We start from the raw sequence: 72,089 nt of genomic DNA on the forward strand, positions 1-72,089 counted from the left end.
TGCCACCAATGTAACCGGTTATTTTCTTGCCCGGTGCGGGATTCGAGACGAGGTGTACTGCACCACAAGGCGACATCACTAACCGCTCGGCTAAAGGGTCAGACCCGTTAGGTAGGGACTAATGTGTGTTATTAGTAGTTTACACTACATTTATTTATTTCTTTTACAGAAAAATACTATATTAATTTTACATTATCTTTTCTGTTTCCTTAAATTACATTCAAATTCACGTAAAATGACAGTAATTATCTGTAATTAAATATGTAGCCTGGTATATCAAAGTTTATGTCCATACTAACAATCTTAACACTTTTCTCTGTAATTTTAAGGTAAATCTTAGTTCTATATTTGCATGTAATTATACATTCAACCTGTAATTAAATGTGTAGCTTGTTATATAAAGGTTTAAGTCCATACAAACAATCTAACGTTTTTCTCTGTAATTTTAAGGTGAATCTTCTTAGTTTTGGATTTATGTGTACTTTTACATTAAAACTCTGTAATTAAATCGGTATACTTGTTGATGGGAAAAGCTTGAATGAACATGATTGGTTGATGTGGCTGTCATCAAGAAAACTGGCCAATGACAACTGTGCGCGCCTTTTTTGAAAATAACCGGTGAAATACAAAATTTAATTCAGGTACGTTGATATTTGGGAACACAAATCGGTCATTTATAACCTCGGGTACGAAAAAGCTGCCACATCCCATAGAATCCACCTTTGGGTGACGTTCGCTTCGTATATCTGTCTGTCTGTCTGTATGTCTGTCTGTCGTCGGAAGCGACCGAAGTTGGACGCAGTTTTTCGCCGTCCAAAGTACGGACACGTCCTCAGTTTGAAGGGACTTAAAGAAAAACACCGGCAGGTGGAAGCTAAAGCTAGGCTACAGTTGGAAGCTAGCGAATATAGCATGCCAAAAACACGACAGCTGTTAACGGAAACGGCAACATAGCTAACTTAACTAGCAAGACAAAAAGTCGCCAAATTGTGCGTTTTTTCGGGCTTCGCCGTCCGAAGTTGGATACCGATCCGCTACGTCAGTTGGGTCCGGCGCTAGCGTCAGTCGGTCCACTAGTGGACTATCTGATCACTAGTGGATTACCTGGGTTATTACCTGGATTTATACCTGGATTATTTTACATCTGCTTGCCATGTTTTTATTTTGACCGAATCCGAGTTGTGGGATTTCGACGGAGAACAAACAAATGAAGTATGACCACAGTTGAAGGGTGAGACGGATGTTTGGTCAGCTAGCTAATGTAACCGGTTATTTTCTTGCCCGGTGCGGGATTCGCTACGGGGTGTACTGCACCACAAGGCGACATCACTAACCGCTCGGTTAAAGGCTCAGACCCGTTAGCTAGGGACTAACGTGTCTTATGCTGTGCGTACGCTAGTGGCCCACACTGACGCGAGGATGCGGTGTGTGAAGGCCCGTGCTGGAAGGCTACACTCCTGCAGACTGAGTGTAAAACCATGATGGATGCTGCATCATCACAGGTGCAGCGAATGATAACGACACACGTGTAGTTGGCCGTCGTGCTGCGGGTGGATGAGGGCAGCAGCCATACATCTCTGAGCAGCAGCTGTGGGTGGGGTTACTGACCAGGGCTGCAGCACGTGACATGAACGCCATAGGCACTTGCCTCGAAGCCACCCCACATACCTGTCTGTCCTCACCCCGCTGTCCTCCTAGACACATCCACCCCTCGCAGCACCCAGGATCTGAGATGATGAGCACCGGGACAATTACCCCCTCTGTGTTCCCCAGATATGATCAGAGAGTCTGGCTCCGGGCCAGAATGCCAGCCATCCGTACCCCTCTGCTTTGTCTCTGTCTGCAGAGCGGACTGGAGAAGGAGTCATGTTTCTGGAGGGTCTGTGTTTACAAGAGGAGGCGCTACCGCAGAGAGGGTATCTGTTCAGTTCATCTGCCAAACAGCAGTGACTCTAGTACTCAGTGCCATGGTATGCCACCCCTGTCAGCATAAAGACATATCTGAACATGAACAAACAGCCAGTATTTACAAGGGGAATTCACCAATCCACTTTCACAGCTTCGTTAACTCAGCACTTGCCCCCCTGGGGACAATTAAACCTACCTGACTTGACCTATTGGACTTGACCAACTTGTTCACCAGCCTGAGGTTAATGTAACAGTTCCATGTTGGGAAAACCGAGAGAGTCCTGACCAGGTGCTGAGCCTGACTTGTGCCCAGTGCATGCTGGGATAGCCTCGAGCACCCTCGGTGACCCTGACTTGACTAGGATAAATGAGTATAGATGATGGATGGATGGATGGATAGATGGAAAACCTAGAGAGGAAGCACTATTAAGTGACTTTGGAAGGGCCTTTTTTTACCCCCCCCCCCCCTTTTATTTCTTCTCAATTTTACCCAGACAATTACCCCACTCTTCCGAGCCGTCCTGGTTGCTACTTCACCCCCTCTGCTAAATCATGGAGGGCTGCAGACTACCACATGCCTCCTCCCATAGCTGTGGAGTCACCAGCTGCTTCTTTTCACCTGACAGTGAGGAGTTTCACCAGGGGGACGTGGCACGTGGAAGGATCACGCTATTCCCCCAGGTCCCCCCCCCAAACAGGCACCCCAACCAACCAGAGGAGGCGCTAGTGCAGTGACCAGGACACATACCCACATCCGGCTTCCCACCCGCAGACACGGCCAATTGTGTCTGTGGAGACGCCCGACCAAGCCAGAGGTAACACGGGGATTCGAACTGCCGATGCCCATGTTGGTCGACAACGGAATATATGGGCACGCCACCCAGACATCCTGCTTTTTCTTATGTTCAGGGGAAAATGCTCATTACAATCAATGCCCCCCTAAGTTGACCAAATAACATGGGGGCAAGGATGCTGGGAACCATGTGACGGATGGGACACCTGTGGGATGCAGCATGTCGGACCAGTCAGATATGATTCAAGTAGAGAGGTGACGTGCTGCAGTTAGCCAGCTACACTCTGCATAGATGAATGAGAAGCTGGTGCAAGATGTTCTGTTACAACACTGCCACCATCTAACCCACACCGCCACCACTGTCCTGCACACCTACACCCCTTTATATCCTTTATACATAGACACCTGCATCACTGTCCCCTACATCTACACCCCTTTATGTCCTTTATACATGGACACCTCCATCACTGTCCTCCACACCTACACCCCTTTATATCCTTTATACATGGACACCTCCAACACTGTCCTCCACATCTACACCCCTTTATATCCTTTATATATAGACACCTGCATCACCGTCCCCTACATCTACACCCCTTTATATCTTTAATACATGGACACCTCCATCACTGTCCTCCACATCTTCACCCCATTTTATTGTTTTCTTAATGTAAGTAGGCACAGACAGACTAGAAATGAATTCTTACTCTTTATGGTGGTCTGTGGTTTTACAAGGACCCTGTATGCATTTCCTCCTGTCTTCCATCTCTAGTCTCCATAGACTTGAACTCATGGGGACGATAGAATCATCTTCAGCCTGTCTTGTGAATGAATGGTTTGTCCGTGAATGGGATGTTGTTAGCATAGGCGGTCTCAGAATGTGGTAGCTTGTTCCTTCTTGGAAGGAAATAATCTGCTGGGCCAGTATCATTGGTCAGGTGTCATATGTTATATATAGGTAAATGGGCCGAGACTGGGAGATTTGGTGTTGGACTGGTTCAGTGGTTGCAGCAGCGCAGGCATGGTATTGGCCGATGACGGTAAAAAGCAAAAGATCTCGATTTACTGATCAGTCTCTTCCGATCGTCCCCTATTTTCCATATCTTCTGGTGCTGACCAGAAGAACTATGAAATGGGTCATCAGAACCAGGCGGCAAAAACTAGGCAAGCTCCACCTGGTGTTTGAGCTTACATCTACTACTACTACTACTACTTTCGGCTGTTCCCGTTAGGGGTCGCCACAGCGGATCATCCGTTTCCATTTCTTCCTGTCTTCTGCGTCTTCCTCTGTCACACCAGCCACCTCACCACATCCATAAACCTCCTCTTTGGCCTTCCTCTTCCCTGGCAGCTCCATATTCAGCATCCTTCTCCCAATATACTCAGCATCTCTCCTCCACACATGTCCAAGCCATCTCAATCTTGCCTCTCTTGCTTTGTCTCCAAACCGTCCAACCTGAGCGGTCCCTCTAATATAATCGTTCCTAATCCTGTCCTTCTTCGTTACTCCCAGTGAAAATCTTAGCATCTTCAACTCTGCCACCTCCAGCTCCGCCTCCTGTCTTTTCGTCAGTGCCACTGTCTCCAAACCATATAACATAGCTGGTCTCACAACCATCTTGTAAACTTTCCCTTTAACTCTTGCTGATACCCTTCTGTCGCAAATCACTCCTGACACACTTCTCCACCCACTCCAACCTGCCTGCACTCTCTTTTTCACCTCTCTACTGCACTCCCTGTTACTTTGGACAGTTGACCCCAAGTATTTAAACTCAAATGCCTTTGTCACCTCCACTCCTTGCATCCTGACCATTCCACTGTCCTCTCTCTCATTCACGCATAGGTATTCCGTCTTGCTCCTACTGACTTTCATTCCTCTTCTCTCCAGTGCATACCTCCACCTCTCCAGGCTCTCCTCAACCTGCACCCTACTCTCGCTACAGATCACAATGTCATCCGCGAACATCATCGTCCATGGAGACTCCTGCCTGATCTTGTCCGTCAACCTGTCCATCACCATTGCAAACAAGAAAGGGCTAAGAGCCGATCCTTGATGTAATCCCACCTCCACCTTGAACCCATCTGTCATTCCAACCGCACACCTCACCATTGTCACACTTCCCTCATACGTATCCTGCACCACTCCTACATACTTCTCTGCAACTCCTGACTTCCTCATACAATACCACACCTCCTCTCTCGGCACTCTGTCATAAGCTTTCTCTAAATCTACAAAGACACAATGCAATTCTTTCTGGCCTTCTCTATACTTCTCAATCAACATTCTCAAAGCAAACATCGCATCTGTGGTGCTCTTTCGTGGCATGAAACCATACTGCTGCTCGCTGATCGTCACCTCTCCTCTTAACCTAGCTTCTATTACTCTTTCCCAAATCTTCATGCTGTGGCTGATCAACTTTATACCTCTGTAGTTGTTACAGTTCTGCACATCGCCCTTGTTCTTGAAAATCGGTACCAGTATGCTTCTTCTCCACTCCTCAGGCATCCTCTCACTTTCCAGGATTGTGTTAAACAATCTAGTTAAAAACTCCACTGCCATCTCTCCTAAACATCTCCATGCCTCCACAGGTATGTCATCAGGACCAACTGCCTTTCCACTCTTCATCCTCTTCATAGCTGCCCTCACTTCCTCCTTGCTAATCCACTGAACTTCCTGATTCACTATCCCTACATCATCCAACCTTCTCTCTCTCTCATTTTCTTCCTTCATCAGCCCCTCAAAGTATTCCTTCCACCTTCTTAGCACACTCTCCTCGCTTGTCAGCACATTTCCATCTCTATCCTTGATCGCCCTAACTTGCTGCACATCCTTTGCAGCTTGGTCCCTCTGTCTAGCCAATCGGTACAAGTCCTTTTCTCCTTCCTTAGTGTCTAATCTGTCATACAACTCACCATACGCCTTTTCCTTTGCCACCTCTCTCTTTGCTTTACGCTGCATCTCCTTGTACTCCTGTCTACTTTCTTCATCTCTCTGACTATCCCACTTCTTCTTTGCCAACCTTTTCCTCTGTATAATTTGCTGTACTTCCTCATTCCACCACCAAGTCTCCTTGTCTTCCTTCCTCTGTCCTGATGACACACCAAGTACCTTCCTAGCTGTCTCCCTCACTATTTCTGCAGTGGTTTTCCAGCCATCTGGCAACTCTTCACTACCACCCAGTGCCTGTCTTAACTCCTGCCTGAACTCCACACAACAGTCTTCCTTCTTCAACTTCCACCATTTGATCTTCGGCTGTGTCTTCACTCGCTTCCTCTTCTTGGTCTCCAAAGTCATCCTACAGACCACCATCCGATGCTGCCTAGCTACGTTCTCCCCTGTCACCACCTTGCAGTCTCCAATCCCTTTTAGATGGCACCGTCTACATAAGATATAGTCCACCTGTGTGCACTTTCCTCCACTCTTGTACGTCACCCTGTGTTCCTCCCTCTTCTTGAAATATGTATTCACCACAGCCATTTCCATCCTTTTCACAAAATCGACCACCATCTGTCCTTCCACATTTCTCTTCTTGACTCCATACCTTCCCATCACCTCCTCATCACCTCTGTTCCCTTCACCAACATGTCCATTGAAGTCCGCTCCAATCACCACTCTCTCCTCCTTGGGTACCCTCTCCACCATGTCGTCCAACTCACTCCAGAATTCTTCTTTTTCATCCATCTCACACCCAACTTGCGGGGCATATGCGCTGATAACATTCAGCAATAAACCTTCAATTTCCAGCTTCATACTCATCACTCTGTCTGACACTCTCTTCACCTCCAGCACGCTCTTGACATACTCTTCCTTCAGAATTACCCCTACCCCATTACTCCTCCCATTCACACCATGGTAGAAGAGTTTGAACCCACCTCCGATACTCCTGGCCTTACTCCCCTTCCACCTGGTCTCTTGCACACACAGTATGCCTACCTTTCTTCTTTCCATCATGTCAGCCAGCTCTCTCCCTTTACCAGTCATAGTGCCAACATTCAAAGTTCCAACTCTCACCTCCACATGCCTACCCTTCCTCCTCTCTAGCTGCCTCTGGACATGCTTTCCCCCTCTCCTTCTCCTTCGCCCAACAGTAGCATAGTTTCCACTGACACCCTGCTGGTTAACAGTACCGGTGGCGGTCGTTGGTAACCCGGGCCTCGACTGATCCGGTATGTAAGTCTTATTTATGATCCGCATATTTTATTTGGCAAAGATTTTACGCCGGATGCCCTTCCTGACGCAACCCTCCCCATTTGTCCGGGCTTGGGACCGGCACTAAGGATGCACTGGCTTGTGCATCCTCAGTGGTTGGGTTGTGTTTGAGCTTACATGTGATGACAAAATGAGAAACAGTGATGATGGAGGACTTTGAATTCAAATCACTGCTCAAGGATTTTTGAGGTACTCTTGTTCACTAAGGAACAGGAATTTAGAGGTACACTTGTTCACTAACGAACAGATTTTAGAGGTACTCTTGTTCACTAACGAACAGGATTTTATAGGTACTCTTGTTCACTAAGGAACAGGATTTTAGAGGTACTCTTGTTCACTAAGGAACAGGATTTTAGAGGTACTCTTGTTCACTAAGGAACAGGATTTTAGAGGTACTCTTGTTCACTAAGGAACAGGATTTTAGAGGTACTCTTGTTCACTAAGGAACAGGATTTTAGAGGTACTCTTGTTCACTAAGGAACAGGATTTTATAGGTACTCTTGTTCACTAAGGAACAGGATTTTAGAGGTACTCTTGTTCACTAAGGAACAGGATTTTAGAGGTGCTCTTGTTCACTAAGGAACAGGATTTTAGAGGTACTCTTGTTCACTAAGGAACAGGATTTTAGAGGTACTCTTGTTCACTAAGGAACAGGATTTTAGAGGTACTCTAATTCACTAAGGAACAGGATTTTAGAGGTACTCTTGTTCACTAAGGAACAGGATTTTAGAGGTACTCTTGTTCACTAACAAACAGGATTTAGCGGTACTCTTGTTCACCAGGAACAGGATTTTAGAGGTACTCTTGTTCACTAAGGAACAGGATTTTAGAAGTACTCTTGTTGTTTGTGCTGCAGCTTTACACAAGGCGGTTGTTTGATCCCTACTGCTGTGGTTGAGAAGATAATTTGGCGCAGGAGGACCGGTCTGGAAGCAGTACCTTTGCAATCTTCCTTCTTCTCTTTTTTTTTGGAGGAGGGGGGGCATGGCTCAGGAGGTAGAGCAGGTTGTCTAGTAATAGGAAGGTCGCTGGTTTGATCCCTGATTCCTCCAGAGAGCATGTCGAAGTGTCCTTGAGGAAGACACTGAACCCCTAACTGCTCCTAATGAGCAGATTGGTGCCTTGCATGGCAGCCTCCCCCATCAGTGTGTGTGTGTGTGTGTGGGGGGGGGGGGTTCCCTTGGCAAGGATCCTGACCAGCTGGTCCCAGTTGTGAGATATGAAGTTTGGAGGCCAGACCAGGGCATGTCAGGTTCTCATAGCAGCCGTGAGGAGGTATTACAGTGATGAAGAAGGACTGTGGAGAAATGAGCTGATATCAGAATTACTGCGCAACGAATCCATGACTGACATAAAGCCAACAGCATGCACAAAACTGTCACCACCTTCACCACAGTGCAAACTGATTTCAAGCTGGAGATGTTAACATGAGGTTATTCTCATGAAGTCATCAGTAACCATGGTTCACAAGCTCTTCTTCTTCTCCTTCTTCTTCTTCTCCTTCGTCTTCCTCTCCTTCTTCGCCTTGTCATTCTCCTTCTTCTTCCTCTCCCTGTTCTTCTTTTCTTCTTCTTTGCCTTCTTCTTCCTCTTCTCCTCCTTCTTCCTCTTCATCATCAATTTCTTCCTCTTGTTGTTGTTGTTGTTCTTCTTCTTCTTCCTTTTCTTCTTCTACTTCTCAATGTGTTATTATGGCTTACATTAGAGTTGCGGTGGTAACTGTAACACACCATGATACTAAAGCCACCTGAGAAATGTGTGAAGAAAAGGGTAAAAGATCAAGTACACACTGTAAATGGGGGGGGGGGTTCTTTACCTTATTTTGGTGTAAAACCTCACTTCTCAGTCAGCTTAATCAGAAACAGTATCTCACACGAAGTCTGCACCTAGTTGCCTCCACACTTTCTAAAAAATACAGGAATTAGGTTTTTTATGCAGCTGATCCTTGGGGTTTATTGATAAGCAGTAGTTCTCTGGGAACAGCCACTTTCCTTCTGCTTTTTCATCATGCACTGCTTCAGCCTCTCCATCCACAAACAAGCCTTCATCCTTTAATTCCCAGCTTTTAAGACAACCGTTTTATCTCTGTTTTTATCTTTATATTTTATCTCCTCGGCTTTTATTTTTATTTATTTGAGTCAAAACAACATTTTCAACAAGTCCAGTCAGGTTGTAAAGATTCTGGATGGGCATCAAGGACGCAGCACCTTATGGGTTTCATGTGTCCTGTATCTCTTCATGTGGTATTTTCATGCCTTGTAATAAAGAGGCTCTGAGTTCAATCCCCGACCTGTGTGCTCTCTTCCTGGAGTTTGCACGCTTTGTCTGTGTTCCTGTGAGAATTCTCCTACATCCAAAGACATGCACTGTTAGGTGCTACTCCTTCCATTGCCCTCGAGCAAGGCACTGGTCTTGGTCACTGAATTTGGGATTAATCCGCAGATGCTGCTCTGTGGGCAGCATTATAGTGATTTATAAAGTGTAACTTAACTTATCCTTGCATTTAGAATAATGTAAACTTTCTTTATTACTTCCATCCATCCATCCATCCATCCACCCATCATCCAAACTGATTCACCTGACCTACATGTCTTTGGACTGTGGGAGGAAACCGGAGCACCCGGAGAAACCCACGCAGACACAGGGAGAACATGCAAACTCCACACAGAGGATGACCCGGGACGACCCCCACGGTTGGACTACCCTGGGGCTCGAACCCAGGACCTTCTTGCACTAACCATTGTGCCACCGTGCCGCCCCCACTGTATTACCTATTTACACGTTATTCAAGTTTCTTTCCCCTTTCCAACTCCCCCCCCCCTTTTTTTTTTTTCTCTCCCCAATTGTACTTGGCCAATTACCCCACTCTTCTGAGCCGTCCCAGTCTCTGCTCCACCCCCTCTGCCGATCCGGGGAGGGCTGCAGACTACCACATGCCTCCTCCCATACATGTGGAGTCACCAGCCGCTCCTTTTCACCTGACAGTGAGGGGTTTCACCAGGGGGACGTGGCGCATGGGAGGATCACACTGTTCCCACCAGTTCTCCTCCCCCCAAAACAGGCGCCCCGACCGACCAGAGGAGGCGCTAGTGCAGTGACCAGGACACATACCCACATCCGGCTTCCCACCCGCAGACAAGGCAAATTGTGTCTGTAGGGATGCCCAACCAAGCCAGAGGTAACGCGGGCATTTGGACCGGCGATCCCCCATGTTGGTAGGCAACGGAACAGACCGCTTTGCTACCTGGATGCCCCCCCCCCTTTCCAACTTCCTAAACATTTTACTGATCACTTTCAAAGCACAGGTTGGACTTGTCCCAAGCTATCACTTCTAAAGTGTGCTGTTGTTTTGTCCCAAGCTATATTGGTGACCTTTTAAGTGCCTGTAAGCCCGTGGGCAGCCTGAGGTCCTGAGGTAGAGCCCTCCTTCTGTTCCAACATCTAGACTGAACAAGTAAGGCTTTTGCCGTCAAGGCCACAAGCCTGGACAACATTCAGCCTGAGGAGATTCAGCAGCAAATTCAGCACCATCTTCTAAGTATAATCTGTTAACCAGCACCATCTTCTAAGTATAATCTGTTAACCAGCACCATCTATTAAGTATAATATTTTAACCAGTACAATCTGTTAAGTATAATATCTTAACCAGCACCATCTTCTAAGTATAATCTGTTAACCAGCTCAATCTATTAAGTATAATGTTTTAACCAGTACAATCTACTAAGTATAATCTGTTAACCAGTAGAATCATTAAGTATAATCTGTTAACCAGTACAGTCTATTAAGTATAATCATTTAACCAGTGCAATCTATTAAGTATAATCATTTAACCAGTGCAATCTATTAAGTATAATCTGTTAACTAGTGCAATCTATTAAGTATAATATTTTAACCAGTACAATCTATTAAGTATAATCTTTTAACCAGTACAATTTATTAAGTATAATCTGTTAACCAGTAGAATCTATTAAGTATAATCTGTTAACCAGTAGAATCTATTAAGTATAATCATTTAACCAGTACAATCTGTTAAGTATAAGCCTTTAACCAGTACGATCTTCTAAGGGCTAAAGGCCAGGACAACGTGTGTCCTCCTTTAGCTTCTGACTGTGTTACTCAATTTCCCCTCGGGGATAAATAAAGTATTCTGATTCTGATTCTGATTCTATAAGCAGTGGGGTCCTGAGTAAACATTCTGCTGACTACAAAAAGAAAGTATTTCCAAGTGAGAGTTTTCTGCATGATGCATTCCCTGTTCTCATTTCTCTGGTTTGATGTAGACGGGTTTGAATTAGACGAGTTTTACTCAGAAATTGTGGACATGGGGAAATTTGTGTGATTCCATGGCTCAGTCAAAGTGAGAGGGACTCAGTCTACCTAGAGAGTTGCACTCTTTCATCTATGATGTGCAAAAACATGAAAACATTATTGAACTCAAGCGACTTTACAAACACATATGTAGTTGATAAGCCATAGCTTATCACACATAGCTCTATATGTATATATATATTAAAAAGAAATTACGTAGCTTTGTGTGTGTGTAAATATATAAACACATTGAATATGCAACATTACAAATTATATTATATTACCTGTTTTAAATGTACTTCTGTTTCAGTGTAAATCTATTGCAAATACTTTGTCTGCTTATGATTTCTCTTACTTGATTATGCACCATTGAAGAAACGTTTCATGTAAATATTTATTGTTTTATTTATTTATTTCATTCGTCTTTTTTTTAATTTTTTTTTTTACATTCTATAATGAGACCAAACAAACACTGTTATAATTGGCTGGTGTTGTAATTATTACTTTACTCATTACTGCCTGGCAAACCACATAGCTGCACAAGGGATTAGTTTTTGTCTTTTTTTATTTCTTCTTTTGTTCCCTGCATGTATGCATGAATGTATGCATGAATGTATGCATGGATGTATGGATGAATGGAATGGAAAAATATATACAAAAATGACAACTTAATGCAGTGCTGGCTTGGAATTACAGGTTTATTATTTTGAATTGGTTTTCATTATCAACTAGAGGTTACCCCAGATCACATGGATGCAAACATTCTGCCTGACCCCCCCCCCTCCCGCCACACCCCTGGAGAGGTAGCTTCTTTCATGCTCCTGAGCTACTGTGCCATGGAGATGGAATCTCTTATTCTTCTTCAGTGCCTTTTCAGCTGGCTGCATTGGCGTACACCTCCACAGGGTAGCGTACACCTCCACGTGGCAGAGTGGCGGATTCCAGCCTTAAACTTTCAGCCATGGCCACAAAGAGACCATTATGTGTCCATCCTCCTCAGAAGGTCCATGCCCTGACCCTTGTGTTCGATGTGCATTGACTGGACGTGGCACCACATATTGAATAACATTCTAGTGCAGCAGTAGTCCGGCCACCTCCACAGCTCCAGCAACACCTCCCTGTTGGTTGCCTCCACCTACATATATACTATATATTGCAGGGTGATATGGACAGTACCAACATGTTAATTATGTTGAATTCAACTCAGTACCAATACATATCACCCTGCATGACCTAAAGTATGTGGACACTCCTTCTGGTTAGTGGGTTCAGCAATTTCTGACACACCCATTGCTAACAGGTGCATAAAATCATGCAGTCTCCGTAGACGAGCATTGGCAGTAGAATGGGTCGTACCGAAGAGCTCGGTGACCTTCAACTTGGCTTTGTCATATGACGTCATCTCTCCAACAAGTCAGTTCATCAAATTTCTGCCCTGTTGGAGCTGCCCCGGCCAACTGTAAGTGCTGTTACTGTGAAGTGGAAACGTCCAGGAGCAACAACAGCTCAGCCACGGAGCAGCTGGCCACACAGGCTCACAGAACGGCGCCGTCAAGTGCTGAAGCACGTAGCGCATAAAAATCATTTTTCCTTGGCTGGTAAATTCTCTACCAAGTTGGAACTTGGTAGTGCCTCTGGAACTTGGGACTGCCTCTGGAAGCAACATGAGCCCAAGAACTGTTTGCTGGGAGCTTTGTGAAATGGGTTTCCGTGGCAGAGCAGCAGCACATGAGCTTAAAACCACCATGCACAATGCCACGTGTCAGCTGGAGTAGTGAAAAGCACACCACCACTGGACTTGGACACACTGGCAATGTGTTTGCTGGAGTGATGAATCCTGCTTCAATTTCTGCCATTCAGACAGACAAATATGGGTTTAGTGGATGCCATGTGTATGCTATCTGCCTGGAATGCATAGTGCCAACTCTGAAGTTTGGTGGGCGAGGAATAATGGTCTGGGGTTGTTTCACATGGTTTGGGCTAGGCCGCTGACTTCCAGTAAAGATAAATCTTTTTTTTTGTTTGGATTTTTTTTCTCCCTTATTCTCCCCCATTGTACCTGGCCAATTACTCCATTCTTCCGAGCCATCCCGGGCTTCTCCACCCCCTCTGCCGATCCGGGGAGGGCTGCAGACTACCACATGCCTCCTCTGATACGTGTGGAGTCACCAGCCGCTTCTTTTCACCTGACAGTGAGGAGTTTCACCAGGGGGACGTAGTGCGTGGGAGGATCACGCTATTCCCCCCAGTTCCCCCTCCCCCCCTGAAAAGGCGCCCCGACCAGTCAAAGAAGGCGCTATTGCAGCAACCAGGACACATACCCCCATCCGACTTCCCACCCGCGGACACGGCCAATTGTGTCTTTAGGGACGCCCGACTAAGGCAGAGGTAACACGGGGGATTCGAACCGGCGATCCCCATGTTGATAGGTAACGGAATAGACGCCACCCTACCCGGACACACCCAGTAAAGGGAAATCTTGGTTTTAATAAATGGGCAGTTGTGCGCTCATTGACTATCTGTGTCCATGTCGGGGGTCTGCGGCACAGAGACATGGACACAGATGATCCATGAGGGCACAGCTGCCCATTTATTCAAAGCAAGACATTAAAAACGCCAGAGTTAAAACTACGTTTAACAATTAAAAACAAACGTTCGTTAAAAGTCGTTTTGGTTGGGAGAGAGCTCTGCGGGGCCATCCCCATGGCCTTCAGCTCTCCCCCTGGCTCTGGTGTCTTCAGCTCTCCCCCTGGCTCTGGTGTCTTCAGCTCTCTCCCTGGCTCTGGTGTCTCCAGCTCTCTCCTTGGCTCTGGTGTCTTCAGCTCTCTCCCTGCCTCTGGTGTCTCCAGCTCTCTCTCCCTGGCTCTGGTGTCTCCAGCTTTCTCTTCCTGCCTCTGGTGTCTTCAGCTCTCTCCCTGGCTCTAGTGTCTCCAGCTCTCTCCCTGGCTCTAGTGTCTCCAGCTCTCCCTGGCTCTGGTGTCTTCAGCTCTCTCCCTGGCTCTGGTGTCTTCAGCTCTCTCCCTGGCTCTGGTGTCTTCAGCTCTCCCTGGCTCTGATGTCTCCAGCTCTCTCCCTGGCTCTGGTGTCTTCAGCTCTCTCCCTGGCTCTAGTGTCTTCAGCTCTCTCCCTGGCTCTGGTGTCTTCAGTTATCTCCCTGGCTCTGGTGTCCTCAGCTCTCTCCCTGGCTCTGGTGTCTCCATTTGGGTGTGTAACTGATAAATTGGTTTGATTGCACTTTACTTTACAGTACAGTAATAAGACGTAACAAGCTCTACTATGTATCAAATTAGACATAAAGTAGAAATAACATGTTCTTTATTACACTGTGAAGAAATACACTTATGCCGTCATTAGACACCATACCTAAACTATGCTGTCTGCGTGACAGGCACTGAATTCCTGAATCTAAAAATAAGGCCTTAACTGGTATTAGAATGTCTTAAATCAATCTTTCAAAAGTCTTAAAAACGCCAAGACATGGGGAGTATTTCAAAGTTCTTGATGGGACAATTTAAAATCTCAAAATAATCTGTGCCATCTAATTTTAAAATAATTTAACATATACCTAGAGCTGAGCAATATGGACAAAATCAAATATCACAATATTGTTGGACTAAATACCTCGATGTCGATATTGTGACAGTATTGTGGGGATGACTATTGGTGCTTTCACAAAACATTTACATAATCAGATTTTTTGATAAATAATCATCAGTAATGCCTATATAACAACTAAGTGGGTAAAGACAGAACAGCTAGAACAATGTGGTAAATTCAAAAAATTATGTCACTTTACGGTAATGTAGCCTTTAAAATGTGGAAATCATTTATGCCCTATCACGATATTATGATATCCAACATCAAAGACGATATATAGTCTCATGTCACGATATCGATATAATATCAACATATTGTTGGGCAATATATCGATATCATATCGAAAGGCTGAGATCGCGGATGCAAGCAGCTGAAATGAGTTTCCTCCGTAGGGTGTCTGGGCTCAGCCTTAGAGATAGGGTGAGGAGCTCGGACATCCGGAGGGAGCTCGGAGTAGAGCCGCTGCTCCTTCGCATTGAAAGGAGCCAGTTGAGGTGGTTCGGGCATCTGATTAGGATGCCTCCTGTGCGCCTTCCTGTGGAGGTTTTCCGGGCACGTCCAACTGGGCATAGACTCCGGGGTAGACCCAGAACTCGCTGGAGGGACTACATGTCCAATCTGGCCTGGGAACGCCTTGGGATCCTCCAGCAGGAGCTGGAGGCCAATGGTGGGGAGCGGGACGAGTGCCCTACTTATCTTGCTGCCACCGCAACCCGACACCAGAGAAGCGGCTGAAGATGAGATGAGATGAGATGAGATATTGCCCAGCCCTACGAATGCCTCTCGCATCAACGTCACACAGATTGGGATAGCAGAACCAACAATACGCATATTTTGCAGCCAGGATGCTCAGAGCAGCAGAGCCACTGTCGCTAGCTAGCTGTCACTGTACCTTTGATCACATGGGGAAGTGCAAATTCAATGCAAATTGGCTATTCAACCAAGATTTCGCGGCATGGCTGAAACTGGTGCCAGGCAACGAGGCATGATGTATTTTTTGCAAAACGTGTTTCAAACTAAGCACAATGGGAATAAGAAGAAGAAACTCTGTTTGCAATGGCAAACATTCTGCAGGATGAGGCCGATCGGCTCACTACACAAGCTGAGGGAAAGGCTGGCACCCTGACGGCACAGCTCATCACCAAATTTAACACGCTGAGAAGGCAGTATAAAAAATGGCAGAAGTACAATAGGTGGAGGCAGAATTGATGAAAGCCTGCGGATCCATGCCATAGCTGTGAAAAAGAGGAACCAAATTAAATGGCAAGGGACATACTCAGTTTTTTGCAAGCATGTTGTCCTATGATGCAATGCGTCACTATAAGACAACATACTTGATGAATGCAGTAGAATAGCTATTCTGAAGTATATTTCTCAGCCAATGGTGCATTTTTACTGATGATTCATGAGTTATATGCTGTTTATGTTATTGTTTCCATGTGTCCCACTCTATAACATTTTTTTGTTTTCAACATTTTAAGTAGATCATCTAACTTTTTCACTGGACCAAAAAGATTCACGTTTTATGTTACAACAAATATTTGGGCAAAATTGTTCCTAACCTTAAGTAATTGAAAAGGTTTTTTCAATCAATTTTGGTTATTGTAAAATTGGTCATTCTGAGTGCCATAAAAAGTATTCAAAAGTCTTAAATCTAACCGGCTTTAAGCTGTAGGAACACTGCTTTAGTAGTTTACTATAGCTCTTTTGTAATGTAAATCCCGGTCTCAGCCTTACCCTAACACTAAACTTAACTTCAGCCTCAACCTAACACTAACCTAACCTAAGCCTCAGCCTCAACCTAACACTAACCTAACCTAAGCCTCAGCCTCAACCTAACCCTAACACTAAGTTAACCTCAACCTAACCCTAACACTAACCTAACCTCAACCTAACCCTAACACGAACCTAACCTAAGCCTCAGCCTCAACCTAACCCTTACACCAACCTAACCTCAGCCTCAACCTTACCCTAACACTAACCTTAATCTAACCTCAACCAAACCCTAAAACTAACCTAACCTCAGCTTCAACGTAACCCTAACACTAACCTAACACTTACCTTAACCTAATCGTAACTGACAGCTAACCTGTTTCCATGTGAACGCTTTCGTCTGGCTAGAGGGAAACAGATCTCGGTGAGGAAACAGGGTTCGATACAACAGCAGTGCATTTCTGTTGTAATATGTCGCAAATTGGGTGGCACAGTGGCGCAGTGGTTAGCGCAGTCGCCTCACAGCAAGAAGGTCCTGGGTTGGAGCCCCAGGGTAGTCCAGCCTTGGGGGTCGTCCCGGGTTGTCCTCTGTTTGGAGTTTGCATGTTCTCCCTGTGTCTGCGTGGGTTTCCTCCAGGTGCTCTGGTTTCCTCCCACAGTCCAAAGACATGTAGATCAGGTGAATCGGCCGTACTAAATTGCCCCTAGGTGTGAATATGTGTGTGTGTGTGGGTGTGGGCCCTGTGATGGCCTGGTGGCCTGTCCAAGGTGTCTCCCCACCTGCCCCCCAGTAACTGCTGGAATAGGCTCCAGCATCCTCACGACCCTGAGAGCAGGATAAGCAGTTCCTATAATGGATTGATGGATGTCACAAATTGCCCTCTAAGAAAGTCGAATAAGGGTCTGAAGGTGGGAAATAAATGTTCTGGCAGCTTCCATAGCCTAATGCTACTGGGCTCGGATAGTGACATGGCATTAAATGGTCTGATGTCTTAACTGGTATGACGGTAGAGCGTGGAGGAAGCATGTATTAGGCTATGTATTACTACCTACATCTCCATGGGACTCCAGAGAACATCCAGGACCTGAGGGACGTGTGAAGCAGTGACCAGATGTGATTGGGTTCTAATTAGAATATAATTTGGTGTAATAGTGTCCCAGGGTCTAATATGGCATTATGTGTGGATTCTAATTCCTGCACAGTTTAGGTGTATGGTGTCTAATTAGGGTATAACTGTGTTTGTTTACTGTCTAATAAAGAAGTTTTTGTCTAATTTGATACAAAGTACAGCTTGTTATGTCTTATTAGTGTACCGTAAAATAAAATGCAACCAAACCATATTATCTGTGTTGAGTTGCTTCAACTCAGGACAGCTGGTCCACAGCCCACTCTGCTACACATGCCTCATGTTGTGAGGCGCTTAAAATAGTAGATTCTTGTTGATTCCGACACATTTTTGTGTCATGTTTGACCTCTTCAGAGTGAAGAGGTCACTTAGATGATGATGGAACGTATCTGTCAATAAGCGTTGTGTCTAGGTGAACTGATTAAACCTTCTGTGACTTTCTTATCTGGGTTACTGAGCATGCATCAAGACAGTACCCAAATGTCTTTTGGCTTGTTTTTGTTTTTTTCCTATCGGTTCATCCCCTCACACTATAAGCACCCTCACATGTTTTCTTTCTAATAATCTCTACATCACATCACCTTTTTTTTCTAATAATCTCTAGATCACCTTGTCTAATAATCTCTAGATCACCTTGTTGTCTAATAATCTCTACATCACATCACCTTGTTGTCTAATAATCTCTACATCACATTACCTTGTTGTCTAATAATCTCTACATCACATCAACTTGTTGTCTAATAATCTCCACATCACATCACCTTGTTGTCTAATAATCTCTACATCACATCAATTTGTTGTCTAATAATCTCTACATCACATTACCTTGTTGTCTAATAATCTCTACATCACATTACCTTGTTGTCTAATAATCTCTACATCACATCAACTTGTTGTCTAATAATCTCTACATCACATCACCTTGTTGTCTAATAATCTCTACATCACATTACCTTGTTGTCTAATAATCTCTACATCACATCAACTTGTCTAATAATCTCTACATCACATCACCTTGTTGTCTAATAATCTCTACATCACATCAATTTGTTGTCTAATAATCTCTACATCACATCACCTTGTTGTCTAATAATCTCTACATCACATTACCTTGTTGTCTAATAATCTCTACATCACATCAACTGGTTGTCTAATAATCTCTACATCACATCACCTTGTTTTCTAATAATCTCTACATCACCTTGTTTTCTAATAATCTCTACATCACCTTGTTTTCTAATTATGTCTACATCACATCACCTTGTTTTCTAATAATCTCCACATCACCTTGTTGTCTAACAATCTCTACATCACATTACCTTGTTTTCTAATAATTTCCACATCACCTTGTTTTCTAATCATCTCTACATCACCTTGTTTTCTAATAATCTCTAGATCACCTTGTTGTCTAATAATCTCTACATCACCTTGTTGTTTAATAACCTCTACATCACCTTGTTGTCTAACAATCTCTACATCACATCACCTTGTTGTCTAACAATCTCCACATCACCTTGTTTTCAAATAATCTCTAGATCACCTTGTTGTCTAGTAATCTCTACGTCACCTTGTTGTCTAATAATCTCTAAATCACATCAACTTCTCTAATAATCTCTACATCACATCACCTTGTTTTCTAATAATCTCTACATCACCTTGTTTTCTAATAATCTCTAGATCACCTTTTTGTCGAATAATCTCTACATCACCTGGTTTTCTAATAATCTCTACATCACCTTGCTGTATAACAATCTCTACATCACATCACCTTGTTGTCTAATAATCTCTACATCACATCAACTTGGGTTCTAATAATCTCTACATCACATTGTTTTCTAATAATCTCTACATCACATCACCTTGTGTTCTAATAATCTCTACATCACCTTGTTGTCTAATAAACTCTACATCACCTTGTTTTCTAATAATCTCTAGATCACCTTGTTGTCTAATAATCTCTACATCACCTTGTTGTCCAATAATCTCTACATCACCTTGTTTTCTAATAATCTCTAGATCACTGTGTTGTCTAATAATCTCTACATCACATTGCTGTCTAATAATCTCTACATCACCTTGTTTTCTAATAATCTCTAGATCACCTTTTTGTCGAATAATCTCTACATCGTCTTGTTTTCTAATAATCTCTAGATCACCTTGTTGTCTAATAATCTCTACATCACCTTGTTGTCTAATAATCTCTAGATCACCTTGTTGTTTTATAATCTCTACATCACCTTGTTGTCTAATAATCTCTAGATCACCCTGTTGTCTAATAATCTCTACATCACCTTGTCATACTTGTTTCCTTGCTTACAGCGCGAGGGGAAAGCGTGGGGAGGGGAAAGTACATGACCACTGCTACATCGTACAGAGGTCTGCTAACATGTGTTTCTGCTTCTGCAGAATTTATCACTGGTATGATGGGGGGGAGGGGGGGTTGCCGCTCCAAGGGTCTTATTGCAGACCTGGGAGTTGAGTTTATGTGGGTTGCATTTTAATTGTGACCATCTCTACCTGCAATGCTAGCCTTTAGAGCAATATGCCACAACAACACAAAAGTAACCCTGACTGCTGTGTGTAGAGGTGAACTAGGCTCTGGACTCTCTTCAAGTAAAACAGCCCTAATTTCTGTATTATGCTGTATTTTGAGAAAACACAATGTTTGTGAAAATCAAAATAGTTATACCAGAACTACTAATAATGTAGAAGGCTAGATGGCTTATTTCTATTGAATATACTTTATTTTCATAAGTAGTCATAAACTACATTAATCGACATGTAGTCATAAGATACACTAACCTATATGTAGTCATAAAATACATTAACCTACATGCAGTCATAAAATACATTAATCTACACGCAGTCATAACCTACATTAATCTACACGTAGTCATAACCTACATTTATCTACATGTAGTCTTAACCTACATTTATCTACATGTAGTCATAAACTACATTAATCTACACGTAGTCATAACCTACATTTATCTACATGTAGTCATAACCTACATTAATCTACACGTAGTCATAACCTACATTAATCTATATGTAGTCATAACCTACATTTATCTACATGTAGACATAAACTACATTTATCTACATGTAGTCATAACCTACACTAATCTACACATAGTCATAACCTACATTTATCTATATGTAGCCATAACCTACATTGATCTACACGTAGTCATAACCAACATTAATCTACTTGTAGTCATAATCTATATTAATCTACACATGGTGATAAACTACATTTATCTACATGTAGTCATAACCAACATTAATCTACATATAGACATAACCTACATTAATCTACACGTAGTCATAATCTACATTAATCTACATGTAGTCATAACCTACATTAATCTACATGTAGTCATAACCTACATTAATCTACATGTAGTCATAATCTACATTAATCTACACGTAGTCATAAACTACATTCATCGACATGTAGTCATAAAATACACTAACCTACATGTAGTCATAAAATACATTAATCTACATGTAGTCATAAACTACATTAATCTACACGTAGCCATAACCTACATTTATCTACATGTAGTCATAACCTACATTAATCTACACATAGTCATAACCTACATTAATCTACACGTAGTGATAAACTACATTTATCTACATGTAGTCATAACCAACATTAATCTACATATAGACATAACCTACATTAATCTACATGTAGTCATAACCTACATTAGTCTACATGTAGTCATAAACTACGTTAATCTACACATAGTCATAACCTACATTAATCTACATGTAGTCATAATCTACATTAATCTACACGTAGTCATAAACTAAATGTATCTACATGTAGTCATAACCAACATTAATCTACATGTAGTCATAAAATACATTAATCTACATGTAGTCATAACCTACATTAATCTACATGTAGTCATAACCTACATTAATCTACATGTAGTCATAAACTACATTTATCTACATGTAGTCATAACCTACCCTAATCTACACATAGTCATAACCTACATTTATCTATATGTAGCCATAACCTACATTGATCTACACGTAGTCATAACCAACATTAATCTACATGTAGTCATAATCTATATTAATCTACACATAGTGATAAACTACATTTATCTACATGTAGTCATAACCAACATTAATCTACATATAGACATAACCTACATTAATCTACACGTAGTCATAATCTACATTAATCTACATGTAGTCATAACCTACATTAATCTACATGTAGTCATAACCTACATTAATCTACATGTAGTCATAATCTACATTAATCTACACGTAGTCACAAGCTACATTAATCGACATGTAGTCATAAAATACACTAACCTACATGTAGTCATAAAATACATTAATCTACATGTAGTCATAAACTACATTAATCTACACGTAGTCATAACCTACATTTATCTACATGTAGTCATAACCTACATTAATCTACACATAGTCATAACCTACATTAATCTATATGTAGTCATAACCTACATTAATCTACACGTAGTGATAAACTAAATTTATCTACATGTAGTCATAACCAACATTAATCTACATATAGACATAACCTACATTAATTTACATGTAGTCATAACCTACATTAGTCTACCTGTAGTCATAACCTACGTTAATCTACACATAGTCCAAACCTACATTAATCTACACGTAGTCATAATCTACATTAATCTACACGTAGTCATAAACTAAATGTATCTACATGTAGTCATAACCTGCATTAATCTACACGTAGTCATAACCAACATTAATCTACACGTAGTCATAACCTACATTAATCTACATGTAGTCATAAAATACATTAATCTACATGTAGTCATAACCTACATTAGTCTACATGTAGTCATAAACTACGTTAATCTACACATAGTCATAACCTACATTAATCTACATGTAGTCATAATCTACATTAATCTACACGTAGTCATAAACTAAATGTATCTACATGTAGTCATAACCTGCATTAATCTACACGTAGTCATAACCAACATTAATCTACACGTAGTCATAACCTACATTAATCTACATGTAGTCATAAAATACATTAATCTACATGTAGTCATAACCTACATTAATCTACATATAGACATAACCTACATTAATCTACACGTAGTCATAATCTACATTAATCTACATGTAGCCATAACCTACATTTATCTACATGTAGTCATAACCTACATTAATCTACATGTAGTCATAATCTACATTAATCTACACGTAGTCATAAACTACATTAATCGACATGTAGTCATAAAATACACTAACCTACATGTAGTCATAAAATACATTAATCTACATGTAGTCATAACCTACATTAATCTACATGTAGTCATAACCTACATTAATCTACATATAGACATAACCTACATTAGTCTACACGTAGCCATAAACTACATGAGTCTCCATGTATTTATAACCAACAGTAATCTACACGTAGTCATAACCAACATTAATCTACATATAGACATAACCTACATTAATCTACACGTAGTCATAACCTACATTAGTCTACATGTAGTCATAACCTACATTAATCTACATGTAGTCATAATCTACATTAATCTACATGTAGTTATAACCTACATTAATCTACATGTAGACATAAACTACATCAATCTACATGTGGTCATAATCTACATTAGTCTACATGTAGTTATAACCAACAATAATCTACACGTAGTCATAACCTACATTAGTCTACACGTAGTCATAACCTACATTAGGCTACATGTAGCCATAACATACATTAGTCTACACGTAGTCATAACCTACATTAGTCTACATGTAGTCATAACCTATATTAATGTGAGTGGTACATCTTCAGATCAGCATTGAGAAGTCAACAACGGGTGCACCTTTTCCTTGTCATTTTGAACCGATCTATTCTGTCATTAGTTAATTTATCTGTCAAAGTGACAACTGCTGGGTGTCCGGGTGGCGTAGCGGTCTATTCCGTTGCCTACCGACACGGGGATCGTCGGTTCGAATCCCCATGTTGCCTCCGACTTCGTTCAGGAGGAGGGGGTATTTGGGGGGAATAGGGTGAGCCTCCCAGGTGCTAGTGATAGCTAGAGACATGTGGTAGTCTGCAGCCCTCCCCGGATCGGCAGAGGGGGCGGAGCAGCAACCGGGACGGCTCGGGGGAGTGGGGTAATTGACCTTTCGCAAAGTATTGCCCCAAAACGGTGCTTGTCCAATCCTACCTTAGCAGCGGTTTCTATGTGATGGAGGTCCTTCAAGCTTTCAAACAGACAGCAAAATGCTGAAACGGTGTGCCTATGGAATCTGCAGATCGGATACTAGATATGTGAAAAGTTTGGAGGGGTGTAATTTTCTTTCCCTTCCCCAAAACCAGAAGGCAAGAAGCGCAATGTCGGCAATGGATTTGGCAGTATAGCAGACCCCATGGCCAGCTTAATCCACCCAAAATCAACAAAACTACCTGTCTGCTCCAAGCTAAGCTTGCTACTAGCTATTATTGATAGCTAATATAGCTACTGTTACTTTTACCCACACAATGATTATTACCATTATCAGCATAGCAACAACGTGTTACTGACTAACAAAATAGCATTATTAATGTACCTGATGACGTAACCAGCTTAGTCTGTGGCCAGAGATACCTCATTTAATGATAGCTAATGCTAGCTCGCTAACATAACTCTGTTATGCTAGTCACAGGTTAGCCAGGCTCCACCTTTCACTTCAGAGTAGAAAGACCCGCGGGGAGGGTCGGCTGGGATGGTCTCTGGCCAGTCTGGCCTCCTCATATCCTGCCTGTTTTAAACGTGTCTCCCCCTCTGGGAGCTCCAGGTGGGGACCACCCGTTCAGAAAAGTCATCCCGCCCACGGAGACATCTCGTTTGCCTTATTTTGTTGAAAATACCGGTTCTGGTCCCGAAGGTTAAAAAAAAGTAATGGGGCGGTTCCCCCGGCCCCGGGGCATGTCCCTGGCTGCCCTGCGACCCCAGGAGCCCAAACAGAACCCCCGAAGAAGCCTGGATAAAAGAACGCTATGGAGAACCTTGGCCAAAATCAACACTATAATATGGTGATGTTGACAATGGATTATTAAAATATTCCAATAACAGCTGAAATATTAACTTACCCTGCAGAGCAAGAGCACAACTGGTCCACAATGTGTTTCAGGATTAGTTGATGGGGTTTCTCATTCTTTGATTGCGACCGGTAAGCTTTACCCTCCATTACAGTCGCCCCCGGCAGCCCGGAGTCCACACAGGTCAGTTGTACTGTTAATATTGTGAATGTGTCCCGCCACCGCATACTGTGACCCCTCCTGCCTTTCACGGGACAATATTCAGGATGAGTTACTCCTAAATACATCACTTGTTTTCTCTGGGAATGCGCTGTTTCTTCCTTCATGTTTTGGGGTTTTCCGGCTACTTCCTGGATGGTTCTGAAAAGCTTGATGGGCATAGCAACAGTAACTAAGGGGGGCGGGGCTTTGCGAAAGGTCAGTTGGTTGGATATAACTGGGGAGGAAAAAGGGGGGGAAATTAAAAAAAACAAAAACAAAAAGTGACGACTGTTGTTTAGTATTTCCTGTAGCAGCAGCAGCAGCAGCAGCAGCACTGTGTCACTACTGCTGGCTGTAGTCATGTCAGTCAGCAGGGCAGATTTAAGGGTACCAGCTCATATTTTTGTGGATGTTCTTCAACAGGCATTATTAATTCACTGTGACGTCACGTTTTATTTTCTATTTCTATGACACTATAAGACCATGAATTCTGACGCCATGCCACTGAGGGCATCTCCAGTGTGTAGTAGTAGTGTGTAGTGTAGTCCAGTGTGATGTCCAGTGTGTAGTAGTAGTGTGTAGTGTAGCCCAGTGTGATGTCCAGTGTGTATTAGTAGTGTGTAGTGTAGTCCAGTGTGATGTCCAGTGTGTAGTAGTCGTGTGTAGTGTTGTCCAGTGTGATGTCCAGTGTACAGTAGTAGTGTGTAGTGTAGTCCATTGTGATGTCCAGTGTGTGATAGTAGTGTGTAGTGTAGTCCAGTGTGATGTCCAGTGTGTAGTAGTAGTGTGTAGTGTAGTCCAGTGTGATGTCCAGTGTGTAGTAGTCGTGTGTAGTGTAGTCCAGTGTGTAGTAGTAGTGTGTAGTGTAGTCCAGTGTGATGGAGTGTCAGTTTTGCTAAGCCCAGATGTGTTGACCTGTTGGAAGATGTGAGGTTTAATAATATTCAGACTTCACAGAACATGGCAGCGGTTTTAAAACATGGGCCTAAATTGCCAAATGTGTTCTTATGTATTTAGTACATTTCCTGCTCCCAGCTTGATATAGGCCTACTACTTTTTATATTATAGTATGTCACAACATTAACACCATTTTATTAGCCAGGAAAACTGCCACACGAAAGTATTTGGACTTAGTAGAATGTACTTTGAGTTTAATATGCTGCTTTTTATATGCGTAGCTTTCTGTTCGTGCATCAGTTAAACTCTGACAGTGATCATGAAGGACAGCCCCTCTATTTCTTTTCTACTTTTATTATTTTTCTCTCCTTCTTATGTTTTAATCCACGTTGATCATGGTTTAATGTGATCTATGTGGCCAACTAACAAAGACAAAGTGCCTTTATGTTTATACCACCATTGCCCTGAAAAATGACTTCTGACTCTAAAATCGTACCATGCTTACCAGATTTGTTTAACACGGCGCAGGAGCGCAGCTATTTTATTTTATTTTTTAACTTTTGGTTCGTAATGTAGAATTAACATGAATAATTGTTACTCATAAAACTCAATACTATTCACAGGAATAAAACTACTGTTACAGCTGGGACAAGTACGTAGTATTTTCTTGAATGCGTAATAATACCACCAGGTTATTAATAACACCAGGTTCCTCAAAGTAATCCTCCTAAGTCTTCTACTTAGTTCCAGCCCTCCCTTTACATTAAGAGTGGTTATCAAATTTTCAGCCAGCACTAATGGACCAAGCTTTGAAAAAGCAGGTTACCTAGCTTGACAAGGTTAATGGCAAATTGTTTTGACCCTTCACTCACCCTGGTGTCATGCAGTTTCTTGAGGGCAGTTGTTGGTTCATGACCCACTCAGGTGTGCTGACACTGCATCGAAACTTTTTCTTTTTGAAAAGGAAGATTTAGAGCTACACCCAGGATGCGAGGATGCATAAAAATGCTGACTTGTAACATCGGAGAGTGGTTAAGTCGGAGTCGTTTAGCAAAGCCAGTTACGTTAGGAATATTGTTGTGAGCCCAGACTCAAGTTTTGTTGCAGATTTTAGGTATGAAGAGCAGAAAAGCAGAAAGATATGTAGAAAAAGAATGGGAACCCTGTGAGCTGTTGTCCATCTCGAAACCAATCAAGTTGTCCTAGGGCGGAAGACGGTGCTCATGGTCACTTATTTTCTGTCTTTCTGGGAACTTGCCTCATTCATACCAGCACCATCCGTGCTAAACTTACGCCTAACTGTGAGGTTTCCATTTGCGTTTCATACTGGTTGTACTGAAAAGAAGTCATTAATCTTCAGATTGAAACCTTGCGCTAAGAGCTAAGCTAAATAATTTGGTGTTTCTACTTGGGCAGTAAAACAAACCAAGATTCTGTTTCTGGGGGCAGATGCAGGGAACATTTTTTCAAACCTGGAGCAAATCAAGTTTGCACCTCAGGTGCTGAGGGCACTGAATGATACTGAAGGGTTCTGAATTACCTGGACGACGAGGCGTACACATGGAGCAGCATTATAGTCGGCATGTGTCCTTGCTCCTTCATGGATAAGAACACCCAGGTGCATGTGAAGAAGAGCAGGCCAGAGCCCTTCTAGACATCCTTGGTATGATTTTATACCCCAGGGCTGTGAAAGTGACTTTGAGTCCATAGAGGCAGGAGACCTTCAGAGTATGCCTTTCCCAGTGCCAACTAGGAGTGAAGATCAGCTGGGACTGTGCCCTCATCTCATAGCTATGATAGCAGAACTGAGCCAAGTAGTTTCATTAGCTCTTCTACACATGCCATGGAGAGGTACATCCTCATCTTGGGCCTGTCCCCACAGAGGACCATGCTGACCAAAGTATCACTCGAACAGAGACTTTCTCTGGCCCTCCACTGGTGGGAGCACCTGCACAGTGTTGCAGGGGGAAGCACACTGATCTTCTGTCAGATGGTTGCAACAGAAGCAGTTCCACAGGAGAAGGGTGTAATGTAATGTAGCGTATAAGCGGTTTCTGGACAAAATCCTGGGCATTATGTCCATCCATCCATCATCCAAACCGCCCATCCTGCTCTCTTGGACGTGGGGATGCTGGAGCCTATCCCAGCAGTCATTTGGCGGCAAGCGGGGAGATACCCTGGACAGGCTGCCAGTCCATCACAGGGCTGACATATTCACACTTAGGGACAATTTAGTATGACCGATTCACCTGACATACATGTCTTTGGACTGTGGGAGGAATTCAGAGCACTCAGAGGAAACCCACGCAGACATGGAGAGAACATGCAAATTCCACACAGAGGACGACCTGGGATGACTCCCAAGGTTGGATTATGCCAGGGCTTGAACCCAGGACCTTCTTGCTGTGAGGCGACCACCCTAACCACTGTGCCACCATGCTGCCCATCCTGGGCATTATGTACTGGTCAGAATACACAGCACTATGGTCGCTGTATTTATCAGCTGCCCCTCGTGGTACTTAGACATGGTCCTAGGTGCACTGCAGCAGGCACCATTTAAACCACCTGAGTTGGATGATACTGGCTACCACTGTCTTACTGCTAGCAATCACAGCAGTCTCGAGAATAGATGAGCCGCAGGCTTTGTTAGTGTATATTGAGTCAAACTGTCCGCAGAATATTGAACTGTGGGTGTTCTACTCCCTTCAATAAGGCAAAGGGAGAGGACAAAGGGGGTCACTGCAATGCCTAGTAAGGGTGCTATAAGACTATATCAAGCCAGGGCTGGAAATGTATCCTGCCCAGTTGCCCGAGGCAAGTGGTTTGGAGGATGGGTAAGTACTAAAAGGAGATCACATTTGGCGAATGGGAATTAAATAGTGCCATAAAAGTGCAATGGTTGTCAGGGAAGTGAATCTGCTCATGGTGCATCTTAAAGATATTTGCCATACATATTTAATATGTAACAGAGTAGAGAGGAAGCTTGATACTTAACGTTGTGTTTATTTGTGTTTATGTTCAAAGTCCTGTAAGAAGAGACTGTCTCTCATCCCAACCCATGCTGAGTCTTGCTCAAGACAATCACTGATACCATGGCAACAGAGGTGTGTATTATGGTGTGTCTTGAAGAAAATCATACTTATGTGAAACGGGGGGGGGGGTTCATCCCCGTATAGATATTGACATACAATAGAGTGGAGGGATGGTTCCACTGTTACCAGAATGTTCTGGTTTCTTTGGTTCTCATCTGCCCCTGTTTGCTGCTCCTGAAAGAGTACAACAGGACCACCGAGGCTGCTTACCGACCTTGCTGCAGCTCAGGAGGATTCGTCAAACTATTTTTGGATTTTAGCCTAACACAATGTGAGATGGCTCTTCAGCACTTCCTGTCTCTAATAGCAGATGCTAAGAGGCTCTTTGATACCGAATGAGGGGGAAGAAATTAAACCCAGTTTTTGCTGCCAGATGGTCGTCCCCTTCCAGGGGAACTACAGAATGTTTGATGTATCTTCTTCTTTTTTTTATTCTTTTTTCCCCCCTTTTTTCTCCCCAGTTGTACATTGCCAATTACCCCACTCTTCCGAGCCATCCTGGTCTCTGCTCCACCCCCTCTGCTGATCCGGGGAGGGCTGCAGACTACCACATGTCTCCTCCCATACATGTGGAGTCACCAGCTGCTTGTTTTCACCTGACAGTGGGAGTTTCACCAGGGGGACGTAGCGCGTGGGAGGATCATGCCATTCCCCCCAGTTCCCCCTCCCCCACTGTACAGGCACTATGACCCACCAGAAGAGGCACTAGTGCAGGACCCGGACACATACTCGCATCCGGCTTCCCACCTGCAGACACGGCCAGTTGTGTCTGTAGGGACGTCCGACCAAGCCAGAGGCAACACAGGGATTCAAACCAGTGAGCCCTGTGTTGGTAGGCAATGGAATAGACCACTATGCCACACGAATGCCCGTTGATGTATCTTCTTATCCAGAAAAAAAAAGATTTTGTTGAAATTGTGAATCTTTGTAAGTGGTATGATATGGCTGGCTTTTGAAAATGTCAAACCCGTGATGTCAGGTTTAAGTGCATCCTCTCTGCCAGTTCTGCTCAGTCCAGTTCTGCCAGTTCTGCTCAGTCCAGTTCTGCCAGTTCTGCTCAGTCCAGATGCTGTTGACTGGTTTATTTTCACTGTACGGGGTTCCTTTGTGTTTAAAAAAATGTATGTCTCATTTGTAAATGGACAGGTCCAGCTATTCAGAAGCTTATGAACAGCTGACTTTTAGCAAGCTCGTTGCGTTGCGTGTATATGTTGAGATTCTTGCATTTGATTCTTTATTTTCATCACAGCAGGTCGGGGAATTAGCTGTCAGATGAACGAAAGCAAGGGAAGAACTAGATAGCAGAGGGACACATGAGAAGTAATGGAGTTGCAGTATTAAAATTAGGGTCAATTAAGCGACCATCAGTAACTTGCCTCAGACGCTAACGGATGCAGGAACTGACATTTAAAACCTCCATGTGCTCGGGACTGAAAACTAGAACCCAGATAAAACATGCACATACACATAAACTAGAGAATGTGCCTTTAACCCCTTGACAAAGTTTAAGATTTACGTGGCTTGTTAAGTGATGTGCTGCAATATGACTGCACAATTTATGCAGAAATTGTATTTGGGATTGTGACCAAAACAAATAATTATATATATATGTGTGTGTGTGTGTGTATTTGTATATATATGTATGTATGTATGTATGTATGTATGTGTGTGTGTGTGTGTGTGTGTGTGTGTGTGTGTGTGTGTATATATGTATATAGCGTTTTTTTCCTGAAACCATCAGTGGTGTTAATAGAAGTGCTCCACTAATGAGGAGAAGAATGTCAATACAGATGCAGGAAAAAAAGATTTTAATGCATATCAGTACAGGCCTGTTTCATGTGTCGCACACTCGTCAGCTGCTAATGAGTGTGCGACACACGAAGCAGGCCTGTACTGCTACACATTAAAATATTTTTTCCTGTATCCATATCGATATATATGTATATATGTAAATGTGGATGTGCATAGCTTAATAAAGCTTTTGAGCCTATCTTGATCTTGGTGGTTATAGTTAAAGGAAGTAGTTATGCTCCTTCTACAAATCAGGTTAATTACATTTTCCGGACACAAAAAAATTGAACCCTTCAAATTGGGATGGGCCCTGTGGCAAAGCTTGGCTTAGTCCATGAGTTCTGTGAGGGATTCTGCTACACTGAGTAATGATAAAACACTCCTGCAATTAGAAAGTAGTGTGGTTTTTACTCTATATCTGCTACTTGCAGTTCAAAAAAGAATAAACAGAGGTGGAGGTGTGGAGGACAGTGGTGGAGGTGTCCATGTATAGAGGATATAAAGGGGTGTGGATGTGGAGGACAGTGATGGAGGTGTCTGTGTATAAAGGATATAAAGGGGTGTAGATGTGGAGGACAGTGAAGGAGGTGTCCATGTATAGAGGATATAAAGGGGTGTGGATGTGGAGGATAGTGGTGGAGGTGTCTGTGTATAGAGGATATAAAGGGGTGTGAATGTGGAAGACAGTGATGGAGGTGTCCATGTATAAAGGATATAAAGGGGTGTGGATGTGGAGGACAGTGATGGAGGTGTCGGTGTATGTAGGATATAAAGGGTTGTAGATGTGGAGGACAGTGATGGAGGTGTTTGTGTATAGAGGTTATAAAAGGGTGTAGATGTGGAGGACAGTGATGGAGGTGTCCATGTATAAAGGATATAAAAGGGTGTGGATGTGGAGGACAGTGATGGAGGTGTCCATGTATAGAGGATATAAAGGGGTGTGGATGTGGAGGACAGTGATGGAGGTATCCATGTATAGAGGATATAAAGGGGTGTGGATGTGGAGGACCATGATGGAGGTGTCTGTGTATAGAGGATATAAAGGGTTGTAGATGTGGAGGACCGTGTATAGAGGATATAAAGTGGTGTAGATGTGGAGGACAGTGATGGAGGTGTCCATGTATAGAGGATATAAAGGGCTGTGGATGTGGAGGACAGTGATGGAGGTATCCATGTATAGAGGATATAAAGGGGTGTGGATGTGGAGGACCATGATGGAGGTGTCTGTGTATAGAGGCTATAAAGGGTTGTAGATGTGGAGGACAGTGATGGAGGTGTCTGTGTATAGAGGATATAAAGGATTCTAGATGTGGAGGACAGTGATGGAGGTGTCTGTGTATAAAGGATATAAAAGGGTGTGGATGTGGAGGACAGTGATGGAGGTGTCCATGTATAAAGGATGTAAAAGGGTGTGGATGTGGAGGACAGTGATGGAGTTGTCTGTGTATAAAGGATGTCAAAGGTTGTAGATGTGGAGGACCGTGTATAGAGGATTTAAAGTGGTGTAGATTTGGAGGACAGTGATGGAGGTGTCCATGTATAGAGGATATAAAGGGCTGTGGATGTGGAGGACAGCGATGGAGGTATCCATGTATAGAGGATATAAAGGGGTGTGGATGTGGAGGACCATGATGGAGGTGTCTGTGTATAGAGGCTATAAAGAGTTGTAGATGTGGAGGACAGTGATGGAGGTGTCTGTGTATAGAGGATATAAAGGATTCTAGATGTGGAGGACAGTGATGGAGGTGTCTGTGTATAAAGGATATAAAAGGGTGTGGATGTGGAGGACAGTGATGGAGGTGTCCATGTATAAAGGATGTAAAAGGGTGTGGATGTGGAGGACAGTGATGGAGTTGTCTGTGTATAAAGGATGTCAAAGGTTGTAGATGTGGAGGACCGTGTATAGAGGATTTAAAGTGGTGTAGATTTGGAGGACAGTGATGGAGGTGTCCATGTATAGAGGATATAAAGAGGTGTAGATGTGGAGGACAGGTGGAGGTGTCCATGTATAAAGGATATAAAGGGGTGTAGATGTGGAGGACAGCGATGGAGATGTCCATGTATAGAGGATATAAAGGGCTGTGGATGTGGAGGACAGTGATGGAGGTGTCTGTGTATAGAGGATATAAAGGGGTGTAGATGTGGAGGACAGTGGTGGAGGTGTCCATGTATAGAAGATATAATGGGGTGTACATGTGGAGGACAGTGATGGATTTGTCCATGTATAGAGGATATAAAGGCGTGTTGATGTGGAGGACAGTGGTGGAGGTGTCTGTGTATAGAGGATATAAAGGGTTGTAGATGTGGAGGACCGTGTATAGAGGATATAAAGTGGTGTAGATGTGGAGGACAGTGATGGAGATGTCCATGTATAGAGGATATAAAGGGGGTAGATGTGGAGGACAGTGATGGAGGTGTCCATGTATAGAGGATATAAAGGGCTTTGGATGTGGAGGACAGTGATGGAGGTATCCATGTATAGAGGATATAAAGGGGTGTGGATGTGGAGGACCATGATGGAGGTGTCTGTGTGTAGAGGCTATAAAGGGTTGTAGATGTGGAGGACAGTGATGGAGGTGTCTTGTGTATAGAGGATATAAAGGATTCTAGATGTGGAGGACAGTGATGGAGGTGTCTGTGTATAAAGGATATAAAAGGGTGTGGATGTGGAGGACTGATGGAGGTGTCCATGTATAAAGGATGTAAAAGGGTGTGGATGTGGAGGACAGTGATGGAGTTGTCTGTGTATAAAGGATGTCAAAGGTTGTAGATGTGGAGGACCGTGTATAGAGGATTTAAAGTGGTGTAGATTTGGAGGACAGTGATGGAGGTGTCCATGTATAGAGGATATAAAGGGGTGTAGATGTGGAGGACAGGTGGAGGTGTCCATGTATAAAGGATATAAAGGGGTGTAGATGTGGAGGACAGCGATGGAGGTGTCCATGTATAGAGGATATAAAGGGCTGTGGATGTGGAGGACAGTGATGGAGGTGTCTGTGTATAGAGGATATAAAGGGGTGTAGATGTGGAGGACAGTGGTGGAGGTGTCCATGTATAGAGGATATAATGGGGTGTACATGTGGAGGACAGTGATGGATTTGTCCATGTATAGAGGATATAAAGGCGTGTTGATGTGGAGGACAGTGGTGGAGGTGTCTGTGTATAGAGGATATAAAGCGGAGTGGATGTGGAAGACAGTGATAGAGGTGTATGTGTATAGAGGATATAAAAGGGTGTGGATGTGGAAGACAGTGATGGAGGTGTATGTGTATGTAGGATACAAAAGGGTGTGGATGTGGAGGACAGTGATGGAGGTGTCCATGTATAGAGGATATAAAGGGCTGTGGATGTGGAGGACAGTGATGGAGGTGTCTGTGTATAGAGGATATAAAGGGGTGTAGATGTGGAGGACAGGTGGAGGTGTCCATGTATATAGGATATAAAGGGGTGTACATGTGGAGGAGAGTGGTGGAGGTGTCCATGTATAAAGGATATAAAGGGGTGTAGATGTGGAGGACAGGTGGAGGTGTCCATGTATATAGGATATAAAGGGGTGTAGATGTGGAGGACAGTGGTGGAGGTGTCCATGTATATAGGATATAAAGGGGTGTAGATGTGGAGGACAGTGGTGGAGGTGTCCATGTGTAGAGGATATAAAGGGGTGTGGATGTGGAGGACAGGTGGAGGTGTCCATATATATAGGATATAAAGGGGTGTGGATGTGGAGGACAGTGGTGGAGGTGTCCATGTGTATAGGATATAAAGGGGTGTAGATGTGGAGGACAGTGGTGGAGTTGTCCATGTATAGAGGATATAAAGGGGTGTGGATGTGGAGGACAGGTGGAGGTGTCCATGTATAGAGGATATAAAGGGGTGTGGTTGTGGAGGACAGTGGTGGTGTTGTGCGGAGATTTGGAAGTGATGGTGGTGTAGGACAACATCTCGCTCCAGTCTCACAAGTTTACATAAAGGATGTAGTTCATGTCTACTGGCCTCATGGTTTCTTGGTCTGACGTGCTGGAGCCCATGTGTTTGATCCCTTCATGTCAAGCTGGACATTTGGAGGTGGTTGATTGTAAATTATGTCCTCCCCCCTGACGTGACACAAAGTGTGGGTTTGCTCCCTTAAAACTATGATGGCAGTCAGTTCCCCCATCCCAGACCCACACCAACGTGTCTGTAGCTCACAAATATATCCCAGACCCACCCCAACATGTCTGTAGCTCCGAAATATATCCCAGACCCACACCAACGTGTCTAGCTCAGAAATATATCCCAGGCCCACACCAACGTGTCTGTAGCTCAGAAATATATCCCAGACCCACCCCAACATGTCTGTAGCTCAGAAGTACAAAATAAATGTGTGCGGCTGCTGTCAGAGCCATCACACCTCTCAGTCCTGCATGTCGTAGCTCAGCTGCGTGGCTGGAGGCCATGTTGAGAAAATGGTTTGTTCGGTTTTCTTCTCACACAAAGAAAAGTGAATTCTCTCTTCTCTGTTTGTTTGCCGCTCCGCTGACACCAGGTGAAGTGGGAGGAATGAGCTTCTTTTACCTGTTTTCAGTTCAGCCCCCCAAAACCGCTCCCATTGGCTGGCCCTCACAATCCCGCCTCTGAACCCCTGGCTGAAACTCAACACCTGTGACATCATGCATGTAGACCCTGGCTGCTGTCTGGCTGATCCTGTTCACACCGCTGCTCCCTCCCAGCAGCTCGGCCTCTGAGAGCCGGCTGCTCTCTTCTTCTTCTTCTTCTGCTTCTCTGAGGATCTGCAGCAGCGGCCCTGCAGCCAGACGGGACGGAGCTGCTGTTATCAGACCTGCCAGAGATCACAGCTCTGCTGCTGCTCCACCTGCGGCTGAGCTGCAGACCTCCCCTCAGGCTCTCTGCACAACCATCTTTAAGGGCTTTCCTTTTTCTTTTTTTTCCTTTATTTTTCTGCTTGTGAGGAAAGAGCTGAAAACAATACTACCACCCAGTAACTCCTGTGGGAAAGGTGTCTTCTTCATGGATCTTGAGGTTGGTAAGTACTTGTTTGCTCAACAGCAGCTTCCAAAGTCTCTTGTGAAAAGTGGATGCCTGTTCACACACTTCTGAGAGTTTTTCTTTTTCAATTTACAGCGATTTTGGAAGTACATTGTTAGAATGCAGGTATAGTCTTACTGAATATATATATATGTAGCGTTTTTTTTCCAGAAACCGTCCGTGGTGTTATGAGTGCTCAACTAATGAAGAGCAGAATATCAGCGGAAAAAAAAAATATATATATACACTACCGTTCAAAAGTTTGGGATCACCCAAACAATTTCGTGTTTTCCATGAAAAGTCACACTTATTCACCACCATATGTTGTGAAATGAATAGAAAATAGAGTCAAGACATTGACAAGGTTAGAAATAATGATTTGTATTTGAAATAAGATTTTTTTTACATCAAACTTTGCTTTCGTCCAAGAATCCTCCATTTGCAGCAATTACAGCATTGCAGACCTTTGGCATTATAGCTGTTAATTTGTTGAGGTAATCTGGAGAAATTGCACCCCACGCTTCCAGAAGCAGCTCCCACAAGTTGGATTGGTTGGATGGGCACTTCTTTGAGCAGATTGAGTTTCTGGAGCATCACATTTGTGGGGTCAATTAAACGCTCAAAATGGCCAGAAAAAGAGAACTTTCATCTGAAACTCGACAGTCTATTCTTGTTCTTAGAAATGAAGGCTATTCCATGCGAGAAATTGCTAAGAAATTGAAGATTTCCTACACCGGTGTGTACTACTCCCTTCAGAGGACAGCACAAACAGGCTCTAACAGGTACTATTTAATGAAGATGCCAGTTGGGGACCTGTGAGGCGTCTGTTTCTCAAACTAGAGACTCTAATGTACTTATCTTCTTGCTCAGTTGTGCAACGCGGCCTCCCACTTCTTTTTCTACTCTGGTTAGAGCCTGTTTGTGCTGTCCTCTGAAGGGAGTAGTACACACCGGTGTAGGAAATCTTCAATTTCTTAGCAATTTCTCGCATGGAATAGCCTTCATTTCTAAGAACAAGAATAGACTGTCGAGTTTCAGATGAAAGTTCTCTTTTTCTGGCCATTTTGAGCGTTTAATTGACCCCACAAATGTGATGCTCCAGAAACTCAATCTGCTCAAAGAAGTGCCCATCCAACCAATCCAACTTGTGGGAGCTGCTTCTGGAAGCGTGGGGTGCAATTTCTCCAGATTACCTCAACAAATTAACAGCTAGAATGCCAAAGGTCTGCAATGCTGTAATTGCTGCAAATGGAGGATTCTTTGACGAAAGCAAAGTTTGATGTAAAAAAAATCTTATTTCAAATACAAATCATTATTTCTAACCTTGTCAATGTCTTGACTCTATTTTCTATTCATTTCGCAACATATGGTGGTGAATAAGTGTGACTTTTCATGGAAAACACAAAATTGTTTGGGTGATCCCAAACTTTTGAACGGTAGTGTATATATATATATATATATATATATATTCCGCTGCTGAACACAGCACGAGACCAAGTAGTCCAGGTTCCTCATCACTGAAACACAGTATTGGTCTACACAAGCCGAGCTGTTCCTTCAGGCCGCATTCAGCCTGCTGCTGTGACGAAGGTATAACTTATACGCTGCTACTCACTGAAATACATTCTGATTCATTCATCGACTGTATTGTCAAAAACATGAGGGTGCTTCAAGAAGAAAGAGGATGAATTATTTGTGCAGGGGCAACACAGGAACTGCCTCCCAGCCGTCTGAAGCACAGTTGTGACTATTCTTCCGTAACACCACGTAACCTGTGAGCAGAATATCAGCGGAATATATATATATATATATATATATATATATATATATATATTCCGCTGATATTCTGCTCTTCATTAGTTGAGCACTCATAACACCACGGACGGTTTCTGGAAAAAAAACGCTACATATATATATATATATATATATATATATATATATATATATATATACACACACACACACACTGGTCCTGTTTAAAGTGGAGTAGCTAATGTTACACTGATTTAATGGGAGTTGCACTCAACAACAGAGTCTAACCTGCGAGACACCAAACCTCCTAACATGTAACACCTAACGTCTAACCTGCGACACACAACTGACCTCCTAACATCTAACACCTAACCTCCTAACATCTAACCTGCGACACACAACTGACCTCCTAACATCTGACACCTAACCTCCTAACATCTAACCTGCGACACACACCTAACCTCCTAGCATCTAACCTGCGACACACACCTAACCTCCTAGCATCTAACATCTAACCTGCGACACACAACTGACCTCCTAACATCTAACACCTAACCTCCTAACATCTGACCTGCGACACACACCTAACCTCCTAGCATCTAACATCTAACCTGCGAGACACACCTAACCTCCTAGCATCTAACCTGCAACACACCTAACCTCCTAGCATCTAACATCTAACCTGTGAGACACACCTAACCTCCTAGCATCTAACATCTAACCTGTGAGACACACCTAACCTCCTAGCATCTAACATCTAACCTGTGAGACACACCTAACCTCCTAGCATCTAACCTGTGAGACACACCTAACCTCCTAGCATCTAACATCTAACCTGCGACACGCACCTAACCTCCTAGCATCTAACATCTAACCTGTGAGACACACCTAACCTCCTAGCATCTAACATCTAACCTGTGAGACACACCTAAGCTCCTAGCATCTAACCTGTGAGACACACCTAACCTCCTCGCATCTAACATCTAACCTGTGAGACACACCTAACCTCCTAGCATCTAACCTGTGAGACACACCTAACCTCCTAGCATCTAACATCTAACCTGCGACACACACCTAACCTCCTAGCATCTAACATCCAACCTGTGAGACACACCTAACCTCCTAGCATCTAACATCTAACCTGCTAGACACACCTAACCTCCTAGCATCTAACCTGTGAGACACACCTAACCTCCTAGCATCTAACATCTAACCTGTGAGACACGCCTAACCTCCTAGCATCTAACATCTAACCTGTGAGACACACCTAACCTCCTAGCATCTAACCTGTGACACACACCTAACCTCCTAGCATCTAACCTGCAACACACACAGACATACCCGATAGCGGTAGAAGGACAGAGAGGGGGAATGAGAGAGGAGCAAACAGAGAACACAGTGAGAGAGACATGGATGTCCTAACATGTAGGTCCTGCTGTAGGAGTTCAGCTCCACACTATTCTGATCACTATTCTGATCTTCCGCCGGCACCAGCCGTCCTCTCCAGAACCTTCCCTGGAGTGAACTGCTCCATCTGAGTTCAGCAGAAGTGCTCAGCGATACATTCTGAAAGGGTTTGTGTGCCGTTGCAGATAATACAGTGTTAAACTGAGCAAAACAACCACAGTTAGGTTGTGAAGTGGTGTTACGGAAGAATAGTCACAACTGTGCTTCAGATGGCTGGGAGGCAGTTCCTGTGTTGCCCCTGCACAAATAATTCATCCTCTTTCTTCTTGAAGCACCCTCATGTTTTTGACAATACAGTCGATGAATGAATCAGAATGTATTTCAGTGAGTAGCAGCGTATAAGTTATACCTTCATCACAGCAGCAGGCTGAATGCGGCCTGAAGGAACAGCTCGGCTTGTGTAGACCAATACTGTGTTTCAGTGATGAGGAACCTGGACTACTTGGTCTCGTGCTGTGTTCAGCAGCGACCTGAAGCTGCTCCTCTGGGAAAGCGTACATGTCAGGCAGCTAAGCTGGTGTGTTCCCGCAGCACGGTTGTGGTCACCTGACCTGTGTGATGAGTCCTCTGCAGCTGCAGTCATTCATGAAGTCCCTGTGTGAGTGTAGATGGCCTCATGTTACTCCTGCACCGTGCTCTGTGGGGAGGCCTCGCAGACTGCCCGCTACTCCTCACAGCCCTAATTTGTGAAAGGAAGGACGGAATAAAAAGAGGAGGGCGTCCGGGTGGCATGGTGGTCTATTCTGTTGTCTATCAACATGGGGATCGCTGGTTCAAATCCCCGTGTTACCTCCGGCTTGGTCGGGCGTCTCTACAGACACAATTGGCTGTGTCTGTGTCATGGTCACTGCACTAGTGCCTCCTCTGGTCGGTCGGGGCACCTGTCCAGGGAGGAGGGGGAACTGGTAGTTGGCCAAGTACAATTGGGGAGAAAAGGGAGGGGGGAATCCAAAACGATTAAAAAAAAGAGGGTCAATCAAAGCAAGGTTCCTTGCAGCAGAGGGGGAGCGATGTCCTGCGAGATCAGGCCGATGAAAAGCCTAGTAATTCATCCTCCCAGAAGAGCCCCTGCTCTGCCAGGCCAGGGATGGCTCTTAGTAAGGGTCATCCTGTTATCACGGGTTCCTGCTGCACCCAGCCACGAGCTGCTTCTGACCCTTGCATTCCCAGCTTTAAAAGTATAGGGCTGTTCAGGGCACCTCTTACTTACCCCCTCCTTTGTCACGTCACCCCATCCTCCATCTGTCTCCGCCGGCGCCACATGCTGGATTCTGAGAAAGGGCTTTGCTCAATACAGGTTAATTGCCCCTGAGATTCCTGCACCAATGGAGCTAATCCTGCCTTTGTATAATTGGTGGCCCGGATTTGAGCTCTTTACCTTGTGGCTGTGGACGGTAGCTGCTGTACGTTGATGGCCACTGAGGCCATGCCCTGATCTCCTGTCGGTTCGCAGAGGATTCCTGCACAGGTTTCTCAGAGGGCTTCACTTTTTTTGTCTGACAGACACAGAGGCACCAAGAAACACATGCAAGGAATAATGCTTCTTATGCCATTTCGCTCTTCAGACACACTTGTGACTCACAAACACTCCAGACTCACACACACAAAGTCAAATCACTGCTCTCTAATGTCTACATAAAACCTTTTACCACAGTTGGATGTGGATCAAATCAGTTTTGCCATAACACTAGTCATTTGATTGCTTCATGAAGAGAGGACTCGTGTTTATTTCTTCTGTCTTTGAAGCAGCAACTCAAAGTCCTCTTCGCTCTCCCACAAGCTTCACAAGAAGAGCAGAAGGAATTTATCACCATTGATTTTCCAGCCTCAGACAGCCATTGTGTCATCCGCTGCGTGGCTCCTGCAGAACTTAAGGAACTTAATCCCTCTCCAGCTCCTTGTGGGTCTAGGTTGCAACACGAACTTGTTTTCATATGTTCTTCCACTGCTGATATTTTCCGCTGTTGGTTTAAGTTATTTTGATGGCAGTGTAAGATGTTACAGCTGCCGTGATACACAGATAAGTGTAGCATAAACAAATGAAATATAAAGATCCTCTTCCTGCTTTGGGGGTCTTGTTATAATAACAGCCCAAAGCCATGCTTTTGTTGTTGCCATGACATTATTGATATGCAACCTTCAGAGATGAGTTATAGCTGTGCTGCTGCACCCGATAGACATGTAGCATTCATCCAGCAAGAGGCCTCCTGGAGCAGGAGCAAGGAGGGAGATCCTTTAGGGGAATGTTCAGGTTTTCCTGAAGCCCGTCTACTTTCACATATATACAAACATTTGCTAGAGATGGTGGGTCAGGTCAACGGGGATCAAACCCGTTTTGGGGAATAGTCACATTTGGGTCACTTTCTATAGTCCATGTAACTGTGTGGAACAGTTGGTAGTGGTTGGTTGTAATCTCTTGTGTGTTTTGTTGTGTTTTTGTCCATTTGATTTCACTAGCATTTCCACCAAACCCTGATGAGGTTTTATTTTACAAACCTTGTTAACGTGTCCTTGACGCTATGAATGGGAATGTGACAGTGAGTGGGTACACAGAGCCGAGCCTGGTTTCACTGGGTCTCGCTGTGGCCTGGCCTACATGTATGTTCAGTACATGTGTGTTGAGTAGTGTGTGTGTCTAGTATGTATGTTGAGTACATGTGTAGTGTGTTAGGTAAATGTGTGTTCAGTAATGTGTGTTGAGCACATGTGTGTTGAGTAGTGTGTTGAGTATGTATGTGTTCAGTAGTGTGTGTTTAGTACGTGTGTTCAGCAGTGTGTGTTTAGTACATGTGTGTTCAGTAGTGTGTGTTGAGCACATGTGTTGAGTACATGTGTTGAATACATGTGTGTTAAGTATGTATGTGTTCAGCAGTGTGTGTTTAGTACATGTGTGTTCAGTAGTGTGTGTTGAGTACATGTGTGGTTAGTACATGTCTGCTGAGTAGTGTGTGTTCAGTACATGTGTTCAGTACGCGTGTGTTGAGTAGTGTGTGTTCGGTGTATGTGTGTTCAGTAGTGTGTGTTGAGTATATGTGTTCAGTATGTGTGTTCAGTAGTGTGGCGATGCGCCCCTACCCGCCTGCTGAACTTGCTAGTGTGAGTCCACCTGACAGTCACGTCGTGGAAGACGTCACCTCTTCATTATAGTAAGTTTGGACACATTGGACAACAGAGTGGGGGGGGCTGGGATTCTATATAAATGTAAATGTGTCGTCATTAATATTTGAAAAAATTAAACTTTCACGACACAGTGCGAAGACGCTGTCCTCTCCTTGACAAAATACCATGACGTGGAGGGACACAGGTCACGCTTGTGTCTGCTGAGACAGAGACACCAGTCGGCCGTGGCGGCTCTGAGGGGATCATCACACATCAGGGCGTGTGTGTGTGTGTGTGCAGTAATACTGGGGTAGTAGTGCTTGTAGTTAGTGCATGCTGCATGCTGCTTCTGCTTGCTACTCTCTGCTCTCAGCTACTGCCGCCGGCTAGCCCTCTTTGTGGGGGTGAAAAGAGGAGCCGAGTGCGTAAGTCTCCCCTGCCGGTACATAGCCTCTCTACCGCCAAGACTCCTGCAGTGCCTCCTCGTGGCCACACACGGTAACTGGGTACCTTGCGGTCCCTGGCTAAACTGTAGGGGATCTCGGAGCTACAGTGGTCCCCAGAGGTCTAATGCGCAGGCCCATGTGAAGTGGATACGCCCTGGCATTGACCAACCACTGTCCCACTGCCTTGTGGGTAAGTGTAGGACGACAAAGGCTAGGGGAGCACACCCTGAGAGAAAAGCAATGTGCATGGCGGCGCACGATAGGCGGTCCTCTGACAGACTGGAGCTCCGGCAGCCTCCTGCAGCTGTGGAAGAGTGCTGGTCGTCTTGGGCCCCCCTTGCCACCAGATCCCACCCTCTCACAGTGAAGAAGTGCTGCTGGGACATGCGCACCCCCAGCGGCACTGTAAATAATCTCTTTGCGCAGGTATCCACCTCTGCCTCGGTGAGACCAGCAACCGGAATATGGATCAAAGTCTGGCGGCGATGGGGTGTCTGGTGACGGGAGCAGGTATGAATGCACTGGAAGCTCCTAATCAGACCCCTGCACGCCAGCGGCACAGGGCTATTCATGGTCGCCAGCAGCTGGGCTTGAGTGGCAGCTGCTCTCGGCAGACCCCTGTGTGTCTGAGCAGCCCTATTTAGGAGCCACACTGCTCACCCCAACTGGGGAGGGGCCTAGAAAAGGTGGCCTAAACATTGCCCACTCAAAACATCCTGGATAGGCTACCGCACCTATCGGGACATTCCACTCTGCGGTCGAAATAAAAAAAAGAAAATAATTCCCTTTAAACTGGCAACATGGAACATAAGAACTCTGCTGGACGTTAATGCCGAAAGACCTCAGCGAAGGACTGCACTAATTGCAGCGGAACTCAATCGCTACAATATTGACATTGCTGCACTCAGTGAAACCAGGTTCCTGGATGAAGGCTCCCTGAAGGAGGACACCTACACCTTCTTCTGGAAGGGATACCCTGCAGGAGGACAACATCAGCATGGTGTGGGATTTGCAATAAAAAACAGCCTCCTACCAAGACTCACTGAAACACCGATTGGCATAAGTGAAAGACTCATGTCGCTCAGGATCCCTCTGGCCAAGAAACGTTATGCCACCCTCCTAGGTGCCTATGCACCAACACTGCCATCAGAGGATGACGTAAAGGACCGCTTCTATCAGTCACTAGATGAGGCTCTCCGTCATATACCCAAGGAGGACAAGATCTTTTTGCTGGGCGATTTCAATGCCAGAGTGGGGAAAGACAACAAGGTGTGGAGTGGTGTCATTGGTGGGCATGGCATTGGGAAAGTCAATGCAAATGGACTGCGCCTCCTAAGCCTCTGTGCTGAGCATGGCTTGACCATCACAAACACCCTCTTCCAATTAAAAAACAAGCACAAAACATCCTGGATGCACCCACGCTCCAAACATTGGCACCTATTGGACTACATCATTGTGAGACGTGCTGATACAAAAGACGTCTTACTCACTCGTGCAATGAGAGGTGCTGAGTGCTGGACAGATCACCGGCTCATCATGACCAGGCTCCAGGTGGAGGTACGCCCTGCTGTTCGTCTCCAAAGGTCAGGAAAGAAGAGGCTTGACTGTACCCGGCTAGAAAAGGCTGAGGTCCAGAACAATCTCCGCCTCTCTCTGGCTGAAAACCTGGAAGACATTGAGCTTCTCTTGAGCACGGATGATTCCATTGACAGGAAATGGTCTTCCGTGAGCTCCAGACTCTACAAGGCAGCATCCCAATCCATCGGTTACAAGAGCAGAAAACACCAGGACTGGTTCAATGACAACACAGGCACAATAACTTCCATACTCAAAGGCATGCATAAAGCACACAGTGCTGTCCTCAACAATCCCACATCAGCTACACTCCGGCAACAATGGCAAGCATCCAGGAGAGAGGTGCAGTCAAAATTGCGTGCCCTGCAGAATGAGTGGTGGATATCGAAGGCAAATGAAATACAATCCCATGCCGATAGAAATGATATGCACAACTTTTATGATGCAGTGAAAACCATCTACGGCCCAAGAAACTGCTCTGTCTCCCCCCTGAAGTCTGATGATGGTACCACCCTCATAAAAGACCAGAAATGCATCACAAAAAGATGGGCAGAACATTTTGAGACTCTTTTGAACCAGCCCTCCCCAACCGATCCCTCGATCTTGGATGAACTACCTGTCCGCCCCACCATCCAAGACCTTGACCTTCCACCAACCTTTGAAGAGGTTCATTGTGCAGTTAGGTCGCTGAAAAATAACAAGACCCCTGGCCCTGACAGTATCCCTGCAGAGATTTTTAAACAGGGAGGCTACCTCTGCACCCGTGCACTTTTCCTGTTCATCTCACACGTATGGAAGAACGAAACTGTCCCTCAGCAGTGGAGGGATGCTAACATCATCTCCATATATAAAGGCAAAGGAGACAAGTCCCTCTGTTGCAACAGCCATGGCATTTCACTACTGGCTGTTGCTGGAAAAGTCCTGGCCAAACTCATGTTACACAGGCTGGTAAAACACATCTCAGAGGAGCTGTTGCCTGAGTCACAGTGTGGGTTTAGGAGGAATAGGAGTACTGTGGACATGGTGTTCACAGCACGGCAACTCCAAGAGAAGTGCAGGGAGCAACATCAGAACCTCTTCATAGCCTTCATCGACCTGTCAAAGGCTTTCGACACAGTCAACAGGGACATCCTATGGAACATCCTCCTGAAGTTTGGCTGTCCACGAAAGTTTGTCAACATCCTTCAAAGATTTCACGTGGGGATGATGGCACGTGTGACCATTGGAGGCCAGGAATCTGAGCCCTTCAGGGTGTGCACCGGGGTACGTCAGGGGTGCATCGTTGCTCCAGTTCTTTTTAACATCTTCCTCCTGTGTGTGACATTGCTGCTCCACAAGGAAATCGGGAAGGACAGTGGGGTTACTGTGGACTTCAGACTAGATGGAAACCTATTTAACATCCGTAGGCTCCAAGCGGTCACAAAAATGACATCGGAGCACATCATTGAGTTACAGTACGCAGATGACTGTGCAGTTGTGGCCCACACACCCGAGGCACTACAAGCTACCCTTGCAGCTGCTACAAGGGCGTATGGTAGGCTGGGGCTCTCTATAAATGTGACAAAGACTGAAGTAGTATGCCAGTGGGCATCTACTCCTCCATCTCATTCACCAACCTTCAACATCTCCGACAAACCACTTGCAACAGTGGAATCCTTCAAATACCTGGGCAGCTTTCTCTCTGACGACTGCAGCATCGACAGGGAGATGCAAAACCGGATTAAACAAGCGTCATCCTCTTTTGGCAGACTTAGGAGAAGGGTCTTTCAAAACAAAGACCTCAACCTCCACACCAAAATATCTGTCTACTTGGCAGTTGTCATCACGACTCTCCTCTACAGCTGTGAGGCGTGGACCCTGTACAGCCACCACCTCAGGATGCTTGAGGCCTTCCACATCAGATGCCTACAATGCATCCTGAGGATAACCTGGCGTGACCGAGTGCCCCATACTGAAATACTCCGCAAGACCAACTGCATCAGCATGGAGGCTACCGTCACCCAGCACCAACTTCGATGGCTCGGTCACGTCATCAGGATGCCAAAGGAGCGCTTACCGCGTAAAGTGCTGTATGGCCAGCTACATCTTGGCCGCCGCTTGGCAGGGGGCCAGAAAAAACGGTACAAAGACCAGCTGAAGACCATCATAAAGAAGTGCGGCCTGAACCCGAGCCAGCTGGAAGACACTGCCGCCCAACGCTCCATCTGGCGGCAGCTCTGTCAACAAGGGGTGCAAAACCTCGAGAAGGACCGCGGTGATCGACGGACCAGAAGACGTCTGAAGAGACATGAAGCCAGTACCACACCTACACCCCCAGTCAGTGATTTCACCTGTTCTGTCTGTGGCAGACATTGTGGATCGCGGATTGGGCTTTACAGCCATAAGAAGACTCACAAGTGACAGAGGCAGGATTGTCATCATCGGACACGACGGACAACCTAAAGCAAGCAAGTGTGTGTGTGTGTGTGTGTGTGTGTGTGTGTGTGTGTGTGTGTGTGTGTGTGTGTGTGTGTGTGTGTGTGTGTGTGTGTGTGTGTGTGTGCTTGCAGCCTGCACACCTGAGCAGCTAACAGTGTGTGTTTAAGTTTAGTGAGCTGGTGAAATGGCCGGCGGTGGTTGTGAGAGGATGCCACAACTAAGAACGTTATCTCCACGACCTCCGACACGACCTGCGTGTGACCTGAGCCCACAGCTCTTCGTCTCCATCACACTCACTTGACTACGACTCACACAAGAACATCTGACACCAGCATCCACCTCACCCTGCTGGTCCACTGCTGCCAGGAGAATTTACTTATTTATCTATTTATTTATGTATTTACTTATTTGGATTTTCCCCCTTTTTCTCCCCAGTTGTATCTGGCCAATTACCCCGCTCTTCTTGAGCCGCCCTGGTCGCTGCTCCACCCCCTCTCTGCCGATCCGGGGGGCGCCCCGACCGACCAGAGGAGGCGCTAGTGCAGCGACCAGGACACACACCCACATCCGACTTCCCACCCGCAGGCACGGTCAGTTGTGTCTGTAGGGACGCCCGACCAAGCCGGAAGTAACACGGGGATTCGGACCAACGATCCCGTGTTGGTAGGCAACGGGATAGACCGCTACGCTACCCGGACACCCACGAGTTGAAAATATTCAACTTGAGCGAGAAATTACCGTGACGCGGTGTCGCGAAAGCCTATCAGCGTTGAGATTCTCCAGAAGTGACGTCAGGAGCAGCTCAACGGATCCTCTTTTCCGTACTCGATCCTGCGGCCAAACTCGCGCGAATAAAAACAAATGATCCCGCTGTAATGATCTGTGCCCTCTGGCTATGTTAACTTATAACATTAATAAAGCAAGGACGACTTCTCTCGTGCTGGGTGTTTATTCACCGACCGGATTCCGACTGACGTTGTTACGTACATCACGTGACTTTGTTGTGGCGCTACGGAAAGCCGTAAGGGACATTAGCAAATCAAATATTACTAGTGTAGTGGGAAATGCCTGGGGATGTACTTGGAATGTTGCACTGGGCTCGTACAGCTAGAGGACCAATCACAGGTTAGCTCGCGCTGTCACAGACGCAACTATATTAGACACCGCGGGAGAGACAAAGCGCCAGAACTGTTTGGTAACCATATCGTAGACTGTCACCTTAGCGTGGGATAGAGCAGGGAAACCTAGCGTATCCTGGGCTAGACAGTAGATACGGTAGCTAGCAGTGGTAGTGTTAGCAGCAGACTGCCTCGGTACCTGTAGCTAGCTGACTACCCCCGAGAGCTTCCCCAGAGAGACTGAGAGAGACATTCACCTGGTCACACCGGAGCCAGAGTACAGAGAGAGAGAGAGAGACGCACCCCGGAGAGCAGCCATCCATCTCCCGCCCCGCCTAGAGCTCAGCCGCCCTGTTCCATCACCAGCCCTGGTCCCAAGGTGAGCTTGCTAACCCATTAGCACACGGCTAACTAGCTAACTAGCAGGCTAGCCCTAGCATTGGCGCAGCTATCTAGCTAACGGTGGTGAAGCCCGGTTTGTCGCACCTAAAAGTCCCCGCCTCCATCCATAGTTATCCGGGCTATAGAAAAACCGCGACAAGTGGTGTCAGAAGTGGGATAAAAGGTTGGGATTCGCCATAATCTCAACACCGGAGGATCCTGCCCCGGTCACATGGCGGCATAATTCAGCCTGCACACTGTGAGCCAACCCAGCTAGCAAGAAGCCATTTTGTACTTCTTCGTGAAGTAGAACCCCAACGAAAAAAGTGAATAAGAAACTTCTTTATGAAGTGGAACCCAAACGAAAAAGTGAATAAAAAGACTCATTAGTTTCTCAACGCCATTCACACTGTGAGGATATTGTTTTTCACCGAGTTTCACCCTGAAAGTGCACAAAAGGACGTCCAGTGGCGCTAGCTAATTAGCATTGACATTCTGCAGCATTTCAAAGCAGCATTTAGCAGCTTTTTGGCGGCATCGCTATAGCTAGCTAGCAACTGAGTGAGTCAGCCATTTTGTGAAGCACTGTAATTTCTTCAGTAGTCACGTAAATCAGTGGAAAAATAAAAATGTCACAGGACAAAGAAAATGTAAAAGAACAGTCTGAGTTGAGTCTGGATGGTGCTGGTGTGGGGACAGAAGACCCCGGAGAGCACGCCTGGATGAAGCTCCTCCTGGCGCAGATGGAAACCATGAACCAGACCCAGGTTCAGATGCAACGCCAGATGGAAAACATGGAACGCCAGACCCAGGTTAAGATGCAACGCCAGATAGAGATGCAGATGGAGGCCCTCACAGCGCGTATCGATGGACTAGCGGAAGCGGTGGCTAAGCGATCTCGTCCCCCCACACCTCCCATTCAGCGCACCGATTGGGCCCGTCATCGTTCAGATATCCAAGGTGAGCCTCCCGGTTTGTCGCCCATCGCTCAAGTAGTGAAGCAAGGGGTTTCTCCTAGTAGCCCTCAAAGCGATAGTGGTGTAGGGTCGGCAGGGGCTGTGCTCGGAGAACGAACTAGCAGAACGGTGCAAGACATGAGCCTACTCTCGCAGTTCACCCCGGCCCGGGAGAACCCAGGGGCCAGACAGCGAGACGGCGCTGATCACCTGTTGCCAGCAGCTATGGCCGCAGTGGCTAACTTGAGCGACCGGCGCAACGAGGAGACGCCAGCCAGGCCGAGCAGCAAAGCGGCCCCAGCAGCCCTGCGCTATACAGGAAATGGACCCAGTGAGCCCGCACCACTTACCAGCACTCCGATCGGTCATGGTGGAAAAAATGGAGCGACTGCAGTACCACCCCCCGACGGGATGCAGGGTGGCCAAATGTCCCTGGACAGCAACGGCGGCCGAAACCTGCTGGATGACAGCGTTGGAGGGCAGGCAGGTTCCTCTAGAGGTCAACAGAGCCAGACAGGAGACCTTCAAAGTCGGAGCGGCAACCGAAGCTCACAAGGTCCCGACCGAGGACACGAAAATGACATCAAGCTCCTCGCCACTTTTGATGGTAAGGGCGACTGGGATAGTTTCGTTGGACCATTCGAACGGATGGCGAGAAAGAGGGGCTGGACCGACGAGACCTGTTTGGACGCCTTGTATCTCCGACTGAGGGACAACGCCATGTCTTTTGTCATCGCGCAGCCGGCTCCGATAAAAGATGACTACCACGCGCTCATCACCCAGTTACGCCGCCGCTACGGTAAAGAGCTGCCTGAGGGAACTGCGCGCCGTAAACTCAGCGAGGTTAAGCAGGCCAGAGAGATGACCCTCTATGAGTTTGGCGAGGAAGTGAGGAGACTTGTCACACTGGCATACCCGCAGGTTGGTGTTACACTGCAGGAGGCCTATGCTGCAGAAGCCTTTCTGCGCGGGCTGAAGAACCAAAACATCGCGTATGAAGTCCTGGGGGCAGAACCCAAAACACTAGCTGAAGCAATCAGGAAGGATGAGGGGAAGCTACCGTCACAGGAGGAGATGGCGCTGGAAGGACCTGCTGCACGGAAGTACTGGTTGGTCTGGACGCAAGTAGAAAGGCGAAATGGAGTCCTGTACTACCGCTGGGACGAAGGAGCTGACACGCCATCCATCCTCCGTCTCATTGTTCCAACAGCGCTCCAAGAAGAGGTCCTACGTTTGTGTCACTGCGCCCTGCTGTCCGGTCACTTGGGCCGTGAGAAGACCTACCATCGAGTTCGCAGAGAGTTCTACTGGGTTGGTCTGACTGACAGTGTGAACCAGTTCGTCCGACGCTGTCCTGAATGTCAGGCGTGTAAATCCTCTGGAAGAACAGGCAGAGCTGCCTTGCAGATGTACCAGGCCGGCGCTCCTATGGACAGGGTTCACATCGACATGGTTGGACCGCTCCCAGTATCCAAGATGGGGAACCGATACATCCTTGTGATGGTGGACCAGTTCACGCGCTGGGTGGAGGTGGCCCCGATCCCCGAGCAAACTGCAGAGATCACCGCTCAGAAGCTGCTACAGGAGTTCCTCTCCAGGTTTGGAGTACCCCTGGAGATCCACACAGACCAGGGACGCAACTTCGAGAGTGCCCTGTTTCGTGAGCTCTGTGAACTTCTCCAGATGGCCAAGACCAGAACGACCCCCTACCATCCTGCGTCGAATGGTCAAGTCGAGAGGTTCAACCGAACTCTCCTGCAAATGATCCGCTGTTACGTGGGGAAACACCAGAGCGAGGGGGACCAACACCTCCACCTTCTCGCCGGGGCTTACCGCAGCTCACCCCATGCCTGTACGGGTTACACACCAAACCGGATGATGCTTGGGCGAGAAGTCAACCAGCCGCAAGGACTCACCCTGAGGGTGCAGGAAGCCAACGTTCATCGCACTTCCCCAGCCGAGTACGTTGCTGACCTGGAGGCGAACATGCGGGACACCCACGAAGTGGCGCGCCAGCATCTCCGTGCTGCCCAGCTCAGGAACAAGAAGGACCACGACCTACGTGCTCCACAACGCACATTTCACCCTGGAGATCTAGTGTATGTCCGGGACGACACCAGGAAGAAGGGTCAATCTCCAAAGTTGAAGTCACGGTGGAGAGGTCCCGGCCTCATCACAGAGAAGATGGGAGACGTCTTGTACAGAGTCCAGGAAGGTCGTAAGGAGAGAGTCCTCCACCACGATCGACTGCTACCCTACCTCTCAGACGACGTGCCGGTCTGGATTCAGCGGAGGCGCCATGCTCTGTTGTCTACTCCAGCACCAGCCATAGGGCCGCAGGAAACACCTGAAGGAGGTCCTCCCGCTGCTGACATGGAGGAGCCGGGGGCGCAGAGAACAGAGGAGTACGAAGGAGTGACAGAGCAGGAGGAGATCGATGAAGACCTCGATCTCCGGCTGGAGGACCTGTTCCACGCAAACGACGATGGAGGACCCAGCACACCAGGCTCCCCGGCTCGGTTCCAGCCGCTCCAACACACTGCTGCCAGCTACTCTTCAGGCGAGTCGACAATCACCCAACGTCGTGGGACAGCAGCCTGTGCTCCGGGCGGGCAGTCCAACGCCCCTGACCCAGAAGGAGACGAAGCCGACGCCGCTGAGTCCCATCTCCCGTACACCACCAGACGGGGCCGGCCAGTCCGGAGGCCCGCCTGGCTCCTAGACTAACTTTGACGGACGTGACTAGTTGACTTGGGGGTTACTAGGCTAGTCACAAGAGTCCAGTATGGATAGCGACCACCCACATTTGTTTGACGCCCTTTGTTCCGGGCCTAGTTCATTTCGCGGGTGTTCTGTCCCGTTTATCGTGTTAGATTAATCAGACTGATCTTTGTAGTCTGTTGTTCATTTATGTTGAAGGGACTCAACAGTGCTGGAGGGGGGCAGTGTAGTGGGAAATGCCTGGGGATGTACTTGGAATGTTGCACTAGGCTCGTGCAGCTAGAGGACCAATCACAGGTTAGCTCGCGCTGTCACAGACGCAACTATATTAGACACCGCGGGAGAGACAAAGCGCCAGAACTGTTTAGTAACCATATCGTAGACTGTCACCTTAGCGTGGGATAGAGCAGGGAAACCTAGCGTATCCTGGGCTAGACAGTAGATACGGTAGCTAGCAGTGGTAGTGTTAGCAGCAGACTGCCTCGGTACCTGTAGCTAGCTGACTACCCCCGAGAGCTTCCCCAGAGAGACTGAGAGAGACATTCACCTGGTCACACCGGAGCCAGAGTACAGAGAGAGAGAGAGACACGCACCCCGGAGAGCAGCCATCCATCTCCCGCCCCGCCTAGAGCTCAGCCGCCCTGTTCCATCACCAGCCCTGGCCCCAAGGTGAGCTTGCTAACCCATTAGCACACGGCTAACTAGCTAACTAGCAGGCTAGCCCTAGCATTGGCGCAGCTATCTAGCTAACGGTGGTGAAGCCCGGTTTGTCGCACCTAAAAGTCCCCGCCTCCATCCATAGTTATCCAGGCTATAGAAAAACCGCGACACTAGCAAATATTACATCTCCCTTTTTCTGAAAAGTGCTGCTTTTTCTGCAGAGATACAGACCACGTTGAGCACGTTTATAAGCGAATACAATCTTAATAAGAAAGAATATGAAAGTGGAACTCTTATATAACTGGACTGCAACAAGTAGTGTAAAACATTTCCTTCACTGTCTAAATGTGACACCGTAATAACGTTTCATCTTTTTTTTTTTCATTTCATTACTGGTAACTGCAAACAGCAGGTAGGTATACAAGGTAAGTGAACGCTGTAAATATTTCTTTTCAAAACATAGCAGGTATAGTACAGGTTGGTGTAAAATTCTCTCTTTTTTTTAACATTCATAAGTCAAGGATTTGTCTTGGTTTGATCGTGCGACCTGACCTCGTGGTGTAACCAGGCTGTGTGTCTGGTTGTCGCTGATTGTTCGTGTCTGGAGGTTCAGCATGCTCTTGCTGATGGGCTTGTGTGTTGTTGTTAGCGCTGGTAACAGTCTGCTGTGAAGTGTGTGTGTGTGTAGTGTGAGTGTTCACTCTGCTTTGTCGCAGGTGTTGACGGTTGCGTTGGTAGATCTGACCTTCTTTGGTTTGGATGTGGTAGCTCCTGTCTGTGTTCGCTGGTCTTTCCACAGTTGCAGGTCTCCAGGATCCATCCTCCTGCCGGAAGCGGATTGGTGTGCCTGCGGGCAGGTGGGGCAGAGGTTTGGCTGTTCGGTTGTAGTATGCCTGCTGGCGCTGTTGACATACCTCTCTCCTTTCGTGAACATCCTCCTGACTGGCGATCTGTGGCTGCAGGTGTTTTGCTGTTGATGGGAGAATGGACCGCAGCCTCCGACTCATCAGTAGCTGTGCCGGTGATTTCAGGTTGTCCACCGGTGTGTTGCGATACTCCAGTAAGCTCATGTAGGGGTCTTTGTTCTCAGCTTTGGCTTTGTCCAGGATGCGTTTGGCCGTCTGGACAGTCTTCTCGGAGAGGCCGTTGCTCTGTGGGTAGTGGGGGCTTGTGGTGGTGTGTGAGAAACCCCATGTCTGTGAGAAGTTGCGGAACTCACCAGAGCTGTAGCACGGACCGTTGTCGCTGATGATAGTCTCGGGGATTCCGTGTCGAGCCATTGCTGCTTTCAGCTTCATGATGATGGCAGATGAGGTGCAGCTGCAAAGTCTCTCTAGCTCGAAGAATCTGGAGTAGTAGTCCACAGTGACTATGAAGTCCTGTGAGTTCCATGTGAATAGGTCTGTGCCTATCACTTGCCACGGCCGCTCGGGTATGGCGTGTGACATCATTGGTTCCTTTGCATTTGTGCTGCGCCGTTCTTGGCATATGCTGCAGTCTGCTACCGCATCCTCGATCTGTTTCCCCATGCCAGGCCAGAACAGTAAGTCTCTTGCTCGGCATTTGCTTTTTTCCACGCCAAGGTGGCTGGCATGGATGCGCTGTATCATGCCCTTGCGAAGCTTTTGGGGGACAATGATTCTCTCACCTTTGAACAGGATACCGTCCATTTCTGAGATTTCTGCTCTGTGGTTCCAGTATTCCTGGATGCTGGGTGGGCACTTTTTCTTTGTGTCTGGCCAGCCAGTGAGTGTGGCTCGTCTGAGTGCGGTGAGCTGTGGATCTTGCGCTGTTTCCTGCTTGATTTCTGTGAGTCTTGTGTCGCTCACAGGGATGTTGCTGAGGACTGTGTGCACTTGGGCCTCCATCCCTTCCTGTAGGTCACTGTCGTGGTGTTCTATTGACTTGCGTGACAGTGTGTCGGCCACCGGTATGTCCTTACCGGGGCGGTGGATGATTTGGATGTCGTATTTTTGGAGCGCCAGGATCATCCGTTGCAGCCGGGGTGGTGCTGCTGCCAGTGGCTTTTTTAGTATTGCCTCCAGAGGCTTGTGGTCTGACTCCACAATCACTTTTCGTCCGTACATGTACTCGTGGAACCTCTTGCAGCCGAAGACCACAGCGTAGAGCTCCTTCTCTATCTGTGCGTAGTTTTCTTCAGTGCTGTTGAGTGACTTGGACGCATAGGCAATTGGTTTGCCATCTTGGAGCATGACAGCCCCAAGGCCACTTTTGGATGCATCCACTTGGAGTCGCAGCTCTTTCTGCGGGTCGAAATATGAGAGTACTGGACCTGGGTGCTGTGTAATGAGATTCTTCATCTCTTGGAACGCCTTGCCGTGGACTGCATCCCACACAAACTCACTGTCCTGTTTCAGAAGCTGTCTGAGGGGTGAGTTTATCTGTGAGAGGTGTGGAGCGAATCTGGCGAGGTAGTTGATCATGCCGAGGAATGTCTCCAGCTCTGCTTTGTTCTGTGGGGGTTGCATGTCCTTGACCGCCTTCACCTTGTGTGGGTCTGGTTTGATGCCTTCGTGTGAGAGCGTGTGGCCGAAGTAGCTTACCTCGGACACGCATATGTGACACTTGTCGGGGTTGAGCCTCACCCCTCGCTCCCTTGTGCGCTTCAGCATCGCTCTGAGACGCTGGTCATGTTCCTCTTTAGTCTTGCCAAACACTAGTATGTCGTCCACTATGGCCGTCACACCGTCCAATCCTTCATATGTTTCATCCATGCGTCTCTGGAACTCGTCTTGAGCGGACACGATTCCGAATGGCAGTCTGAGGAAACGATACCTGCCAAACACTGTGTTAAATGTCGTCAACATTGAGGATTCAGTGCTCAGTTTGATGGCCCAATAGCCTGACCGCGCGTCTAACACGCTAAAGTACTCAGCTCCAGCGAGCTTTGTGGTGGCGTCCTCCAGCATGGGGAGGGGGTAGTGAGGTCGTTGTATCACTTTGTTAAGAGCTCTGGGGTCTAAACACACTCTAAGTTTGCCTGTCTTTGGCTTCTCAACAATAACGAGTGCGTTCACCCATTCTGTGGGTTCTGTTACCTTACAGATTATGCCGCCTTTCTCCATGCTGTCAAGCTCGTCCCTCAGTTTGCTGCGTAGGGCGATGGGGATTCTGCGTGGCGGGCAGACGACCGGCGTTGCATCTGGTGTGACGCGGAAGGTGCACTCGCCTGGGAACTCTCCTATTCCCTGGAAAACATCTGCATACTCATCCATTATGCTCTGTGATGTGACATTGTTTTCCTCGCTCACAGCCATCACTATTTTTACCAAGTTTAGGTCACGGCATGTTTTCATTGCCATGACTGGTGGGGCGTTTGTGTCAATGACGTAAAAGTCCAGCATCATTGCATTGTCTCTGTACTTACATTTGAGTTTGCATGTGCCTTTCACGCTCAGCGCGCCTCCTCCATATTCAGTGAGTCTGTGTATTGCTGGTTTCAGTGTCACATTTTTGAACAGCGCCTGGAACAGGTTGGTGGGAATAGTATTGGCCTGTGCCCCAGTGTCTAGTTTAAACTTTACCTTCTGTGGAGGTGTGCCAATTCCAACCTCTACGTAAGCCTGCTCGTTGCTTTTTCCGTTGTTCTCTATTGAGATGCAGTCTATGTACAGCTCTGTCTGTTCTCCCACAGCGGTGCTCTCCACTGTAATGTTGTCGAAGTACAGTTCTTCCTGCTCTCTGTCAGTGGTGTACTCTTCTGGGTTCTCTCCGACGGCATGTACTGTGCCGCGGTAGTACTTTGTCTGTCCCTGGGAGCTAGACTTGCATACTTTAGCAAAATGATTGGGCTTCTTGCATTTAATGCATTGTTTACCCTTAGCTGGGCAAGTGGCTTTAGCGCCGTGTAGCCCTCCACAATAGCTACACGCCCTAGCGGTGGTGCTAACGTTACCCTCCCTTTGTCTGAAGTTAGCGTTAGCTGCTTTGGGTGCGTTCGGTTTGTAAGTCTTTCTGCCTATTGCGTGCACCGTTTCATGCGTGCTGCCCTGGCCCATAGACTTTAGCTGTTGCTTTGCTAGCTCGTGTGAGCGGGCTACATCTATGGCTTTCTCTAGCGTTAGCTCAGCTCCCTGGCTAAGTAGCTTTTCTCTCACTCTGGGTGAGTTAGTGGCAAACACGATGCGGTCCCTGACCATCTCGTCGGCATTTGGGTAGCCACAGTCTTTGACTAGGAGCTTTAGCTCAGTTACAAATCGTTCGAAGGATTCACTCTCTCCCTGCATCTTTTCATGAAATTTATATCTGGCATAAATCGGGTTTGCTTTGGGGGTGATGTACTCAGTGTACTTATCGTAGTACGTTTCTAGCTTCTTGGCTTGTTCTCCGCTGAGTGTCCAAGTGTTGTGCACATCGCGCCCTTTTTCCCCTATCCAGAGCAGGAGGTAGCTGCATTTCTCCTCTTCGTTCTTCCCGCGCAGGGGGCCCTTGAACATTAGCTCCGTTGTTTGTCGAAATCGTCTCCATGCTTCAGGTAAGTTCGCCGATTCCCAGTCCATCCGTGGAGCTGGAACGCCGTACGAATCCATATTGGGTATTTAAACTCCGCTACTCTGACACCACGTAATGATCTGTGCCCTCTGGCTATGTTAACTTATAACATTAATAAAGCAAGGACGACTTCTCTCGTGCTGGGTGTTTATTCACCGACCGGATTCCGACTGACGTTGTTACGTACATCACGTGACTTTGTTGTGGCGCTACGGAAAGCCGTAAGGGACATTAGCAAATCAAATATTACCAGCAAATATTACACCCGCGATCAAACTCGCGCACGTAAAGCGAGGCGAAACTTCGCTTTACTTTGCTCAGGAAATGTTGGCTAGCGAGAGGAAACACCGCTCCAGTTTGTTTTGTTTTTGGGGGGGGGGGTTCCTCTCCTTTTCGTTCCAATTTGGCATGTCCAATTCGCTGTTCTCCTAAGGCCTCGCCTTGCACAACACCTCCAGCTGTTGGGGAGGGCGTAGACTTCCACATGCTTCCTATCATATATGTGCACCCGCCCACTGCCCGCCGACTGCCCCCCTCTACCCCGCCGTTTGCAGGTTTCTCCAGTGACTCTGTTTACTGCACATCCACCCACAGCTGCACAGGTGGTAGGGGGACACATTAGTCAGCAACACTGCTGATAGTACTTCCTGTGACACCCAGTTTAGATGGAGGCAACGCTTGGATTCAACCCCTAAACCTCAGTGTGAGGGTACTAGTGTAGTTTATCATGGTATTTTATCTTGTTTTAAGCCTCACAATACTTATTTCAAGATATTGGTAGTATTGTTTTACTCCACTAGTGGATAATATTGCTCATTGCTGAAGAAAGTGGACCTATTTCAGGATTATAAGACTTACCTTACATTTAGCTGGCTTGCTCTTACTTGGCTTGCTGCCACCGTGACCCAAGCCTGAGAAGCGGCTGATGATGAGATGAGATGAGATGAGATGGGATGAGATGAGATGAGATGAGATGAGATGAGATGAGATGAGATGAGATGGGATGGGATGGGATGGGATGGGATGGGATGAGATGAGATGAGATGAGATGAGATGGGATGGGATGGGATAAGATGAGATGAGATGAGATGAGATGAGATAAAGACTTGTCAAGACATTTACTCTAAAAAAGAAAAAAATCTCAAATCAAGTGTCCTGTTTTAAGATTTATTTTCCTGTTTTGTGAAAAATTCTTGTAAAATAATTAAAAAATTCTTATACTTATGAAACAAGTACTCTTTCTTGAAGAAAGCAATGACACCTGCCGGTGGGAGGAGGAACTTTACTTGCAACATCTTGAAATCAGCATTATGAGACTTCACACAACATTAAATAACTTGGTACGTTTGTTTTTAGTGTTAATGTTGAGGATTTCAGAAGACAGGAAAGACATGGAAACGGATGATCCGCTGTGGCGCCCCCTAACGGGAGCAGCCGAAAGTAGTAGTAGTAGTAGTAGTAGTATTTTTGAGGATTTTTACAGGCAGTGTTTTCACCAGCAAGCCTACTTCTAGCTCTAAAAAGTGGTCCACATGAGGAACACATCCTGCAGCTTCTTCCATGCAGCTTTATAAGGGAAATGTTTCTCGTTTGTTTCTCTGAATATTATTCACATGCTTTGGGGAAACTCTAGCAGATACGAACGAATCTGTGTTTCTCGGTCTGGCAGCTGGCTGCCAGCTGGTCTCCCTTGCTGTCATTCTCCTGACACCTCAGCAGTTTGGACCAGTTCATCTGGATGCGTCGTTTATTGAGAGACAGGTTTCATCATTATCTAAGTGACCTCTTCAGCCTCACCTGACGGCAGCTAAACTACTGTGATCATTAGGTAGAGTTACAGTGTCCATAGTTGCAGTCACAGCATTGTAAAATGGTGACAGATGTACTCTTACCCAGTCCCCCCCCCCCCCCGTTCAGGGATAGTCGTTCCCTCTTCACATAGATGGCCTCTTTGACTCCCCGTTCAAACCAGCGTTCCTCCATATCAAGGATGTGCACATCCTCATCCTCGACACAATGTGAAGAGGGAATGACCATCCCTCCCTGAAACGGGGGGGGGGGGGGTAACAGTACATCTGTCGCCATCTTACAATGCTGTGATTGCAGCTATTCCCCAACCCTCTGTGAATAGTGCACATGACCATTGTTTACGTCGGAAACCGATCGTTGGTTTGGGTCATAATGCCACTGTATTGTTTATAAGGGTGGGGTACCTGCAGTCAGTTTATAAGGGTGGGGTACCTGCAGTCAGTTTATAAGGGTGGGGTACCTGTAGTCAGTTTATAAGGGTGGGGGTACCTGCAGTCAGTTTATAAGGGTGGGGGTACCTGCAGTTAGTTTATAAGGGTGGGGTACCTGTAGTCAGTTTATAAGGGTGGGGGTACCTGCAGTCAGTTTATAAGGGTGGGGTACCTGCAGTCAGGTGAGACTGACGAGGTCACTTAGATGATGATGGGACATGTCTCTATAAACGTGGTGTCCAGATGAACTGATTCACCTTTCTGGGCAAAGACAACTATCTTGTCCAGTTAAGGAGACGTCCTGCATTTCGGAATGACGGCAGTCCTCCGCACCGCTCTTATCTTAGTGGACTTGGGACTCGCATGGAGAAAAGGCCAACTACAACACAATAGTGTTAAGCTTTTCAAATGTGCAACAAGGCTAAGGAATGTAGATCTCAGTAGAGCTCTCATGCGCCGCACGCCATGCCTTCTCAAAGCTTTGATTTCTTTTTGTGTGATTCTCTCTCTGGCTCCCCCCCCCTCTCTCTCGCTCTTTCTCTCTCTCTCTCTCTCTCTCTCTCTGGGTTTCTGTGTCTTTCAAAAGCCTTGAATGGTTATCTGGCCGTCCATATTAATTCTCATTGAATGTTCATTCGTTATTTGTAAAGCGTTCTTGTGTTTATAGCCTTCCCTCATGGTCATACAGAAGGTGGAGTGATGAAGGGATGGAAGAAAGATAAAAGAAGAGACAAATTGAACCTCTTGCATTACAAAACACCTCTGACTAATGCACATTTAGCATTAAAGCACTGAAACAGCTGTATTCAGAATTTAATTTGCACACATTTTCCATTATTCATTTAAATTCATTTAGTTTTCTAAACACACTGTGTCATTAAACATACATTTGGTTTATAGATTGCACATAAGATAGATATGAGCTATAGAAATAAAGAAAATATTGCCTCAAAAAGCAACTTCTTAGTGGGAATGTGCAATTAATTCAATAAGCTTCTGAGGGGCCGTCATATTAAAACCTTTCACTGGAACAAAAGGCAGCATTAAAATGAGGCTGTGTGTCATTTGATTACAACGACCTCATTTAGAACGCAGTCTGTGGTGAATGATCAGCGTCGTTAGTAAAGAAACCCAAGCTACTGTGTCCCTTAGTGATTAACTGATATTTATTTACAAGCATAACTGGAAGAGTGCAGATCTCAGCCAGGTTACCACCTCTTCTGTGAAAACCAGCTGAGGTCACCAAGTCTAAGATGAACTTGTACTTTTCTAAAAGAAAAGGTTTGCTATGTGACCATTTTGGTCACTATCTAGTAGTTCTGCCTTCGCAAATGTTCCAGAAAACTATAGTCAGATCAGCTCTGGCTTCAGAGCGGTGGGGGGGGGGGGCAGAGAGGTGGTGGTTGAGCAAGCTAGAGGGTGAATGAAGACGTTATGATGGCTCGATAATGGCTGAGTAAAGCGAAACAAGAAGTTGATGTTTGATCGGGTATTTTTTAAGCGGCCTAAGAGAGTAAAGGTGTTGTTGAGCTTTTGCAATGATGTGTTCAGTGTTAATTTTCCACTTCAGGTTATCGCTGATGGATGTTCCAAGGAATTTAAAAGAGTCAGTGGTGGTGATGGGGTCTCCATTCATTTATATGGGTGTTTTGGAATTCAGCATGCATTGGAAGTCAATAGTGAGTTCTGGAGTTTTGGCTATATTAAGCAGAAGGTGGTTGTTTGCACACCAAGTGCCAGCTTGGTCTACTTCAGTGCGGTACTGGGTTCCATCATTGTTGGAGATGAGGCCTACAGTGGTTGTGTCATCTGCATATTTTATTATTTTCACAGACTGTCTGTGGATGTAAAGTGGGTGGTGTAAAGTGAGAAGAGCCAGGGAGAGAGAACACAGCCCCAAGGAGCACCTATACTGAGGGTAAGAGGGTGTGAGGTTAGATTATTAACCTTCGACCTCTGTGGCCTGTTCCACAGGAAGCTCCGAATCCAGTGGCATATGGCTGGGCCAATGTTCACTATGATAAAGAGTTTGAGTGGGCTGATGGAGTTGAAGGCAGAACTAAAGTCTATGAACAGGATGCGTGTGTTGGTGTTTGCTGATTCAGGTGTTGCAGGGCATGGTGGAGGGCTATGCTAACTGCATCCTCAGCAGACCGGTTGGCTTGATAGGCAAATTGATATGGATCCATCATTGGGGAGGTGCACGTTTTCAAGTATGACAGAGTGATACGCTCAAATGCTTTCATGGCCACTGATGTCAGGGCAACTGATCTGAAGTCACTGAGACAGGTGACCTTTGAGGAATTTGGCACAGTAATGATGGTAGAGAGTTTGAAGCACTGTGGGACTGTACATTGGCTTAGAGGTGTCAAATATGGTGGAAAATATTGGGGCCAGTTGTGCTGCACAGTGGCCCAACAGAGAGGCACTGATGCTGTCTGGCCCTGCTGCTTTCCTAATGGTCAGCTTCTTGAGTGTAGCTCTCACCTCATCCTCCTGGATGCAGAATGGTGGCATTGGAGTGGGAGTAGGGGGGATGGCTGGTGGAATAGGTTTTTTGAACCTTGCATAAAACTCTTTTAATTTATCTGGGGGGTTATGGTCATTATCTGGAGGGGAGCAGGGACTTGTTTGGTAATCCGTAATTTCCTTAAGATTTGTCCATATTGATCTGGAGTTACTGGAAGAGAATTGTTGTTCCAGTTTTGTTGCGTAGCTGGACTTGGCTTTACTTACTGCAGCATGGAACTTATACTTGGCTGCTCTGTGTTGACCCCTGTTTCCGTTTTATATGCCCAGTTCTTTTCTTTGTCTAGGAGGTGTAATTCTTTGGAGAACCAGGGTTTTTATCGCCATACAATGTCACTGTTTTGGTAGGGATGCACATTTCCTCGTAGAACTTGATGTATGACGTCACTGTGTCAGTGAGTTCATCGAGGGAGTCGCAAGCTGCACTAAATATTCAAATTAGTGCATTCAAAGCACCCTGGAAGCATTTCTATGGCATCCATGGACCAGGACCTGACAGGTCTGCATGTTTTCTTGATGGGTTTAAGCTTGTGTGTGTGTTTTGGGATGAGGAGTAACACGGTGTGGTCGGACCTCCCCAGTGGAGCCCTCGGGAATGAACGGTAAGCATCCGAACTTGAGATGTGGCAGTGATCCAATGTTTTGTTTTCTCTGCTACGGTAAGTGACTTGTTGCTTATTGCTCGGGAGTTCGAGGGACAGGTGCGTATGGTTGAAATAACCCAACAGACGTGTCAGGGTTGGGGTTTTCAACAGAGGAAATGTGTTGTGAGGGTTAGCTGATGGCCGTGTTAGCATTAGCTTGTGGTGTAATGTAAACAGCAGCTAATACAGCTGAAGGGAATTCCATGGGAGGATGATGTGGTCTGCATGTAAAACTGCTGAATTCCAGATCATAAGAGCAGCAGTGATGAAGGGTTGCGAGTTGTTACACCAGCGCTGATTGACCATGACACAAATACCCCCAAACCTTCTGACTTGTGAGGTAGTTTGACCCACCTGTGGGCTCTGAGAGTAGTGAAGCCGGGGGGGGGGTACCGCTGGATCAGCTGATCCAGCCATGTACTATGTGTCGGCAGAGCAGAAGGCTGAGCAGTGTCTGTAGTCTCTGTGGGTTTGTGTTAAAGACTAAAGCTCATCCGTTTTATTTTTGAGGGATCGCACGTTGGATGAGCTCAGTGCCGGAAGTGGGGGCCGACAGGGCCGGCTCCTGAACAGGGTGAGCACCCCTGTTCCCCGTCTCGCTGTGTAGGTGTCGCTCACCCAGGGTTGTTTACAAGCTGTACATCCTCTGCAATGTTGGCAGATAGTCCCGTAGTGTCATTGTTATCGGTTTAGAGTGCCCCTCCACACACACTTTAAACTTTAAAACTACTCCTAAAGCTGACCCGAAAGCTTTGATGCTTCGAACCCTTCCGTCATCGCCATGGTATTCCATTTATTTATCTTTCCCCGGAAGAATGGTGAACGGCAGGGGGCGCTACGAGGGAACTTGGAAAACTGTCCATGTGAAGGCAGCACGCCGTTAAGATTTCATGTAAAGGTCACTGACAAAAAGCCTCGTTTCTATTTCTCTTTTCAGGAGCAAACGAGATCACTTTGAAAGTGTTTTTATTACCAGTTTATCAAAGTCAAATGGAAGGATTCTGAGAGAGAGAGACATTGCAATTTAAAGCATTTCAAACCCAAGAGCTAAGAAAGAGTCCCCTCAGTCAGCTGCTTGTGAAACTAACTAACCCCAAAGTGCTCTGGACCGGCAGCCCAGAGCACTTTGATCAAATAAACGAGGTACCAACATCTGAACACAGGAACATGTATGGTGTGACCTAACTTATGCAGATATGGATGTCTGCCGGGGACCCCTGCTGCGTGTGACCCCTGGTGACCTCAGAGAGGGGCAAAACGCATTTAATCAAACATTCCAGGTACCACCTCAAACCAATCTAAAATGAATAGGAAGGTCCCACAGAGTACAGAATGGCCCCTGCCAGACAAATGTGCTGCTGCAAAGGGCCCGGCAGATGCCTCCAATGTTATCCCTATGTCCATTACTTTAATGCTTGCTTATTGTTCTTCCTAGATCTCTAGCTAGAACCAGAACCGCTCCACGTAGGAGCTTCGTTCAAACGTTCTTGCATAGGTCTTGTAAATGACACTTCAGCTATGATGTTTTCATTTTTCTGCACTTTCTACTTTTTTTAAATATTTAAGATAACGGAGTAAAAAAACATCCTATTCAAATACATGATAGAATCTTGGTGACTTCAACATTCTATAGCTGTCAGTTGTCTACAGTCTCACTGCTGCCATCTCTGCAGCTCTCTCTCTCTCTCTCTTTGTTTGTCTGTCTGTCTGTCTACATAATTTCTTTCAGGACAAATGTGGTCCCTATGTCTTAGAATCTTAGAATTAACCTAGAGTAAATATTGAAAACACCACTTGAAACATACTTTGAAGATTCAATCAATCAATATTTTTTAATCTACTTTGACTTTTTTAATGGATGCTCAGATTTCTAGCTCACTTTTGGAGTCGTCACTCCAGGGTAGTTCAGAATTTGAATCATCAGCGTCCATACAGTCATCCTCTAGTTCTCTTCCTGGAAAATATTGTCTGGGATGGCAGGTCCCAAGAACCAGTCAGGAGCATAGTATCCATTCTAGTGCTTCCACCCATAGTTAACAGGATCCAAATATTGCCCTGGATGTGGTGAGTCAGCATTTCCCCATAAAATGCTAATGAATTGGGCCCATCTTAATTAGTGGGAATGCTGGGCATTCACACTATTTCTTTGCAGTTCTTTATTTATTTATATTTCTTCTGCCCATTTTTGACACTTTGTAGCTCCTTCATACTTTTAGCCACTAAAACCATCCAGGTATCAAAATGTTCATCTCTTTAAGCCCATTAAGGCTCACATTTCGGTTTTTGAAATATTTTATACTTTTAGACATATTAAGCTTTTTCTACTTTTTCAAAACAAGGGAAGTCTATGGGGAAAGGTTGAAACCCTCATCACCTTTGAACTGTATCTCCTCCTTCATTTTTTGAGCTAGAAACCCCGTTTAAAGCTTAAACAGTTCAGGACATTCAGCTCTTTTAGAATCCTATTCAAATTTTAAAAATATTTTATTGTTTTTGAACAATTCAGCTCTAAAGTTTAGCAATTCTGCCATACACTTTGCCTGTTAGAATGTTCAGCCCTATTGTGACGTCACATATAAATTTGAAACTCAACTGCCAGGCTAATTACGGTCAACTCTCAATACCTGGTAGATTTGATCAGCTTCTGCCACTTCTTCACTGCTCTTCCTCCCTCTTCAACCTTCCTACCTTCCTTCCTACCTACCTTCCTTCCTTCCTTCCTTCCTACATCCCTCCTACCTTCCTTCCTACCTTCCTTCTTACCTTCCTACCTTGCCTCCTACCTTCCTTTCTACAACCTACCTTCCTTCCTTCCTACAATCTTACCTTCCTTCCTACCTTCCTTCCTACAACCTCCCTGCTATCCTACCTTCCTACAACCTTCTTACCCTCCTTCCTACCCTTCCTCTTCATCAATCCTCTTCATCTTCATCAATACTCTTCATCTTCATCACTACCCTTCCTCTTCATCACTCTTCATCTACACCACCACCCCTCCTCTCATTCAACCCCTCCCCTCATTCTACACACATTTCAGTTTCCAACAATCAGACTATTCATGTATTTAGCACATTATGGCAATTTTTTTCATTTTTTTATACCTTTAAAACTTTTTAAATATTCAGCCATTTCAGTTTCCAGGTATTTCAGGTAGGCTAGCGACTTTCTGACTTTTCCTATTTATCCATTTTCAGCAATGTTTTCGCGATTTCTTTCAGCAGCTCAGCATTCACACGCTTTTTCTGTGGAAAAGCATTTTTCTAGTTTGTTGTGCAGTCTTTGCACAAGATGGAAGTAGAGCACAGTCAACCTTCTTTACACTGAACATTGGGTTGCCCTGAAATAAGAAAACACAATCACAGTGAAAAAGCTATACCATACACAAGGAAACCAAGCATATTGAAATGAAAGATTTGTCAGTTTAGCATCCCAAATGTACTCAGTTAAACTAGAGAACATGACTTGACTAACCTCACTCGGAAACACACCAACTGAAATATTACATTTTCATAATTGTTAATAGAAATAGTTTCTACCTCAATGATACCTGTTGCCATTTACCTGATTAATTTTTCCGGTCATCTGAAGCAGTTTTGCGTATCTTGCCTCAGTGACATTCTTAACATCTCCCTTCATTCCACACAGGGCACAAATTAACTCTTCTGCTTTACTCTGATCTGGTTCATCTTTGGAAGACAGTTTCCTGAAGAACTGAATGTGTGTTGCGTTAGTGTCTTTCTGAAAAACTTCAAGTGCCTTCACTTTACCTTTTCTATGGAATGCTGTGGTGAAGTTACAGCCTGTAAATGCCTGCTGACAGAATCCATAGTAGTTCTTTGCACTCTCCTCATTTGCAGCACAATCGCTGAAAGTTTGTGTTAGTAGCCTAGTAATAGTAGCAGCCTAGTAGTAGTAGTCGTATGGGCCTACAAGGCTATATGTAAACAGTAGGTCAGCACAGAGTAGCCTAATGTCTTTGGGATACTAGGTCAGCACTTTCTATATTATATTCAATTAGTCTTGGATGTTAATCATTATAATGCAGAAAATGAAAATAAGACTTCACCCTGGAGATCTTCCATTTTTTTAAATTTCCAAATTAATCCATAAATGCAGTTAGCTCTTGATATTTACTCTTGGTCAATTCAATCTAATATAACATACATAGGGACCACATTTGTCCTGAAAGAATATGTAGACAGACAGACAGACAAACAGACAAACATAGATAGATAGAGATAGAGAGAAAGAGCGAGAGAGCTGCAGACTGCAGCGGTGAGACTGTAGACAATTGACAGCTATAGAATGTTGAAGTCACCAAGATTCCACCATGTATTTAAATAGGAATGTTTTACTCCATTAACCTAAATATAAAAAAAAGAAGTAAAAAGTGCACAAAAATTAAAATATCATAGCTGAAGTGTCATTTACAAGACCTAAAGTTTGAACAAAATTCCTATGTGGAGCGGTTCTGGTTCTAGCTAGAAATCTAGGAAGAACAATATGCAAGCATTAAAGTAATGGACATAGGGATAACATTAGCAGCATCTGCCGGGCCCTTTGCAGCAGCATATTTGTCTGGCAGGGGCCATTCTGTACTCTGTGGGACCTACCTATTCATTTTAAATTGGTTTGAGACGGTACCTGGAATGTTTGATTAAATGTGTTTTTTGCCCCTCTTTGAGGTCGCCAGGGGGCACACGCAGCAGGGGTCCCCGGCAGACATCCATATTTGCATATGTTAGGTCCCACCATACATGTTGGTACCTCGTTCGTTTGATCAAAATGCTCTGGGCTGCTCTATAGCCACTAACACAGATGAGTTTCAGGCTAGCACTGCTAACCAACCACAGATTAGTAGAGTAGACCAAATCGTCAAACAATGCAAAAACTCATATTGGAACATCGGGACATAGAAACCAAATGACAATACAAGTTAGAATGTTATGGGGCCCTAAAAAGAGAATACCAACTGGCTGGCTGACTGTCCACTGTCAGAGACAGTCAGCAGAGACACATCCTTACCAAGTACAGGCTCACTGACCACAGTCTAGCCATTGAAAAGGGCAGACACACAAAATCTTGGCTACCAAAAGAGCAAAGAATATGTGGTCACTGTACGGCAGGTGAGGTGGAGACAGAGATGCACTTCCTGCTAAATTGTGAGAAATTCCAGAACATAAGAGAAAAATACCAGGAGACATTTGAAAACCAGATTCCAAATGTTCTACTGCTGGATGAGAAAGAACAATGGCCACATATTTTAGGAGAGGGTCAAAGGTCACACCTTGCGGCACAGTATGTGTCCAAATACCATAGCCTTAGGGTCAGTGAGTGACCAAAACACTGTCAGTTGCTGTTCTATGTTTCTGCCAGTTCTATCTATATTCCTTCCTTTCTTTTTTGTTTGGTACTCTGTTGACCTGTTTCGCTGTCACCTGCTTTGGCAACATTGTAATTAATGCAGTCATGCCAATAAAGCATCATTGAATTGAATAGAGAGAGAGAGAGAGAGAGAGAGAGAGAGAGAGAGAGATTCTTGCCGTGGTGACCATGTGAACAGCGCCACCGTATACCATTGCAACCCACATGGTGGTCAGAGGGGGGATTACACCCAAACGGGCACTGCACTAGTTTCAATAAAAAGGAAATACCTTGTCGTCCACAGAAAGGTGAATCAGTTCATCTGGACACAACGTGTATTGAGAGAAACGTTTCATCTCTCATCTAAGTGACCTCTACAGTCTCAGCTGACTGCAGGTACCCCCCCCCCCCTTATAAACCATACAGTGGCATAACGACCCAAACCAACAATCAGTTTCATATGCAAATTACCGTGACCACTGAGTAGAGTTACAATGGTCATTACATTACATTATATCACATCACATGACATTACATTACAGTCATTTAGCCGACGCTTTTATCCAAAGCGACTTACAATAAGTGCATTTAACGTAGGAAATCAGGAGAACTACTAGTCATCAGAGGTCATAAGTGCATCTTCTCTCTAAACAAGCATCTAAGAGCAAAACCAGTGCTAAAGTAAACGTGCAAGAAAGAGTTTTTATTTTTTTAAAGAGTGAATACAATAAGTGCTAAGAACAAGCAACAGGGTAGAAGTTCTTAAAGAGGTGAGTTTTCAACCTGCGCCAAAAGATGGGCAGCAACTCGGCTGTCCTGACATCAGTGGGGAGTTCATTCCACCACTGTGGGGCCAGGACAGAAAAGAGCCGTGACTGGGTCGATCAGCAGCAGGGGCCTCTGAGCGACGGGGCAACCAGGCGTCCCGGGGCAGCAGAGCGAAATGGTGTAGGATGGGGGTGTAGGGCTTGACCATGGCCTGGAGATAGGAAGGAGCTGTTCCTTTCACTGCCCTGTAGGCTAGCACCAGAGTTTTAAACTGTTGGTCGTGGGGCCTTGCGGTGTGTGCTTGCCACCCGTGGCTCGAGTGCTGCAGGTGTGCCCTGTCCCTGCATCTGGGGGATGGCAGTGGGGGTGCGCCTTGGGGCTCCGGGCCTGGTTTGTGCCTCTGGAGACTGGTATGTGCTTCTCGGGGGCACGTGTAGGTGTTGTCCTGCGGGCTGCTAGCTCCCCCGTGGGCTGCTGGCTCCCCCACGGGCTCCTGGCTCCCCCACGGGATAGGTGTTTCTCTGGGGTTGCGGTGCTTTGGGCTCCGGCTGCTTCTCGGTCGCAGGGTGTCGGCATGACTGCGGGGCCCCCAGGTGGCTGCAGAGCCTGACTGCTGCCTAGAGGAACTAGGATAATCACGGCTTTCGGACACCAGAATTTACAGGGATGAACCCCCATGCACTCGCAGGTGGACACGGACACACACACACACACACACTACCAGCATCTGCCTCACCCGCTGCCTGGAACCCTGTCTGGATTACATCTTTCTACTCAGGCCTCGCTCCCCCTTTCCCCTCCTGTTTCCTCCTTTATCGCGATCGCTGCCATCCTAACCATATGTTGATAAGATCGATGTCATTGTGTTTTGTCAAATTCGTGTCGGCGTGTGTGTCTGTGTGTGTCTCATCAGATGCATGTTGTCATTTTTCGTTAAAACGTTTTCTTGTTTGTGGTGGTTGTCGCCTGTTGGAGAAGCGATGCATGTTGTTTAGCTGATGAGACATGCTGCAGACGTGCAGGGACCGGCGGCGGCTGTGACTGTCTAACACGAACCTGCACGCTGAGAAAAACAGAAGAAGTAGTCATGAACAGCATGCATGCAGAATCAGTGGCTGTTCTTTTGATAAATGGTGCCTAGGAGTCTCCCAGTCCCACAGCTGCACAAGTTAAACACATTCAGAAGGTCCACTCTTTCGACTGCAGAACTTTAAGTGCTTGCACTAAGTTCTGTGCAAAGGCTAAAAACTGTTGACTCAGAACCTGCCGGTCCTGGTTCTGATGACTCCCCGGCCCCTGCACAGGTGACAGGGACAGAGAAAGAAAAGGGGCTTTTTTCTCCTTATTTATCTGTTGCCCTAGCAAACACATAATCATATATTATTATTATTATTATTATCATATTTAATATTTTATTAATTAATGGTTTTTTATTTTTTTAATAATTTGTAACTTGTGATATTGGCCTAAACAAATAAAATTTACTTGACTAACGAACATTCGTAAAATGAAGATTAGCTTATTGCTTCTGCATCGCTTCTGGTCTCTTGTCAGCCCTATTTATGTGTTAAAGACCGTAGAAACCTTCACATCCTTCATTCACATCCTTCCTTCACAACCTTCTTTCATATCCTTCATTTACATCCTCCTTTCACATCTTTCTTTCACATTCTTCCTTCATATCCTTCTTTCACATCCTTCTTTTGCATCCTTCTTTCACATCCTTCCTTCACATCCTTCTTTCACATCCTTCCTTCACATCTTTCTTTCACATCCTTCTTTCGCATCCTTCTCTGCAACGTTCTCATGAACATGGTGACATGTATGGATCCAGTTTCATACAAAGCCCAAACACGAGCTGTTCACCTGACATGTGAAGCGACAGACACACAAACTCATGGGGACATGTGTGGAGACAGTGTCTGCCGGAGGAACGTGTTGCTTTCCTGTGGGGATGCTCAAAGACACTAGAACCACCAAAATGGTCATTATGGCCATTTAGGATTTTCAAAGATTAATAACTTGGTGGGGGAAAAATAAGATACAGACGTGCCGCTCCCTGAATTCTCTTAAATTTTCATATATTTGCAATTTCATTAGTTTTAATTACGCAAAAAAGTTATAAGATTTACCTAAAACGACCATAAGCAGTCAAAATGACCGTCTCGTAATTTGTGCGTGATGGTGTGCGTCATGTCAGTATTTATGACGTGTGTTGGTGGCATCATTTCCTTCGTGAAGTTCGTTGCTCTGTCCTAGAAACACATTAGCGCCCTCCAGTGCAAAGAAATAGTCTACACTTGATGTGTGATGACGTCCAACATGTCTGGTTACAGATGCACCATGACTACCACCGAGGCGCTGCAGTATTTACAGGCATTGGACAGCCGCCATTTTAAATTGTTTGAAAAATAGTATTAAAGTTGTTAAAATGTTAATTTTGGTGTCAGATTCATAACAGACACACTAACATGTGTAATGCATTAATATCTCAACTGGGTATTTATCTTGACACAATATAGTTTAAAAACCGGCGGTCATTTTGACCTCCCATGGTCATTGTTTGGGACTGTTTCAATATTTCTTTATTTCTTTATTTATTTTTTACATGTCACGTTTATAGGCCTTGTTACATTTGTTAGATTAGCAATATGTGTTTTCTGTTTTGTTTTTCAGGTAATATTTTCACTTTTTCAATTTTGCTATTCAAGTTTGACCATATCTCTCTGAAGTTTAAACTGTTTGAAAATAGTATTACAGTTGTTAAAATGTTAATGTTGGTGTCAGTCGTTTCATAAAAGACATACTAACATGTGTAATGCATTAATATCTCAACTGAGTATTTATCTTGACACAATATAGAGTTTAAACACCGGTGGTTGGTCGTTTTAGGTAGGAGTGACATCCCGGTCGTTCTAGAGCTAAAGAAGTGTTGAGATGGTGAGTGGTCCAGTGGCCCGTGGATGAGATGAGGATGTGGGACACCAGTCACCATTTCCCCCACGGCTTGTCCGTCTAGGGAAGATGGCGCTGTCACTAACCACTGGTCCATAGCGTGATAAGAAGGGTCGTGATGCCCACTGAGCCAGTGTTGTTCTGTTAAACTGTTGACAGGCCAGTATGGGCCTTTCTACAAGCCCTGAACTAATCTTTGTTGTGCTTCCGCATGTAGAAGCTTGTTGTGTCTACTGTTGTTCACTGAGGTCAGTAGATTGTTGAAATCTTAACGTCTTCCTCCGCAGAACCACCTGACATAAGTCATGTTTTCATTTGTGCAGCTCTGATAGAAACACATCTCAGCCATTATGCTCAGTGTCCTCATGTCTCACAGTCTCGTTACTGCTGTTCACCTTGGTCCCTCCCTGAAGTAGCTGCTCTGTTAAACCCTCTCGATCACTCATTTGATGGAAACAGAATAACAGATTTAGAAAGCACCGTGAACTTAATGGCCGTCATTGCTTGAATCTGTTATTAATTCTTTTGTCCAGTGATCAGAAGAAACAGCTGTGTTTAATGAACAAAGGTCGTTGTCAGAAACGTTCAGCATGGTTGAGATGTTGGTCAAGGCTAGATGTTTCTTCATGCTGTCCGTCATCTCCATCATCACACAAAGCTGATGGGCCTTCTGACATGGGGAGCAAGTCGTCTTAATATTCGCCACTAAATTTAATATGAAAATGATACTTTCTTGGTGTGATTG

Source organism: Lampris incognitus, chromosome 3 (genome assembly GCF_029633865.1).
Source record: "Lampris incognitus isolate fLamInc1 chromosome 3, fLamInc1.hap2, whole genome shotgun sequence".
NCBI classification, from domain to species: domain Eukaryota; kingdom Metazoa; phylum Chordata; class Actinopteri; order Lampriformes; family Lampridae; genus Lampris; species Lampris incognitus.